The 71,087-nt window shown below is 43.6% G+C and overlaps 3 protein-coding genes across 4 annotated transcripts in view; 2 read left to right on the forward strand and 1 right to left on the reverse strand.

Moving 5' to 3' along the window:
- The first annotated feature begins 2,793 nt into the window (after positions 1-2,793).
- On the forward strand, positions 2,794-25,066 carry PPIL4 (peptidylprolyl isomerase like 4). The gene is made up of 13 exons (XM_074164382.1): positions 2,794-2,910; positions 3,872-3,939; positions 4,027-4,091; positions 5,874-5,991; positions 7,010-7,152; positions 7,507-7,603; positions 9,570-9,686; positions 10,575-10,699; positions 13,077-13,143; positions 14,023-14,134; positions 15,893-15,989; positions 16,584-16,722; positions 23,619-25,066. The coding sequence occupies exons 1-13, from the start codon at positions 2,841-2,843 to the stop codon at positions 23,841-23,843; spliced, it is 1,443 nt and encodes a 480-aa protein (XP_074020483.1). The 5' UTR covers positions 2,794-2,840; the 3' UTR covers positions 23,844-25,066.
- A 13,887-nt stretch (positions 25,067-38,953) lies between these two features.
- ZC3H12D (zinc finger CCCH-type containing 12D) lies at positions 38,954-49,254 on the forward strand. The gene is made up of 5 exons (XM_074144228.1): positions 38,954-39,336; positions 44,990-45,129; positions 46,144-46,378; positions 47,400-47,506; positions 48,218-49,254. Exons 1-5 carry the CDS (start codon positions 38,954-38,956, stop codon positions 49,252-49,254), a joined length of 1,902 nt encoding a protein of 633 aa, XP_074000329.1.
- A 17,676-nt stretch (positions 49,255-66,930) lies between these two features.
- The window catches only part of TAB2 (TGF-beta activated kinase 1 (MAP3K7) binding protein 2), a 20,706-nt gene continuing 16,549 nt past the window's right edge, over positions 66,931-71,087 (reverse strand). For both annotated transcript variants that reach the window (XM_074168550.1, XM_074168549.1), the window contains exon 6: positions 66,931-68,960. In XM_074168550.1, the coding sequence (XP_074024651.1) occupies positions 68,815-68,960 (146 nt within the window). In that variant the 3' untranslated portion in view covers positions 66,931-68,814. The remainder of the gene's footprint in view (positions 68,961-71,087) is intronic.

Consider the following 71,087-nt stretch of genomic DNA (forward strand, 5'->3'; position numbering starts at 1 on the left):
TGTGCTGGTGGGAGGAAGTTTAAATTACCTGAATTCCTAACTATGAGTTGCACTCTGTGCGTTAATCGGAGCGGGGGTTCCCTCCCAACAGGACTGGTCAACCCTAGATGAGCAAAAGCAAGCTGCGGTCATACAGTGGTTTGTGTATCAGATTCATGATTAAAACGTTTACAAAATGTACCAGAGGCATAATAATTAATGGTATCAGAGTATATAAAAATACAGGGAAGCAAGAATTTATAGATTCTGCAAAGTTCAGGCTGGGTTCCCATCTGACCTCGAGGAATTCAGTGTCTCACTGGAAAAGAACAGGAGCTGAATGCTTGTTCCTTTTTTGACCGTCTCCTTTTGCAAGTTTCCTGGTAAACTACCTATCACGTAATGCGTCCTTCCATTTCTGTTTTCCTTCCTTCTTTCCTTTTTCCCTTTTCTTCAGTCCTCTTTCTTCCCTTCTTTTTATTCTCCTGCAACTTAGTTAAAACTGCAAAAATCATGCGCTAATAATGCTTTCACCGTACTTCTCTTTTCCACAAATTTCAAAGCTTTTATCAGTCTCACAGCACAATAGATGTCGTAACGATTTTATTTAACACAGGTGGTAAAAATCCTAGCAATAACTAAATAAATAGCAATCTAGTTTCAGAAGTGATCTTGGGTGAGCCAGCATCTGCTCGGTGCTGGGACAGGCCGGGAGCATGAGAGGGCTTTCCCTTTTGGCCCAGACACACGCCTCCTACGCCTCTCTAGTCTACTGGTGAACGTGTCCTCACATTTATAACTATTTAAATGGGTAACGTTTTTTGAGTATTTTGTACCGAGACTGGCTCCTGCTCCAACTGCTGAGTGTGCCAGAAGTGCTGTGTTTCAGTGGGTTTATGCTGAAGTTTGAAGTGATGTTTCTGACTTCTTAAAGGGATTGTGGAAAGCCATTTTTGTCTTTGAACCTTCATTATAACCGTGAGCTATTAGAAGGCAGAAGGCAGTTAAGAATAAGGAAATTACTTCTTCATTTCTTTTATGACTAAAAAGAGTGATAAAAGCCTGACCTAAGTAAGTGGGATGCTTTCTTACTGAAGTGCAAAGTACAAGTTCTCGAAGCAGTAAGTAAATAGTTAAAACTTCAGTCAGCACACGCTTGCATAAAATTAATGTACTGTTTACATCCCTCTTAAAGTTTCAGAGTAATAAATGTAATGTGTGCTACAGTGCTTTCTTCTACCGATAACTGCCATACAGCGTGGCTTAAAAACCAGCATTCAGTTAATTCAGGATTGATGCACAGACTGGGAATGAGCTCACAAAACCAATACAGCCCTGCAAAATGCTTGATGGTAGCACAAACAGCTTTGAAAACTCACACACTGTGGAGGCAGAATACAGCTCCCTCCCGAGCAGATCCTGGTCCCAGGACCAGCCCGGTGTCTCCGGAACCATTGTGCAGCAGGGTAGGGATGAACAGAAAAGTGGGAGAATTCCCTGTTTGGCTCTTTATAAAGGTGCTGTTGTATAATGCGGTGATCTGATAGTACTTTTGCTGCTTCTTCAAGAGGAGATCCTGCTCTTACCAACCTCCATGCCAGCTGTTGTCCTGCCAGATGTGCATTCTCCCTCCCCACCTTTCCCTTCACTGGTTCCTTTTTACTGTATGGCAAGTCAGTTCCGGTCACTAACCTGGCAGAAAACAAATTCAGCACTAAAAAAATAAATTGTTTTCCAACAGATTAGTGACTTGAATCGACTCATTGTGGCGACAAGTACTGGAGCGTGATCCAGAAAGAGGTGAAGATGGTGCAGAGGTCCTTGCGCAGGGGAGCAGGGTCCCTTGCTGTGAATGTGACCAGGTTGGTTCAGCTGTAACACATAAGCCCAAGAAGATGCTTATGGCATCAACTGGAAGGGAATAATAGAAACATAGAATCATAGAATGGTTTGGGTTGGAAGGGACCTTAAAGATCATCGAGTTCCAGCCCCCCTGCCATGGGCAGGGACACCTCCACTAGAGCAGGTTGCTCAAAGCCCCATCCAGCCTGGCCTTAAACACTTCCAGGGATGGGGCATCCACAGCTTCCCTGGGCAACCTGTTCCAGTGCCTCACCACCCTCACAGGAAAGAATTTCTTCCTGATACCTAATCTAAATCTACTGTCTTTCAGTTTAAAACCATTCCCCCTTGTCCTAATAAAATAAAGAATAAAATTCTGCTCGCTTGTCTGTCCTTTCAGTGTCACCCACAGTGCTTACAGGCTGTGCTGTGACCGTGTACTCAAGGCAAATATTGGGGCTGTTAATCGCGTTATAATCCTCCAATTAATATCTATGAGGTAAAACTGGATTTCTTGGGACTATGTAGAATAAGCACACACACCCCTCAGTGAGCATCACGCTCACAGGCTGCACGATCAGCCTCAAAACGTGCACTTTGCCAGAGGAGGTTGCTCTTGGGGGGGGTGTGTGTGTCTCCATTTTCCCCCATCCCCTTCAGGAAGGGGTTCCTGGAAGCCGACCCCCGCAGCCTCCCGCCCTGTCCCCGCCGGAGGGGAGCGGCCTGGGGGTGCGGGGTTCGCACCCTGCACCGCCGGGGTGCCTGGCAGGGACTCCGGGGCAGCCCCTGGTCGCCCTCCGGCCCTCCCCACAGGATCCGGCCGCTTTCCCCACAGCCGCGGGCCACCCTCCAAGCCTTCCCCACAGGCCCCGTCCGCTTTCTCCGCAGTGCCCGGTCGCCCTCCCGCCCTACCCACAGGCCCTGGCCCTCCTCGGCGCCAGCTCCTCCTCCGCGCCGGCAGAGGGCGGCCGAGCGAGGGCGGGCCGCGCCGCGCCGCCGTGTGCAGGCGGGTGGCGACCATGGCCGTCCTGCTGGAGACGACGCTGGGCGACTTGGTGATCGACCTGTACACGGAGGAGCGGCCCCGCGGTAAGAGCGCGGCGGGAGGGGGCCGGGGGAGCTGGGAAGCGGAGCGGGGCTGGGGGCGGCCGGCTCGCCGCAGGCAGCGCTCGCAGCCGCCCTCCGCGCCAGGATGGATGGCGCCTGGCCCGGTGAGGAAGTGCCGGGTCGTGGCGGCCGCTGTGGCTCGGAGGGGAGGGCTTGCGGCCGGCTGCCCTGCGGCACCCGCGGCTCTGGCGCTGTCAAGCTGCCCGAGGCTTTCCGCCGCTCGGGGGAGGAGAAGGGGCCGTTGGGCCGTTCCCCCCCGTGCCGCCATGCCGGCCGCCGCGCTCCCTCAGCGAGGCGGGCCCTTCCGTCCCTCGGGCTGTCGCCACTTGAGGGTTTAGCTGCCGGTGCGGCTTCCTGAGGGCGCCGAAGGGGTGGTGTCAGGCGGCACCCGGTGTTCTGTCACCCCAGGGCCCCGGTCCTGGGGTTAGAGCCACTCGAGGGCCAGGCTTTCTGCCGCCTCAGCCGTCCCGGTTGGGCAGCCTCTGTGTGTGTCTGAAATGCTTACAGGCGCCAATTGCTGTTGGGAAGTTTGGATATTTATTTTTATTACGCTTTTATTGTGTATCTATTGCATATTTATGCAAAATATTGAGCCATTCTAATTCCAATTCTAATAGCCATTGCCTATTCTAAATCGAAAGGCAACTGTGATCTTTCTTGGGTGTTTGGAAAGAAGCTGGGGAGAAGAAACGTGTATTTCTGTACAAGTAGCTGTATTTAGGGCTCTCGGAACCACCAGAGATAGGCTTTAGGAAGGGAGGAAATGTCACCTCTCCCTTAGAGCATTTGTCACAGCATTTATAGGTTGTGTGCTGATGACTCTTAGCACAGTCTGCTCCGAAACCACTCTTATACGTATTGAATATCTATACTTATATTTGTAACATCTGAACTTACTCTGCCTGGGGTTTTCTTTAGTAAATGTTGGTACAATTTCTTACAGCTTGTCTGAATTTCCTGAAGCTCTGCAAAGTCAAGTACTACAACTACTGTCTTATTTATAATGTGCAAGTGAGTATTCTCAATTCCTTATTTTTTTTTGTTGGTTTAAATTCACAAACATGAAAGCAATATCTTATGTATTCTGCTTTGTGGTAGAGGGATTTTATTATACAAACCGGTGACCCCATGGGAACTGGCCGTGGAGGGGAATCCATATTTTGGTAAGTAAAACTTCTGTGCTACTTAATTAACAGAGATGTTGTATAAGGCAATAGGGATTCCAGTTAGATTGTCTTCAGCTCTCTTGGGGCAGAATTACTGATGGGAAGTAAAAATGTTGATACTTAAGTTTCTATGGTTGTCATACCTAAATACCTTTTCTTTTCAATGCTGCCTTTGGCCATTCAGATTTTTTTTCTGGACAGTGTTCTGTCTTTGACCTTAGAAGTGAAGTTACAACTAACAAGTTGTACGTAAATTTCAGTTTGTTTCAAAGTTAGCAAACATCTATAGGTTTGGTTTTGTAAGAGAGGTATCATAACTAAGTGCTCTAGAAGGCAAAATCATTAGCAGTTTGTTACTATTTTACTTTTTGTAACAACTGTATTTAGTTGAGTGGTAGGGAAATATAGAGGCTATGGTTGATTTTCTCTGTGTGTAAGAAAGCAATCCTGTTGCTCTAAAAATTTATTAAGTGCATTTTAGTTATGTTGACTGTGTATTAGGAAATCACTTTTCTTCCTTGTTTAAGATGTTTTTAGTGGTCATGCACATAAAAGTTGAATAAATCTTTCAAACGAATGGAGGTTAGCAAAGTGCTTATGTTCTATACTATTCCTTTGAAATTGTAATTAAAAGTAGAATTAAAATTGCAGAGCAGAACTAAACCCGGCGTGTTGGGGAACACAGTATATAAACAGCTCAGTTTGAACAGAGGCAGTGTTGCTAGACCAATGTTGGCTTTTGTAAGCCTGGTCTGTTGGAGCCTCTTAATACAAAACCTTGAACGCATGGATCACCACTCTGGCGATCCTGGAAGCAGTGTAGTTGTGCTAAGCCGATGCAAGTCTAGGTAAGTAAACTTGCCAGACCTGAGCTGTCTCTGCACATGGGTAGGTCAAGTTTATTTTGATATTCTGCTCTTTTATAAAGGTTTGGTCTTCTGCAGCTCATTGGTATGGCAGATAGGGAGTTCTAGTGTGATGAGAGAGTGGCAGATTCTGTTCGGCTACTAGCACAGAGAATGGTAATTTGTCTTTTCTACCTGTTGTTTACTGCCAAAGTTCACAGAATTGGGAGTTTCTGTTCTTGCTACCCAGGAGACTGATGCAGGCAAAGTTTAATTTGAATCCCCTCTTCATAGAGGCTCATACCTGCTTATCAAAATGAGTTCCAACACAATACTGTCTTTAAGTTTGGGCAAATGTGTGTATTGACCATGCTTCTGTGAATTATGGACTGAGACAAAATAAGTGATAGCAGGGTTAGACTTAAAAAATGAAAGAGTTTAACAATTTGCAATGTACTGTGTATCTCAAGTTACTGTGTGCAGTCCTATCTGTATGACGAACTAAGTTTACACATAGATTTAGTGGCTTTCCATTTATCTTGGAAGATAAATTTGTGAGAAATTATTAGTGTGGATTAACTTATTTTTATGGAACCTACTTATCAAAATACATATTTGCTTCATGCCTTAGAAAAATGTTATCTGTGCCATGTGAAAACATACAAACACACACCCTTTCCCTCCCCTCACCCTTCCCAAAAAAGCCTCGTTAAAATGTCTCAGAGAAAAAATGTTTTGTTCCCTGTAATATAAAGTGAATTATGGAAGTATACAGGTCCATAAAAATGTACATGGTTGCATTATAAATTCTGCTTTTATTTGAATGCCAGTGTAAAAATTTTAATGTTTTATTTACTGTTTTTTACAGCATTTGTTTATCTCACTTTTTAAAATTCCTTTGCCTTTTAACGTATTTGTTATATATATTTTTCAGTCAACTATATGGTGATCAAGCTAGATTTTTCGAGGCAGAAAAAGTGCCAAGAATTAAGCACAAGAAAAAGGGAACTGTGTCAATGGTGAACAATGGTAGCGATCAGCATGGATCACAGGTCAGCACACAGTGTTGGAAAGCCTTAGTATGTGTCTGAGTAACTAAAATGAAAATTCCTTGAACTCACAAAGAGGCGTAACAATGACAGAGTCATGTCAGTAGCATCATCTTGTTATATGGTCAAAAAACATATAAAAAACTGGACAAAAATAAGTATTTTGCATAGTGTTCCAGGTACCAATGGGTATTTGATTACAGGCAAGAAAGAGATTAAAATTCTCAGATTCAAAACCTGTCCTAGATTAATTTTATAAATTTTATTTGTTAGCATTCAGTCCTCTTTATTTTTTTCCCTTTGTTCATTCATTTCTGTAATTCCTTGATGGGATTTTGCTAATGGATAGAATGGGCAGGAAAAAATCCTGTAGTTAAATGGAAGTGAAAAGTAAGGAAACTGGGTTTTGAAATAATCTTAAAACTTTCTGGTTATAATTTCATGTTAGTTTGAAAACTGAAATCATTCCAGTTTCCTCTGTATGGTTACATAAAAGTGTCCAGTAATAATATAATGTAAGTTTACAGTTTTATCCCAGTGGTGTTGTGAAACCGTTGCTGTTCCCTGTTCACACAGTTTTTGCTGTAGGTATGTTTAAAACTCTAATCTCATAGAATGATTTTATTTCTAAATTTTTATTTTAGATGCATTGTCACTTTTATATATTAAAATGCCTCAGTTGTAGTATCCATATGTTTTAATTTTAAAAAGAGGGTTTTTTTAATAATCAAAGAGCAATTTAAAGAAACTACAGTTTTATTCCAGCTAGAGCTTGTAATACATGGAGTCAATTTTGCTGCTTCCCTGCATTGTACGCATAAAATTGTTTGGGTGGCTGTGGCGGTGAGCTGTAGCTTGGCTCACCATGTTCTCGGACCTGATCGAAGAAGACTAATCTTCTCCCACACAAGTCAGGAATAATTTTTTCCCCCCACTGATTTCAGTGAGAATTGTACTTCTCCTGAGGTAAAACTCAAGCCCTGAATTTTTCTGTTTACTGGTTTTGTATCTTCTTTTGTAGTTTCTTATTACTACAGGGGAAAACCTGGATTACCTTGACGGTGTACATACGGTATTTGGAGAAGTGACAGAAGGCATGGATGTATTGAAGACAATTAATGAAACCTTTGTAGATAAAGATTTTATCCCATATCAAGATATCAGGTATGACTGTTTTAACTTCCCTTTTTGAGGAATACATTATAATTAAACAAATTAATCTTTTTCGGTAACTAGATTAATATAACAATGTCGGGTGACCTGTACGTGGTATCTTAAATACTCTTTGATTCCAATATTATTGGTAAAATAAGCAGGTACTAAAATAAACAACCATATAAGAAAATGCGCAACTATATTGCCTTTACAAAAGCATCAGTACTAGTATTTACAAGCATTACAGTAGGTTTGGCTGTTTGAGATGTAACTGAGATCAGTGGGAATGGTTTCCTGTTACTTGGGTAAAGAGAGTTCTATTTGCATGTGACTGATGCAGGTCTTGATTTTGTTTCCTATAAGGATAAATCACACAGTAATTTTAGATGATCCGTTTGAAGATCCGCCTGGCCTGTCTGTTCCTGATCGCTCACCAGAACCTACTAAAGAACAGCTAGATGTGAGTGTTTATGATTGCGTCTTGGGGAAAAGTTGGAAGAAATAATTAAATAAATTTATCCTTATTAGTGGCCAGCACAGACTTGGTCAAAATAAGAACACTGTCTTTAAGACTTTGTCTGTCAAATCTATATCCTAGGAGCACTACACTTTTTTTAACACAGGAGGATAAGAGATGCTCTTCTGCTACGCCAGCTTGAGTTCTGATATGTCAGATGCTTGTCTGTTATTTGGGGCTGTTGCTGTGCTTAATCAAATACAGCTGCTTAATCTTTCAAGAAAAGGATAAAAGGGTAACTTGGGTGCTCTCCCCTGTGACTATGATGGAGTTAGGTTGGAAAGCCATATTTTAGATTTCTAGTTACAGTGTAGATAAGCAGAACATTTGGAATATTCACTTTTGGCATTACTGTTGTTTGTATACTCTTGTAGAAGACAAAATATAACTATTACTAATATTAAACTGCTGCTGTTTTCCTTTTAAATGTGAAATAGTCTGTGTTTCAGTGGAAGTAATCTGGGTCATTCTTTGAGTTATATCTGCAAGCATGCAGATATACAACCACTGTTGTGGTGTATTTGTTCAAACAAAAGGCATTTGGTAAAAACGTCATTATTCATAACTTACTCATAGCATGCTATGGGAGATTATCTCCTTGTAGGGAAATGATTGTTTCAAACAATGAATAAATTGACTAGAGAAAATATTGTTTATTTTTAAGCTTAGTAGATATAATTACAAGAGTGAAATTAGGCTTTCATAGTATGTCTGCATTGTGGTTAATCTCTGATGTATCTTCAGGTATGTTAAACGGTATAAGGAGTTTAATAGCTCACTGCCAACTGCTTAAAGATTTGAAAACTTATACTTAGTTTCCTTCTCCTATAGCCTATCTGAAGATACACCTTTTGTAGAAATGTCTGGTCTGTGGAAAGGGCAGCATTCTAGAGATGCTGATGAGGAGAAAAAAATTAAACCTCAAATCCTGTCTAGATGTAGATGTGCAAAAATACTGGAATACTGTGTCCAGCTTTGGAGTCCTCAACACAGGAAGGACATGGACCTGTTGGAACGGGTCCAGCGGAGGGCCACGAGGATGATCAGAGGGATGGAGCATCTCCCCTATGAAGACAGGCTGAGAGAGCTGGGGTTGCTCAGCCTGGAGAAGGGAAGGCTCCAGGGAGACCTTATAGCAGCCTTCCAATATCTGAAGGGAGCCTACAGGAGAGCCGGAGAGGGACTCTTTGTCAGGAGATGTAGTGACAGGACAAGGGGTAATGCTTTTAAATTGGAAGAGGGGAGATTTAGATTAGATACCAGAAAGAAATTCTTTCCTGTGAGGGTGGTGAGACACTGGAACAGGTTGCCCAGGGAAGCTGTGGATGCCCCATCCCTGGAAGTGTTTAAGGCCAGGCTGGATGGGGCTTTGAGCAACCTGCTCTAGTGGAGGTGTCCCTGCCCATGGCAGGGGGGTTGGAACTCGATGATCTTTAAGGTCCCTTCCAACTCTAACCATTCTATGATTCTATGAAAAATAAAATTCTTATTGTGATATACCATGTCTATTATTTGAGTCTTAATAGTCACCACAGATATTTGCAGTGTTCCTTATCTTAATTTCTGGTAGGAGCTATCTAGATTAGAAATGAGTTGACACTTGTGGGGAGTTGTTGAGTATGAGACGGGAGTATAAAAGAATTTAGAATATCTAACTGAATATGTTTCAAATTGGGCCTAAAAGTTCATACATAGTTCATAGTGCCTGAAACACGAGGGTAACATCTCTCCCTTTTTTTAGTTTAAGTGGGTAGAATAGAATGAAAGCCCACTTCTGCAGAGATCCAGTGCTTCATCATTTTTCACGTTTTGAGGAATGAGAGGGAAGTCATCCAAGTAATATTTGGAAAGTGGGAAAGAATTTTTGGCCATGGATTGGTAATAAATACCTTTTTCCTTTATTTTTCAGAGTGGCAGAATAGGAGCAGATGAAGAAATAGATGACTTGAAAGGACGGTCTGCAGATGAAATAGAAGAAGTTCAGGCAGAAAAAGAAGCAAAAACTCGTGCCATTCTTCTGGAAATGGTGAACATCCTCTGTATTTACCTTTTAGATGCTATTCCTCTGTGCATATTATATTAAGTCTAGGAGGATATGTAGTATTTGTCTTGAAATTGCTTATCTGATGGTAATGTCATGGCTCCGAATCTGTGCTATTAAGTGTCTGTGGTACAATGAAAAGGATTGAGCATGAGCACTGGAGGTGGTTTTCTGATAAAAGTGGTGATATTTTGTTCTTAAAGACAGGATTAAAAGTGGGTCAGTGGAGGCTTTATAAAAACTTGCTGGAAATGCATCCAACTAAAAAATGTAGCATACATAATACACTGCTCAATATCTTGGAAAAGGTTTAGCACGTGTGGGAGAGAGCATTGCTAATTTGAGATATTCTCTTCCCAGTACATACAGTGGCGTTAAGATTGCATTATTCATATATGTTATGGCTGTCTTCCATCTGTTGAGTTTAATGTTGCTTAATTTATGTTTTTTGTTCTTAAATATAATGTTTGGTAACTGCTGGCAGTTGTAAATTCCACGTAATAACAAAAAATTGTCAATAGGCTTTGAAATATCTTTTTTTTTTTCTTTTTTAACCAAAAAAATTTTAAAAAAGCACACACACTGCTGAAGGATGAGTGAATCCATGGGGATTGCAATGGGGAAAGCAAGGTAGTAAGTGTTTGTGACTTTCATGAAGTCACAGCAGTGGAATTGCAAATAGATAATCATTTTTAGGTGCTAGGGAAAACACTTTTTAGTGACATTGAGTAGAAAAATATTTTATTAATTTTTTATTTTTGTGGTGGGAACGTGTCTGAAATCATCCAAAAGATGTGTTGCCAGTGTGCTTGTAGCAATAGAATGTAGAGAGCTTTAGGCAGAAGTGATGAAGTCTTTTTCTGTATGCTGCAGGTGGGAGACTTACCAGATGCAGAGGTCAAGCCACCAGAAAACGTGCTGTTTGTTTGTAAACTGAATCCTGTGACCACAGATGAAGACCTAGAGATAATATTTTCACGATTTGGTCCAATTAAAAGGTAATTATTGTAAGATAAAAAAGAAAACCTTTTTTGCTGAAACTGAACTTGATTCCTACTGGTCTGTTTAGATTTGGCTGTTCCATGGTAATCTGGTGTCTCTAGGGATGTAGCCTATGCCTGCATGTATTTGGATAGAGACCACAGCAATGGTGGTGCACAATCAGATCTGGCTAGATGAGTATCCTGTCCCAGCAGTGATTTTAAGTGAAATCCTAGGGAAGCGTAGGAATGAGGAAAGCACATGATACTCTCCCCAGGCCCCCGTCCTCTACCTCCTTTCAGCATTTTTTATCTCAGATGCTACATGAGCTTGATAGAGTCTCTGGGTTTTCTGTTCCGTGGGAATATGTATGGTTTGGGATAAAGTGACAAACATTTCTGGCATCTGATATACTCCTTGTTAAGGTGTTCCTCGTGCCTGCTGCCTTTTTCAGTTTTGGACTTGGCTCTTAGTAATTTTGGTTGATTCTTCCTACTACCAGTGTCAAAAGACATGATGGACAGTGAAACCTACTTTCCTATGCCTCTCTATCCTATACCCCAAAAGCATCTTTTTTTTCTTGGAAAGAGTACTAGCCTACACACTCATGCTTTGTAAAGGAATTTTCCTTACCTTGTTTCTGCTTTCTCAACCTTTTTCTGTTCTTTTGTTTTCATGTGAAGATGAGAGGACCAGAACTGCATATGGTATTAAATAAATCATAGATTTACAGTGGCACAGCGATATTCTCTGCTTTGCTCTCAATGCCTTTCCTAGTTAATGCTAAAGCTTTTTTTTTTTTTTTTACAACGCACAGTTAGGATTCCCCCCCAGGCTCATCTTGTTGCATTTACTGACATTGAATGTCATTTGCTATGGTGTTGTTCATTTGGTCTCCTAAGAACTTTCTGTAATTTTTTCAGTCTTTATTTTTGCCACCTTTAACAATTTAGTATCATCATCAAACTCCACTGGTGACCTCTTTACTTTCTTGGTGAGAAATGACTGTTTACTCTTACCTGGTCTTTCACAGGTTTATCAATGCAAAGATGTTTCTTATGCAGTTGCTGCTTAATTTCCCCAAAAGCCTTTGGTGCAGGAATTTATTAGAATTTCTAGAGGGATTTTGAAAGACTGCATCAAATAAGTCATCCTCACGCATAAGCATATTGACTCTTTCAGAGAACTTCACTTTGGTTTATTCAGATGGCCCTGAGAAGGTCCTATTTATTCAGATGCACTTTAACTCTGTTCTGCATTGAGTTTCTACCAGTTTGTGCAGCAGACAGGCCTGCAGACTCACAGATCCTTCACTAGGCTATCTGTCTGCATGAGTAAAATCCACACTGTTTTTGCCATTCTTACGATTCCAGCATGATTTCTGGATGTCCTAGGGATTTCTTACACTTCTTTTTTCTTTTTTTTTTTTTTTTCTTCTTCATCAGTTTGTTCAGTACCTCTTCTGCAGTTCTTCCTTTCAGATAGATTCTCTGAATAATCCAGAGAGGGGGGTTCTGGCACAAGAACCCTTCTTCATCACTGATCACTGCTGCAAAGAATTCATGTAGCTTGTATGAAAGGCCTTGAAGTCTCTCTTTTCTTTTTTTTTTTCCTTTTTTTCTTTGTGTTTTTTTTGTTTGTTTGTTTTTTTGTGGGTTTTTTTTTTGTTTTTTTTGTCTTGATCATCTTTTGGATTGTGTATCCTAATCCTGATTTGGCACTTCCTCAGTACACATAGGGGGACATCTCACCCTATTAAGTCTCACCTTAATACCACATTTCCTGCCCTTGTTGCCTGTCTGACCTCTTTCAGCATCCTGTAGTCAGAATTGTCATGTCATATACGAGAGTTTGGTAATACTGATGCAATCCTGTATTGTTCTCATTCTGCATCTACTGATTTCAATACTTCAGGCTTCTTAGTTTGGCCAGTGAACTGCCTGATAAGATGGCTGCTGAAGAGGTGCTTGCTAAGAAGAGAAAGATTGTTATATGACCTCTCTTCAAACTTTCCTTAAAATGACTGAGAAAACGGAATGTTTCTTGTCTTGCATTAGTGAAATGCAAGAAGTCAATAACACAGTGATGTTGGAAAATAGATTTTGTTTTATTAATCGGAAATTCATCCCTAGTTCTACACTTCATGTTAACCACTTGTGAGTTAAGTGTAGTAACTACTCAAGTAATGTCACATGCATTTTTTTCTGTGCAGACACCCCCAACATCAGTAGGTGTCTCAGAATCAAGTGTTATAATACCTTCAAGGGTTTTTTTGTTGTGGTGGTGGGTTTTGTTTTTTTTTAAACTGTTATTCTCCCTTTTAAGCAGTGCTTGCCTATCGTATGTTTTTTGCTCCAACAGCATTGAATTTTTAATTTCCTATCAATTTTTCAGCTGTGAAGTGATTCGAGACTGGAAGACTGGTGAATCTCTTTGTTATGCTTTCATTGAGTTTGAAAAGGTATGTTTTTTAGGTATACTGTATGTAGATTCTGCTTATAAAAATTCATTTTTGGTATACTTCTGTTAAGGAAAAACAGTGAAATCTTCAAGTGTGGGGTAGCTAATGTTTTCCTCCTACTGACTTAGTTATAGAAGTTGTAGGTCCTAAATGAGGCAAACATTTAAGTCTCTATTCAGCCAAGCAATACTAATATATTCTTAGGTTGTCTTGAAACCAGTGGGATGGGAGCAGGTCCCTTTTTCTTTTCCCTCCCTGAGCACATTAGGACTTTGAAGAGTTAGAGAAGGGAATGTTAGGAGAGAAAGGAGACATGCTGCATAGAGAGAGGAGGGTGTATGAAAGAAGGTAGATTGGTGTATACTGTAGTGCCCTGTATAGGACTTGTAAATGATGCTTGCTCTATCAGCATGCTGCTCTTGCTGTGAGATTCATAGTAAAAGTTCTCTTGATGGTGCATAGCTTCTTGTTTGCACCTGCGAATCTCTCTAATCTGTGAAGAAAACTGGAAAAAGCTGGAGAAGTGTTCTCACTTTTCTTAAGACTACTTATGTCCTTAAAATGGAGTTTTTATTAGTTGTTGTCCTGTTTTTTCCCTTGTTTTTCTGAATGTACAACGTGCCAAACACGTTGTTTTAGCTGGGTTGGCGAATTTTTAAAGTAGTGAAATGAACTGAAGCAATGGAATTTGAAATGCTTCCACTCGGACAAAGCATAACTATTTATTTTGAAATGGCACAATGCAAGAACTGTGCTTTAGGTAATTTTAGAAAAAAAAATATGTATGCCATTAAGCAGTTGAATTTGTGTTTGAGCTCTTCAGTGAATATTGCTATGAAATAATCGCAACTCAAAATTTTCTGGAAACATTAATATCAGGAGGAAGACTGTGAGAAAGCCTACTTCAAAATGGACAATGTGCTGATAGACGACAGACGGATACATGTGGATTTTAGCCAGTCTGTTGCAAAGATTAAGTGGAAGGGAAAAGGTTGGTACACTTGTGATTCTTTCACCCTCATAACTTAATAAGCCATGACTTCTAAACTGTAAGTCTTATGTAAAGAGAAGCAGTTGTTATGAATTGAAATCACCTCATCAGCAGGGATACAAATTTTCCTGGTATTGTAATAATACACAGCAGCACAGTTGCTGTCTCTTCACTTGTTCCATAAGATACAGTAGAGGGGTATACTACTGTTATATTAACATTATATTGCCATGGATTACTTTTTGATCAGATATATTTTTACTACTAAACCATTTTGTTCCTCTCAAGCATTGTGATTTTTTTTTTATATTGCTTATTAGCAAAATAATATGGCAGTACATTGTCACTTTCTAGTTTCTTTTCTTTATTCACTGTATGATAGTTGGGTGTGTACAAGAAAAAGTCACTGTTCAGGCCCAGAATCTCCCCTCTTCACCTCCTGTAGGTCAAGCATATTGTATCACAGGCTGCATGTTATAAAACCCGATTTCATAGGATGTTAGAGTTGGAAGGGACCTTAAAGATCATTGAGTTCCAACCCCCCTGCCATGGGCAGGGACATCTCCCGCTAGACCAATTTCAGACATTTAAGGATGTTTTGAGAGGAAAAAGATAGTGGGAAGATTGGATACAGTGGTTATTTGGTTGTTGGGGACGTGAAGCAAACATTGGACTTGGAGACATGACTATGCATTGCAGTGGTGGTGATCTTGTGTGTCTTCGCCTAAAAATGCAGTCAGCCCTCAACTGTTTAGATACAGTTTCTCGCCACCGGGGACTAGTCGTGGATACTGAGGTACTAGAACTTGTCCTGCGCAGAGCTGAGATGACTTTGTAATCTGTACCGTGCTCTGCAGTGCATCCTGTACTAGCTGACTACACGGAAAACTTTTCTTTATCTGTGTAACTTAGGTTTAAATTGTCCCAAATACTGGAAAGCTAACTATAGTCTCATCTTGTTGTGCTTACATGGTACCCAAAAAAATGATCTCCCCAGGGAAGTGGTGGATTCCCCAACATTGAATACTTCTAAGGTTCAGCTGAACAAGGTGCTGGGCCATCTTGTCTGGACTGTGCTTTTGCCAAGAAGGGTTGGACCAGATGATCCTTGAGGTCCCTTCCAACTGGATATTCTATGACTGACCCAGCCAGTTAATATTGCATTTTTAAGTATGACCGTGAGATGGCAGCACGTTGCTATAGAATAGTTCATTAATCTGTGAGCTGGTACTTTCAAGTGATGGAAAATGAAATCTGTCAGGCCCCTCTTTAAATCAAGATATGACAGGGTTTTTTATAGTTTTCTATTTGAGTTCTTAAGATGTTACTTTCTCAGAGGTTTTTCTTTGTGCAGCCCAGAGCAAAAAGTCATTTCATAATGAGAATATTCTGTAGGCTTTCATGGCAACAGAATTTTAAGTAGTGTGACACAGGACCTGTAGTCAGTGGGACTGAACCAGTTGCTAAATCTTGCTTTGTGATCCTGTTCATGTGTTGTCTCCGCTGGACGTGAGTGAGGAGAAAGCCATATGTTGTTTAATGGGACCTGCAAGCAAGAGAAGGACAGAAAATCACAACTTGTCCTACTTTCTTCTACTCTGTTACACAGATGTCAGTGTTGTTTCTGGAACTGTATCCTGCTTTGAATCTTGGTATCGTTATGAAGAGCTCTTAAATGCATAAGCAGAACTTAGTGATAGGTATGGGTCTTGGGTTTTTTTCAGTTGGAGTGAATTGAATGTATATTTGTACGGACAGGTGGGCGGTATACCAAGGATGACTTCAAAGAATATGAAAAGGAACGTGACAGACCTTCAAAACTTGCTCTGAAAGAGAAGGTGAAACAAAAGCAGGAGTATCCTTTTCTGGTCAAAGGTATTTTCAGAACTAAGTACAGTTCATGAAAACAGCCTGGAAAAGACTTTATTCTTAAAGCTTGCCAAATGGATGTTTTGCTGATGCTTCATATAACCATTTGGTGTTTGAGATGGAATCAAGCATTTTATGTTTTTCATTCGATTAGATTAATTTAGTAAAACCAGAACGTGCTGTTTCACTTCCATGTTGTGTGCAGGTAAATAATGTTCCCAGTCTAGACCCCTGGAATGACGTATGGCATAACAGAGTTTTAAGTAGCTTTACAGGGGACCTGCTGCATCCAAGAGAGTTCATAATGGTAACTAATCATGCTCTGTGGTGAGCGTGAGAGAAAAGAAGACCATAGCTTGTTCGGATATCCACAGGTAGAAGAGGAAGGAGAATTGGGACCTGTTTGACAGGACAGAATTCAATTATTTTACACAGCTGATTTTCTCAGTGCGTATGATCCTATTCTGACTGAAATACATAGTAAGCCTTGGTAAAACCTGGTCTGTTTGCTTCATGAGCTTTTATGTTCTGCTACTTACTGATACTAAGTAACAGATCTGTCCTTAACCAACACCATCAGTACCAAGTATGACCTGGTGCTGGATGAGGATACAGAAGAGTCTCAAACAAGTCGGTCGCACTCGGCTAAAAAACAAAAGAAGAAAAAGCACCACCACTCTGAAGATGAAGAGGATGACAAGAGGACCAAAAAATCTAAGGTACTTACCTCTTCATGCATTAACTTGACACACGTTTATTGTTCTTCTAATAGGAGAAGCCAGGAACAAAAAGTCTGATACTGAACTGAGGACATGGTGTGCAAAGTCCAGTAAAATACAGCAGTTGTAAACGTCCAGAAGGCTGGATGTTAGTATCTGATTGTGAAGAGGCTTTCCAAATCTTCCTGCACTTTCGAAGCTTGGCAACTCTGAATGGCTTTTTGCCAAAACATCCTGAAGAGTCAATGTAGCCTCTCATAAAGTAGGAGATCTTCAGCACTTTGAACTTGTTGTTAACATATTCTCAGTCATAAGTTAGTAGTTAATCATATTTACTGAATGCAAACTATTTCTCATTTTCTTGCCAGACCACTGTGTGTTGGTTTTTTCACATATGGAATCAGAAACACAATCTCTTTTTATTGTCTTTTTTTTTATTTTATTTTTCTGTAACTGTTTTGGAAGAGTTTGTGTAAAAATCTGTGTGCAGGTTTGCTTGCATCTGTATTGTGGAAGCATATGGTGCTGCAAGAGTCGGGCTGGGGAGGAGATCATCAGGAGACAGTAGTTCTGTCATTCATTAGTTCCACTGCAGCCTGTCAGGCCAGCGCTTGGTATAGTCAAGATGTTGATGTTTCGTGGAAGCGATGTCTGCAGTGATAAAGTGGCAGGGTAAGCACTGTTGAAGTGTGAGCATTAGGAGGAATTGAGCTAAGCTGAAAAACAGAAAAAACCCGAACCCTGGTATTTTAACAGTGCAAGCTTTAGGAGTGAGAACAAAGCTATCTTCTACCAACTTTGCAGCAAGTAATAAGGTTCCAGCCACAGTAAATAAAGCCGTTGTCCTGGCATGAGTTTTGAATACTGCTGTAAGTTGGGTGTCCAGAGAGCATATGTGATTGTGGTGTTCCATTGCGTCACTTCTTGCTGTGATGCTAAAACTAACTTTTCTCATGAACGTTAGCAATTAAGTTTTTTCAGTGCCACCAGTGATGAGCCCTATTGCTCATTCATGGTACAAGTCTTTTTGTCACTGTCTGTATAAAATTCAGTCGGGATCCTTTGGATGGAGGGCAGGGACCTGTTCAGATAATTAAAGTCTCCATCAGAGCATATACATATAAGAGGTCTAGACTGCTGTTGGTTTAGACTTCCTCTTATCTCTCTGGCTGATTGACATTGTCGTTTTAACATTCTTGAAACAGATGTTTCTGGAAGTAATCTTTGTTCTTGATGGTTCAGAAATTACACGTGTGGAACTGTCTGGTCATGCGTTATCAGCTGAGAGCGTTTTAAAATCATTCAGGTGTCTCCACCCATGCAGGCGGTACAACAGGTACTGGCAGCAATAGGCTGTTAACCTCATAGGGTATAATTGTTACAAGGGGACTTCAAGACACATGAGCAGTAGATTTCGTAGCACAAATATGTGAGGACAGAGGGATTGCTGGTGATATTTCCAGGTTCTGGAAAAGACTGTTTTTCTAGTGTTTAACTATGTGATCTCTTCTGTATCTCTGTATATTGTTTTGTGATTTAGTTCCCTGCTCCTATTGTGGTTCTTCCGTGTAGTCTACTGCTGCTGTATTCAGGTATCTTCTTCTTTCCCAGTGCTTTTCTCTCTGTTGCTCGCCTTTACCTGGTTCAGTGTAAATAGCTTAGCCTTCTTATGCCCAAAATCACAGGTGGAGGCTTACCTCTATTCTCTGATGGCAAGCAATGTAGTTCCCTCTTGGAGCTGTGAAAATGAATATCTGGGAAGAATTTTTCTCTGTTTCTGCACTTGAATGTTCTCGTTAAGTGTGGACTGTATAGTGTGCACACACTGGACAGTATGTTCTCAATCTGATTTAGAGATTCAGTAAGTATCTTGGGCACGGCCCTTTTCAGATGAAATCTGCCGGCAGCTTAGCTGACAAATCCTGTTTAGCATATACAAAATGTATTTTCTTTTTTAAATATTCTTTTTATAGATTTATAATTCAGGCATAATCTGCAGAACTCTTACAAGAACAGGGGAAGGAGGCATGTTCTTGAGGTGGAGTATGTTCAGTGTGAATACTGATGCCAGCAGAAAGTATAACAGTATGGAAACTTTTTTGACGAATGGTAGCGTTTTTAGTATAGGCAAACAAAAGCATTTTCCCTTAACCCTATTTTGGAAATACTGAAATATATTTGAGGTAAGAACTTTAAAACAAAACAGCAGCAGACCTTCCACAACTAATTGACCAATGACCACAATAGCCATGCTTCATACATAAACTTCCGTCCTGAGCCCCTAGTGTGGCAGAGATTTTAATTAACAGATAACAGGGCCTTATAATGGGAAAGTTCTGGCAACTGAAACTGCAGTCTGTGCTTCAGCTATGACTGAAGGGGTTTTATTTTCTGAATAGTTTCCATGATGATGAATTGTTTTTCATTTCTCTTGCTGTTTTCATTTTTTCAATAGTGTATTTTGACTCATCCTTTTCTTAATCTGACACCCGTTTCCTGAATCTTCAGTCTCTGTGTTGATGTTTTAAGAATATATTTTTTGAATCTTATGCTGTTTGACTTGATTCCAGAGGGTAGAAGGGGCAGGGTGTTGTGCCTTGCCTTTAGTAGGTAACAGGATGTGGGTCTGGAGCAGGGGCTGCACTACGGTGTGGGTTGTTAATAGGATTCGGTAGAGTTTTTCTGAATACAGGTCACATTTCTGCTTGAGACTTATGTGACAACTTTGTTCTCTTTCGAGTTTTCTCTGCGTTTTTTGGTTCCTTGGATATTTATTTATTTATTTATTTAAGATCACTGGATCTGTGGAGGGGTATAGCCTGTCCAGTGGATTTTTGTGAAGCATTGGGGCTTCCTGACTTTCAGGTTTCTGTAGCGCATTGTTTTGGCAGAGATACTGATTTTTCTGGTTTTAATTTCCTGCTCTTACTGCTTATTGGACACTGTTCTCTTTATATTCTAGGTCAAGTTTGATCAAAATCTCTCTCCTGAAAAGGCTATCTCTATTTGTTTGGTCCTTTTACCCTTTAGCTAATGTACTTAATGCATGTAGAGGTGGCATATTGATTCTACTGTTGTGGTCGTGGTATTTCCAGCTGATTTACCTGCAAGTGCTCTTTGGCAAGTTACTATTTTTGGCAAAGCCAGCCATGAACTTCCAGAGAGATGCCTTTCCCTCTTTTCATATTTCCTTCCTTGTGTGTTCACCAGCACAGTGCTGGATTGAGAACTGGGGTGATTATCACTTACTGACTGATGACTGAGATCCTGAATTGGGAAATCTGGACTTCAGCAGTAAGAGAGAGTCTGTTTTTAAGTAGGAACTGAACTTTTTCTTCCTCTTCCAATGGGTAAACAGTATGTTTCAGACTTGGATAGAATATAAAAGATTTGATTTCAAAACACCATTCTTTTTAGTGTTTAAAAAAAAATCACCTTTTTCTGTGCCAAAGATTTTAAAAAGATAAAATCTTACTTAAGGGGAAATGTAACTGATTTTTGGGGGTTGGAACTAAGATGCAATTCATTCTATTAATTCAAATTACTACATTTTTTTTTCTTTACACTGTAATCTTATTAACTCCTGTGATGACCTTTTTGTGGCACTTTCAGACTTGCCCTGTATACCTCTACCTTAAATGCTTCTGTGAAGGTTATCGTGCTTAGCTGGTTCTCATATGACTTTTTTTTAATCCTTTCAGCAAATTGCCCTTTTCTGTGGCATTCAGCGTGGGTTATTTGTCTTTACTTTCAAGTCTTCACTAACCTGTTCCCTGCCTTGACTTGGCCAGTAGCCTGTCTCTGGTGGTGGCTTGCTAGATTTTTCAACTGAGTGCTGTTCTGTTTCTCCCATGTGCTGGGAGGAAACTTCAGCAACATAACAGCTAGAAGGCAGCAGTGCACCAACCCTGCCGTTTGGTTTTCTGGGCAATATTTTTGTCTCGTTCCTCTCTACTTCACCACCAATGTGTCCATCTTCTGATGTTTACTCAGGCCCTGTCCCAGAGGGGCTTTAGAACCTCTCGTCTTGTTCAAACACATGGAGGATGATGCTTTTGGGTACAAGAGTAATATGGCTGTGCATCATGCTGAAGATGAATGGACCAATCTTTTATAAATAGCTGGAAGCACCACTCCTTTTTGGTGGATTCAGATTTTTAAATCTCTACTGAAATGAAGTTTGACAGTAAAGATGGGGAATAAACATTTGGCCACCAGTGAGATTCCTGTATGCAGCAGTAGCAGAAATTTTTGATTATGTAGATAAAGATCAAATCTGTGATTACTGATATGCGTGTTGATCCAGGGGGTTTATGTTGCTTATTGTAACTCTATGTTGTGGTTTCGGCAGAATTTACTAAAACCAGACTGACAGATGGCCCTTCCCCCTCCCTCTCCCCGCCCCCAAAAGAGAGGAGAGGAAGAGATTAGGAGATTTGGAAGTTTAGAATGAACTAAACTACTTTAATGAAGATTTAATATTAAAATAAAACAAAACAAAAAAGAAAATAATGAAATAGATACAATATGTACAAAACCATATCAAGCTCCCAGGATGACAGTCACGTCACTGACAGGCACTGGGGAAGTCCCAGACTGGACTCAGTGACGAATGGGAACTGGATTCCAGCTCTGGAGTCAGGAACACACTAATCGGATTCAAAGGCAGATGAACAGACAGAGTCCTCTCTGGACATCTGCCTTTGAAGAAAGAGAGTTGACCCTTTGATCCCTCAGCTTTTATACTGAGCATGGGGCAGATGGGATGGAATAGCCCAGTTGGTCAGGTTTGGGTCACCTGTCCTGTCCGCTCCTCCCCACCGATGTGACCACCTCCCTCTACGTTTTTCCGTTTCCGACCCTCTAAGGGGCAAATAACGAAAATGGGCTGACCTTGGTTGTTATCACAATAAGTATAAGCAAGGGCCTCTCTGCATACCGTTCCTTGGCACGGAGCACAAACGTTGGTCTTATCACTCTGAGAACGAGCCATTTTCTCCACAATATGCCGTTAATTTCAGAGAGTTAGAAGAGGCCTAGCTAAGATTTAAAATTACAGAACAGAAAATTGGTTCGGTTTTACTTCAAACCAGGACACTCTAGTAGCTCAGCATTATCTACATAATTCTAAAGGAGGCGTTTGCTCTGGGAACCATCCTAGTCACTGCCTTTCTAATAAAAACTCTGCTTCGAGTACAGTTTTTTTTCACTACTCTTTTAAATAAACTTTGCTTGTTTGTACATGCAGCATAGGTTTTAGCCATACAGTTGTGAATGCTACTGTCAAGAGTACATATGTAGAAAAATGAAAATCATATCTGAAATGAAGAAAGAAATACTGTATAATTTAATGCAGGCATTTTTCATAGTTCATAATGATCTGTGTTTAACGGTGTTGTTATTAAAATCCCATAAAATGGTATCTGTCTAGTAGAGCCTATAATGATACTAAACATTCAGATGACTTTACCTTCAAAACAAAAATGCCTACCACTTTCTTAATAGCAAGTTGTATATGTATCTTTCTGCAGGATTCTGAAGCTCCCTCTTGTATTTCGTTTGCCTGTATATCTTGGTTGAATAATAAGAACAAAAAATGTCAAAACTCAGTGTTGTGTATTAAGAAAAATCTTTAGAGTTCCTTGAAATGAAATGGCAACTTCCTAAGTGATCTTTATCTTTTTACTTTTAAAACTGCTATGATACTGTGGCCTGTACGCCTGTTGGTACATAGTCATAGTCATTCCAGCATGTGCTGTGCCATAATCTTGTTAGTGTGACGTTTCACCATCTGAGAATTAAGCCATCTTCCCTTCCTTTACTGATACCCTGCCTCAGGGGCATCATACTGTCTGTCCAGTGAAACAAGTAAAGATAGTGTTCTACTGACAGCAATTCCTCCTTTGTTACATAAACCTCATTTCTCTCCAGAGCATATCTGTTCTGTGCGCTGGGCCACTCTGGATTCTTAGTGATGATGTGCAGAAAGCTGGGGAAATTCAAAATTTCCTCATTTTTGGCTACCTGAATTTGTAGCATTTTTTCTTAAAGAGTTTTTGTGTGTGTGCTCAGACACCATTGCCACTTGTAGTACGTACTGTTGGTCTTTTCTTTTTAGGCCATTTTAAATCACTTGTAAAAGACTTGTATCCCTTTACTATGTCTGTATGAGTGTATCCTCATGTGTTTTCTATATGGGTCGTACCCATCAGCCTGCAGAATACAACTGATTTTTCATTACCTCGTTATCATTTGACTGCACATTTAAAAGGATCAGATTCTCCGTGTTGCCTTTTTTTTTGTGGACTGCTAGCTTCAAGGAAGTGAAATAGTTTGCATGTGTGTGTGTAGTTTTGGTCTTTGTAGTGGTGACATTTGTTTTTCCAAAGCCTAGAATTTTGGCTATTAAGGATTATTAGAGGGAGATCTTAAAAAGCGTTCTGCATCTTCATAGCACTGGAATGCCTGTGAGGCTTGAACCAAAACCTATGATTGAGATATTTCCATGGCATAGATAAGAAATCAAAATCCAAATCTAGCTTAGAAGCTTGTGTGATTATTATGAAGAGTCTGATAATATCCATCGGAGTTGAATCCCTGATAAAACTATTTTTTGCTAAAGCTCCTTAGGAAATACAAGCAGTAGCATGCCTGGCAGCCATGCTTTTTTTTCCATAAATGCTGACAAAACCTTTAAACTACCTTCTTCCTATAGTTACAGTGGGTGTTTTTTATTTGTTACCTTTTTCAAATCATCATGGATGCGAATCTATTTCAGGTAGTACCAGCCTTAGCTAAGGAGCCAACCACGCTTGACTCTTTTCTAGTTCTCTTCATGTTTTTCTTTATTTTCCCCTTTTGTCTATAACTGCGTATCTGTCCAATTCCTTTAACAGGATTCTGATCGAAAACATGAAGCGGAACGCTGTAGAGAGAAGATAAAGAGTGAGAAGAAAGACAGGCATCGGAGTCGCAGCCGATCTCAAGAGAGAGACTACACTTACAGCAAACAAAAAGACAAATACAGAGACGACTTCCGAATAAGAGACTGGGATAAAAAAAGAGACAGAAGCAGAAGTCCTAAGAAATCAAAAGACAAAGAGAGGTCCAAGTACAGATGAAGGATGAGGAAAAGAGGGAGGGGAACTAAAATATGTTTTCTTCCGGCATTTCCCAACGTTCTCTCAAATGAATGTGCAGTTATTGGATGAAAGCCGTTGCCTTCTGTTGGCAGCTTGGTCTTACAATTCTGTGAATGCCCAGCGTATGGCTGTCGGAGTAAGCCTTGATTCCAAAAAGGTTGTTTCAATAAAATATTTCACGTTAGTGAAATGGTTTGAGTCTGCCATAAGGAATGTTGTGTAAAGCTTTTTGGAACCGTAAGCATGCACCAACAAGTGAATTGCCCTTCTCCACTGCAAGGAGATGTGCAGGACATACCTCCTTTCTACAAGGAGGTTGTGTTTATCTTTCAGCATTTTCAGATGCTTTGGCAATGAGTGTAAGAGAAGACCTGGGGAGACAGAAGTGTTTTGTGTGCACTCTTTCCAGAAGGTGGGCAGATGCTATTTGTATATTAATACTCAAACCTCTTTATTTCTTTCCTTTAAAATTAAGTGCTTCTGGTTGGCTTAGTCTTGTCACCTCCGTTTGCTGACACCAGTGAGCAGCAGCGGTTGAAGGCACTGAAGTTACTGCTGTGCCGCTTGCAGGGGTCGTGCAAGTGCTGCACCACAGCATATCAGTTGCACTTACTTGCTCACTTGGCAGCGTGGTACTGCTGGAGGGTATCTCTCAGAACTGAGAGCCACTTGGTACTTAGCCCATCTGTAGTCACTGTTAAAGATCTGGCCCCTGTAGTGTCAGGGGCATCCAGCTGCTGTGGTGTCAGGCAGGTTGTGTTGGGTGGGTAAGAAAGAAAAAAATAGCCATTACCAGAACTAGCCGAAAAGCGGAATTGTAACTTGCATTGTATGTGCCAAAGCCTAGATGGGATTAATTTTCAGGTTTTGTGGCAGAAGTAGGTCAGTTAATAGCTCTTCATCTACAGAGGAATGCAGGTGGTGTTATCAGAGCCTGGGTCCTAGTGAAAGTTGCCAGGTTCTTAAATATCTGGCTTGCTCTGATAAACAAGACCTTGCCATGTAAACAGTGTTAGCCAGTATGCATACATTTCAAGAATATGCATGTCCTCCTCTTACTCTCCAGAGGAGGAGAGATCTTGCATTGTTAGGAGGGAAGGGGGAGACATGGGGAATAGTATTTGTCTTTCCTTCCCCTCCATGGAATGTGTGATGGCTTGGAGGCAGTCTGCTTTGATGAATAAATTTAACTTTTTTCTTTTATGATTGTGTTTTTTCTGTAATATTTGCTGTAGCATCTGATTGTAATAAGTAGTAAGATTTTATAGTTTGATACCACCTTATTGGAATGTGATTTGCAGGACAAAGACTAAATCTAAAATTCAAGGCAGCCAAGAAAAGAAGAGTCGCTGCAAATCACTGTGCCCCGGAGGGCCAGTAGCCGTGCCCGGCTGGAGGATTCGAATGGACTGTACGCAGAAAGTGAGCTTCTGATGAAGATGCTTCTACGGGAAGGCTGGTACTAAAGGAACAAAAGCAGCTGTTTAACCCATGGCAGAAAATTCTGACTAAGCAGAATATCCAGACCCAAGTTGATGGGGGATAGTGTGGGTATTGTATACAGGAATATGCTTTCCAGAGACATCTACCCTGTCTTTGGTTTCTTAAATATTAAGTGTATTTGGCTAAGAAGCTGCCTTGTGCTGAATCCTTTCTAACTTTGGTGTGCTTCAAAGTGTGGAACTGGAAATCCAGGGTTTCCATAACTGTCTCCTGATGAAGCGTTTCTAAGTCCCCCTGGGGACTTGCAGGGGCCTGTGCCACCCTCAGAGTCTGAGCAAGAGCGTGGCCCCGCTGTCCCACAGGAGCGATAAATGGGAAGCCCCCTCTTGGGAGTCTGTCGCTGTTCCCTTCCAGAAAGTTTCTGCTTTCAGTCTGAGTGTAAGAAGACTTCCAAAGAACTGTACTGCTCCAGGATGTGATGCACTTGAGAAGTGCTGCTGAGGCAGAAGGTTTTCTCTAGCGCTTCCTACTTTTAGCCTGCTTTGTTAAAGAAACAAGGTTTGTACTGTCATGCTGTCCTCTGTTCTTTTCCACGGCACGTTTTTAACATGCGAAAAACACAGACCAAATTTGACAAGGATGTGGAGATGGTAAAGCAATGGAGTTCTTGCTGCTTTTAGGAAACGGCAATCATAGTAAGAGAAAAAACAACTTTATTCTGAGAAGCTGGATTCTTGCTGAACACCAGAGATCCTCTTACAGGAGAGATGACGAAAGTGACTTCACAGTATGAAGAGTTTCAGCTGACAGCAGGATTCCAGGTTTTGCTTGAAAGCCTCCTTGAGCTTGGATAATGTCTCTCTTACTGTGTCCGTCACCTGTTGCATGCATGGGGATAGCACAAGCAGTTTGGAAAATGCTAAATTACACTAAGATTTATGGAATCTTGGTCAACTGTCAGCTGAACATGAGCCAGCAGTGTGCCCGGGTGGCCAAGAAGGCCAACAAGCATCCTGGCCTGTATCAGGAACAGAGTGGTGAGTAGGACTCGGGGGGTGATCATCCACCTGTGCTCGGCACTGGTGAGGCCCCACCTCAAGTGCCGTGTCCAGTTTTGGGCCCCTTACCACAAAAAAGACATCGAGGTGCTGGAGCGGGTCCAGAGAAGGGCAACGAAGCTGGTGAGGTGTCTGGAGAGCAAGTCTTATGAGGAAAGACTGAGGGAGCTGGGGTTGTTTAGCCTGGAGAAAAGGAGGCTGAAGGGAGGCCTTATCGCGCTCTACAACTACCTGAAAGGAGGCTGTAGAGAGGAGGGGGTCGGTCTCGTCTCCCAAGTCACGGGCAATAGGACAAGAGGAAACGGCCTCAAGTTGCGCCAGGGGAGGTTCAGATTGGATATTAGGAAAATTTTTTACACTGAAAGGGTTATTAAGCATTGGAATGGGCTGCCCAGGGAGGTGGTTGAGGCACCATCCCTGGAGGTATTTAAATGACGGGTTGAAATAGTGCTTAGTGACATGGTTTAGTGATGGGTTTTTTTATCAGAGTTAGGTTGATGGTTGGACTAGATGATGTTAAAGGTCCCTTCCAACCTAGACAATTCTATGATTCTATGAATTACTTGCTACAGGGCAGTATTTTTGTGTAAAACTCTTGGTCTGGTTACTGACAGACGGTGCATTTTCTCAGTGAGGAAGCCCGTAGCATCTTGGCTAAACGCAGCAGCTGTGTTAAAAGGCAGCAGTAAACCATACTCAGGTTTAGGTCTTCCAATAAATCACTGAAACTGAAAGATGGTTCCAAAAACTTTCTGAAATCTTAAGCTGAAGAGCAGTAAACTTTTGAACTTGAAACTTGTCTGGGACTTTCTGATTGTAAAAGGTACTTTTTATTATAACCCCAGTGGAAAACACTTGAGTGATAGCAGTATCTTTTTATATAAAAGGCAGAGGAAAATTAGATATTTTAGGCAAAAACAAGTTGAGACCCTGCTACATCAGATCCTAAAATGAGATTGTCATTACCCAAGAAGTAAAAGAAGTTACCATTGGTTCATAGAATCATAGAATGGTAAGAGTTGGAAGGGACCTTAAAGATCATCGAGTTCCAACCCCCCTGCCATGGGCAGGGACACCTCCACTAGAGCAGGTTGCTCAAAGCCCCATCCAGCCTGGCCTTAAACACTTCCAGGGATGGGGCATCCACAACTTCCCTGGGCAACCTGTTCCAGTGCTTCACCACCCTCACAGTGAAGAATTTCCTCCTAATATCTAATCTAAATCTCCCCTCTTCCAATTTAAAAGCATTACCCCTTGTCCTGTCACTACATCTCCTGACAAAGAGTCCCTCTCCGGCTCTCCTGTAGGCTCCCTTCAGATATTGGAAGGCTGCTATAAGGTCTCCCTGGAGCCTTCTCTTCTCCAGGCTGAACAACCCCAGCTCTCTCAGCCTGTCTTCATAGGGCAGGTGTTCCATCCCTCTGATCATCCTCGTGGCCCTCCGCTGGACCCGTTCCAACAGGTGCATGTCCTTCCTGTGTTGAGGACTCCAAAGCTGGACACAGTATTCCAGGAGGGGTGTCACAAACACAGAATAGAGGGGTAGAATCACCTCCCGTGACCTGCTGGCCACACTTCTTTTGACACAGCCCAGGATGCGGTTGGCTTTCTGGGCTGCCAGTGTGCACTGCCGGCTCATGTTGAGCTTCTCATCCACCAACACCCCCAAGTGCTTCTCCTCAGGGCTGCTCTCCAGCCATTCTCCGCCCAACCTGTATTTGTGCCTGGGATTGCCACATCCCAGGTGCAGGACCCTGCACTTGGCCTGGTTGAACTTCATGTGATTTGCACGAGCCCATCTCTCAAACCTGTCCAGGTCCCTCTGGATGGCATCCCCTCCCTCCAGCGTGTCGACCGCGCCACCGAGCTTGGTGTCATCGGCAAACTTGCTGAGGGTGCACTCTATCCCACTGTCCATGTCTCCGACAAAGATGTTGAACAGCACTGGTCCCAGTACCAACCCCTGAGGAACTCCACTCGTCACTGGCCACCAATTGGACATTGAGCCATTGACCACAACCCTTTGAGTGCAGCCATTCAGTCAGTTCCTTATCCACTGAGTGGTCCATCCATCGAATCCATGACTATCCAATTTTGAGACCAGGGTGTCATGCGGGACAGTGTCAAACACTTTGCATAAGTCCAGGTAGATGACGTCTGTTGCCCTCCTCTTGTCCACCAAGCCTGTGGCAGTATTGTAAAAGGCCACCAAATTTGTCAGGCACGATTTGCCCTTGGTGAAGCCATGCTGGCTGTCTCCAATCACCTCCTTATTTTCCATGTGCCTTAGCAGAGATTCCAGGAGGATCTGCTCCGTGATCTTGCCAGGCACAGAGATGAGACTGACTGGCCTATAGTTCCCTGGGTCTTCCTTTTTTCCTTTTTTGAATTTTGGGGTTATGTTCCCCTTTTTCCAGTCAGCGGGAACTTCACCAGATTGCCATGATTTCTCAAATATGATGGAAAGTGGCTTAGTAACTTCGTCCGCCAGCTCCCTCAGGACCCGTGGGTGGATTTCATCAGGTCCCATGGACTTATGCACCTTCAGGTTCCTTAATAGGTCTCGAACCTGATCTTTTCCTACTGTGGGCAGTTCTTCATTCGCAGAGCCCTTGTTTTTGCCTTCCATGACTTGGGCAGTGTGGTTAGAGCCCTTGCCGGTGAAGACTGAGGCAAAAAAGTTGTTCAGTAGCTCAGCCTTATCCATATCCTGGGAGGCCAGGTCTCCCATTTCCTTCTGGAGAGGGCCCACAACTTCCCTAGTCTTGCCTTTGTCCCTGACATATCTGTAGAAGTTTTTCTTACTGTTTTTGATGTCCCTGGCTAGATTTAGTTCTGCCTGGGCTTTTGCTTGCCTGATCTGGTTCCTGGCCACTTGGACAGTTTCTTTATATTCTGCCCATTTTACCTGTCCCTGCTTCCACCCTTTATAGGCCTCCCTTTTGGTCTTGATCTTGTCCAGCATCTCCTTGTTCATCCACACAGGCCTGCTGGCTATTTTGCCTGACGACTTCTTTTTCGGGATGCATCTCTCCTGAGCTTGGAGGAGGCGATCCTTGAATGCCAACCAGCTTTCTTGGGCCCCTCTCCCCTCCAGTTCTTTCTCCCATGCTACCCTGCCAATCAGATCTCTCAGGAGACCAAAGTCTGCTCTTCTGAAGTTCAGGGTAGCGAGCTTGCTGCACACCCTCCTCGCTTTCCTATGAATCTTGAATTCTACCATTTCGTGGTCACTGCAGCTGAGGCTACCCTTGAACTTGACATCCCCCACCAGTCCCTCCTTGTTGGTAAGGACAAGGTCCAGCATGGCTCCTCGATCATTTGAAGAAGAAAATTATCGTTAACGCATTCCAAGAACTTCCTGGATTTCACGTACCCTGCTGTGTTGTCCTTCCAACAGATATCGGGGTGGTTGAAGTCCCCCATGAGGACTAGGGTGTGCGAGCATGATGCTGTTTCTATCTGCCTATAGAGGGCCCCATCCTCCCTGTCACTCTGGTCTGGTGGTCTGTAGCAGACCCCTACTGTAACGTCACTTGCCCCTGTTCTCCCTTTAATCCTGACCCATAAGTTCTCTGTTGGGTCTCCATCCATCCCCAGGTGGAGCTCCAGCTGGTCATTGACAGAGGGCAACACCCCCACCCCGTCTGCCCAGCCTGTCCTTCCTGAAGAGTCTGTAACCCTCCATTCCAACACTCCAGTCATAAGAGCCATCCCACCATGTCTCAGTAATGCCAATAAGATCGTAGCCCTGGAGGCGTGTGTAGGTCTAACTCCTCTTGCTTGTTCCCCATGCTGCGTGCATTTGTGTAAAGGCACTTCAGCTGGGCGCCCAATGGCGCTGACTTACTGGCTGGAATGGCTCCATTTCCTTTGTGTCGCTCTTCAGGTGGCCTTCCTTTGTGGTGCTTTATCTGTGTTTCCCGGGTTCCTTTTGCCTCAGGAGCCTCAAGGACAGGCCTGATGTTATCACCCCCCTCCCCATTCACATCTAGTTTAAAGACCTGTCAATCAACCCTGCAATCTCTTGGGCCGGAATATTCTTCCCCCTTTGGGAGAGGCATCTTCCATTTCCTGTCAACGAGCCCGGTGCCATATAGGCCAACCCACTATCAAAGTACCCAAAGTTATGGTGGCGACACCAGCCACGGAGCCATGTATTGACTGATTGGATCCGTCTGCTCCTCCCAGCATCATTGCCTGCCACCGGAGGGAGTGACGAAAAAATCACCTGTACCCCAGATTCCTTTACTAAGCCTCCCAACTCCTTGAAGTCTCTCTTTATAGCTCCTGAGTTTCGAGTCACTGTCTCCTCTGCACCTACATGGAATGTCAGTAATGGATAATAATCTGAGGACCGTACTAAACCAGGAAGTTTCCTGGTGATGTCCTTCACCCGGGCACCAGGAAGAGAGCAGACTTCCCTCTGAGGAAGGTCCACCCAGCATATTGGGCCCTCTGTCCCCCTCAGGAAGGAGTCCCCAACTCCCTTGGGACTCCCCAATAACCCTTCGTTTTTTCTTAGAGGGAGTGGTGGTGATGCGGGGTATATGCTTTTTTGGCTTAGGAGACATCTGTGTTATAGGGTGCTCCTTACCTACTTCCTCACTCGATGGGCCATTCTCAAGCAGAACCTCGTATCTGTTCCTCAGTCACTTCACAGGACGAGGTGATCCTGGCTCTTTACCAGATCCTGGTTCTTTACCAGCCTCAGTAGGGGATTGCCTGTCGGGAGCTGATCCAGTGCTCCGGCAGGACCTGTTAAGTCAGTGATGTAAATTTTTGGGGTGAACGTTTGTCTCCAAGTCAAAATTTCCACTGTTTCCAACAGGGAGAGAATTTCATTGGCAGAAAACATCTAGACTTTGCCTAATAGTGTGTTAAAATCATATTTAAAATGGGGAGTGTAGCTTGTACTGTGACACGGTGACTTGTTGTCCTTAGTGCACAGGAGGTTGAATTGAGAGCGTATGGCTTGGGGGTCTGACCCAAGCCTTGCTGAAGGCAGCAGGGAGATACTCTTGCTTGAGGCAGGATAGGGATTGTATTAGTTCCAGGAACTATTTGAAACATTCCTGACAATAAGCCTGCATTGGATTAAGCACTTACTTTATCCTGACTGTCTTCTGCCGGTTAGGGGCTAAAGAATTTTCACTGTGACACTATGGCCACCTACGCTTGTTTAATTTTCCCAGCAGGTGAACTTTTTCAGATGAGGAAGACAGTAATAACACTTTGGTGCTGATGCAATAAATGACTGTTTCCTTTAGCAAAGCAAATAGCTCACTGGGGTGCGTAGACCAAAACACCTGTGGTGTTCCACACAACCAGTTTCAAGAGAATGTTTTTTTTCCATACGAAGACTAGCAGCACCAGGAAAGTGGTTTTGCACAGAAAGCCTCCTTCAACATCATGCTTGGTCCTCTCCGTAGCCACCAGGAGCTGCTACAACAAGGGTGTCTGGCTTTGAAGTCGGTGATGATTCTTTCTGGTAAAGGTCCAGCTGTTTCACGACCCAGTGAATTCTCAGTCTTCAGCTCAACACAGGAACACCCCTTAGTGGGGGCATCTTCCCCTCCAAAAACCTCTCCCACTGCAGTCCTTTCCCCTCTTGAATGTAATACCATTGAGCAGCAATAAATCTTGGCACTGTGAAAGCTCATCGCGCTTGTCAGCGCCAGGGAGCACAGCGGAGAAAGGAAATGTCTCTGCATCGTGGTTTAACCCCAGCCAGCAACTAGGACCACACAGTCCCTTGCTCACTCCCCCCGTCCCCCCGCCCCAGTAGGGTGGGGAGAAAGGGAGAGGTGAGATAATGACAGTGTAATAGAACAGTAACAGAAGATAAAAATGATAATAAAGATAATAATGGTAAAAGAATATACTGAGCATGAGGTCTACGGCATGGAATATTCCTTTGGCCAGCTTGTCCTTTCTGTGCTCCCTCTCAGCTTCTGTGGGAAGCCGAAAAGGTCCTTGACTAAGGTAAACATCACTTAGCAACAACTAAGACAATATGTATTAGCAACGTTATACTCACACTAAATCCAAAACACAGCAGCTACTAGAAAAGGAATTTCCCTCTATCCCAGCTGAAACCAGGACGCTATGGAACCGCAGCCTCAGGGTCCCAAATGTTTATCTGCGCTGGTGAGCGAAAGGGTTTGAGACCACCCAAAAAAATTAAATGCGATTCTTTATTTCACACGGTCTTGGGTCTCTCAACCAGCGATCACCCAGGTAAAGGCCCTTAACGGCTTTCGGGAGTGGGGTAAGGGTCTGCCTGGCTGACTGTGATTTGAATGACATTGAAGTTTTTTTGCTCGTGGCTTTTTACAGTAGGTGGGTTTAGTCATTTCACCACAAATGAAAGAGGAGTGCAAAATTCTCTTATCTGATTTCCTTCTCGTTTCTTTTTATAAGCTCTGGTTTGCTCTTATTTATGTAGCAAAAATACCGTTTTACTGAGAAGTAGGAGTTAAACCAACGCTACGCAATGCCGTGTGCTTTGCTCTGTTGCCCTCCTGGATTATAGATAACGCGGCAGCTTTCTCTTTCCTTTCCAGTAGTGCTGCTCCGTGGTGGTCTTGTGGTGACGTATTTGGCGTTCTGCAAGTTTAAATGGAGCAAAGAAGATCCTCCTTCTCCAGGGTTGTGCAGCCAGAGGCTCCTATGGCTGTTCTGGGTAGCTGAAAACTAGCACGTGTGTGTAGGAACGCTTTCCTATTCCTGCGGCTGGTAACCTGCCCAGCTGGACCTTTGTGGACCAGAGGAAGTTTTTTGCCGCTTGAGGTAGCGGGTTGGTTGTGTGCTGCCCTTTCTCCCTGGCCCTGCCTGGGCACTGCTCAGCCCAGCAGCAGGGCAGTCCCAGTCCCAGAGGGTTCCCGGGAGCCTGGGTGCGATGCAAAGGCAAAACCAGGCACGGGAAGCAGCTGGGAGGCGGTGGCGAGGCTCACTTAGCAGCCACCAGGCTTTGGATTAAACAGGATGCCACTACCAAGGGTTTTGCCACCCTGCTTCCTCCCACAAAGTACGCAAGCAGGGGGGGATTTCTGGCTGGGAAAGGGCAGCCCTGCTGTGGTGTGTCACCGTGTGACAGTGGCAGAGGTGCTCTCCTTCTTCAGCGGGGGACCCCCGCCCTCCCTGGCCCTGTGGGCAGAAGGCACCCCTCCTGCAGAGCTGCCTGCAGCATCCAAAGCGTCCCAGAGATTAACCCCTCCTTGAGTCCCCAACGTTCCCCTCTGCCCAAAAGTGGTTTTGGGGCATGTTTGTTTGCAGCAAGGTAAGGACCAAGCAGAGGAAAACCTCAGGGAAGCACCTGCCGGTCTTTGCTGTGGGCGGGCTGCGTGTCTCTGAACTTGTCTTTCAGTGGAGGCACCAGTAGGTGAGGGGGTTTGGTTTAGTTTTTGGTATTCTACTGTAGTCTCCCAGAGCAGATGTGGAGGTGTTTGAACCAGACTTTGCAATATCAGGTGCTAAGCATGAACTTGATTTTTTACAAATATTTTTTCCATGTATCCCTGAAAGTCAGACATTTGCCAGATGCAGGGGGAATGAGCATCCCCGGTGGAATCGTATGCCATCTTCTTACTGCCCGGTGTTGGGGATCCCTGCCAGAGTGGGTTTGACTAATCTTCTCCTGTGACTCAGAACTGAGATATTTTGGGAACCTCTTTTTTTCTTTTTTTTTTCCTTCCTTTTGAAAAACGAAGTGAAAGTTTATCAACCTGCACAGTTAAATGAGAGCTCTGCCAGCCAAATGAGGAAGTAAAACCTTCCGACAGAACGAGCTCTAACCTGCTCACTGCACTTGTTTGCTCTCAGTTGACATCAGCCTTGCCATAAAGCCTCTAAATACGGACCGAGGACTTCCGTGTGAGCCTGGTGCTGCTCTGGATCCAGCTTCTGGCTCGCGGATGGTGGGACAGTATTGGTGGGTCGCAGAAATCGCAGCTGCTGGGTAAGGAGCAGAGCGAGCGGGGGCTACCCGTGAGTACGGCTCGCTTTCTGGGCTGTTCGCTTTTGTTGGCTTTGGCAAACGCAGCGGGGAAGGTGGGGAAGAAAAAGGCAAATCCTTTCGTAGTCATCAAGACAACAAATGGCCAGTCCTGTTATTAAGAGGTTATGTGCACCTCTAATTTGTGAAAGTAAAAATTCTTATTTTTCTGAAAGCGGAGCAGCCCGTCTTCTTTCAGAGAAACAGCTCATGGTCGGGCTTGAATGGGTTGGTGGCCTCAATGGCCATGAATGGGCTGGTTTGCAGTGTCATTCTCAGGGACAGAAGAGGAAGAAGAGGCAGTCTAGACTCAAGGTATGAGGGGAAACACTGTTGTGGCAGGGAGCTGTTGCTCTGCTCCTGGTGTTACTCAGCATGGACATGTCTAGTTTAGAGAACACCCAGACCTGCTCTGCCTCAACCAGTGCCAGGTCTGTCCAGGGCTGTGTTCCCCTCTGCGCCTGCTGCCACCGCTGGGGCAGGACAGGGCTTTGGTGGGGGCTTCGAGGAGCCCCAGCTGCCCCTGGGTCAGACTGGTCCTAATTGTGGTTCTGTGGAGTAAGGCTGCTGGAGGTGCTGCTTAAACACACATCTGCTGGCCACCCAGTCCTGCTTTCACTGTTTGCAAGTGGAGCAAACACCTGGTGGAAGGACTGGGCTAAAATTATTCTTTAAAGCCATTCAAGATGAGGAATTAGAATATAACCATTATTTTTTTTTTTAAAGTTTTGACAAAAATTTCCAATTACTATTTTCTAATCTTCCAAGCCTCTCACGATATAAAAAAGACAGAAGACCTTGACAGGTCTCTCAATTTTTTGGTCAAAAATAATTTTTTTTTTAATGGCTAAAATGTTAAGATTAAAATAGCATTTTGGAAACACGACAAAAGCCATTCTCTCTGTGTGTGTGTGCGTGCGCGCGTGTGTGTGTGTATATGCAAGAGCAGGCACACCACTGCAGACAGAGAGGGGTGCTTTTTAACCTAGGACATAGGGTGGGGAGATTTAGCCGGAAAATGAGAAGACTTTGGCTCTCAATGGAAGCAGCTTCCCGACAGAGCCTGCTGAGGCGAGGGAGGGGAAAGCGGCAGGAGGAAATCTAAGTGGTTTGAAAATGAGGGTCATAAAGTTTATAAATGGGATTTCACAACCTGTTTGGCTGCGATAGCAAAAGCTGGACTCTGTGATACATTTCTCCTCCTGACATATGCTTTTGTGCTGGTTATAAGCAACCGACTGAGCTGTTGGACTTGGGAACGCTACTGACTGTTTACTAACGTGTGAACTAGTGATTTTATTATTCCTTAAAGCTCCCTTCAGAAGAGTGTTGACCTCAGTGTTGGCTGTAACCAAGGCTTTTATCTCAGGCTTTCAAACTTTTTCTCTCTGAGGTGAAAACTCAGCAGTCACAGTATTACTTAGTATTTGGCCAAACTGCAGCAGAAATCCAGTGGTTAACTTTGCAGAAGTAGCACGTTGCTGGTGGTGGCTGATACTGCATCGTACCAACCCCAGGCAGCCACCCAGAGCCCAGCATTTCCCGTGCATTGCCCCGGCTCACTGAGCCAAAGGGCTTCATCCCTTGTTCTGAAGGGGAAAATGCTGTGTGTCAGGAAGCTGGGTCCAGTTCTGGGCTCCCCATTTCAAGAAGGACAGGGAACTGCTAGAGAGGGTACAGCAGAGGGCTACAAAGATGATTAGGGGCCTGGAGCATCTCTCTTATGAGGAAAGGCTGAGGGACTTGAGTCTTTTTGGTCTGGAGAAGAGAAGACTGAGGGGGGGATCTGATCAACGCCTATAAATACTCAAAGGGTGGGGGTCAAGAGGATGGGGCCAATCTTTTTTCAGTGGTGGCAGTGACAGGACAAGAGGAAATGGGCACAAATTTGTACATAAGAAGTTCCATCTAAACATGAGGAGGAACTTCTTTACTTTGAGGGTGGCAGAGCACTGGAACAGGCTACCTAGAGAGGTGTGGAGTCTCCATCTCTGGAGATGTTCAAAACCCACCTGGACAAGTTCCTGTGCAACCTGCTCTAGGAGGACCTGCTTTGGCAGGGGGGTTGGACTAGATGACCTCTAGAGGTCCCTTCCAACCCCATATCATTCTGTGATTCTGTGAAGCAAAGGCTGCAGCTGCAGACCATGGGCTTGGGGCTTCCTGGGATGGGGCTGGAAAAGTGGTGGGGTGAGCAGCCCTCATCCCATATGTGCTCACATGCTGCTGCTGCTGCTGGGGGCTGCAAGATGGACGTGGCCTCTGCACCCTCTGCAGCTGGAAAAGTGCCCGGTGAAATTGTGAAGGAATGAATCGAACCTACTTTCTGATGAAATCCAGGACAAACATATACACACCACAATGTGATGCTAACTTGGGAAATTGCTCTGATATTAAAAAAAAAAAAAAAGAAAGAAAAAGAAAAGAAAAAGCATCAGAATAGATAGAAGTACAGGTTTAAAAAAATAATAGTGATGGCTATTAAAATATGTATTAAATATTTTCTTTTCAACCTGAGGACAGATAGCAACTAAAGTTTTTCATTTACCATAATTTATTAAAATAATCTAGACATCAAAAAAACCCCAATCAAGTAGTATGTGTTAAGTTTTTGGAGCCACTGCCCGCACACCTGGAAGCAGGGTTTGCTACATCGCCAGCCCAGGTGTGACAGCTTCAGCTATATTCGGGTACAAAGAAACGTTAATGTATTTCAGTAGTTATTTCGAAGATGAGAAACCATTTCAGTAACGGAAAAGCAGGCAAATTCCTTTTCATCTTCAGTCCATGAATTAAAAACAAGGCTAAGATGTAAAAACTGTTACACTTGTGGAGTGGGCTGTGAGGAGTATCAGTCAAGCCCACGGCTAAAATAAGAAACATTTTCATTTTAATAGAAAAATACACATGGTACCTGCTTTTCCCGTATGTGTGTGACATACCTAAGGTGGTTTTTATTTGACTGATGCTATTTGTCACTTTTAATAGAGTGCCAGACTGCTTACCCCGAAGAATACCTGAAAGTTAGAAGGCTATTGTAGAAAAGTGAAGGTCAAAACTGTATGAAGTGGTGATTATCAGGTTTTCCTAAAACCTAGTTATCAGGTTTTTCTACTGAACTAATCAGTTTTAAATTACCTGAACTCAAAGCAGATTTCTTCCCCGTACCCCAGGGAGACCCCTAACGCCTCTGAGAGGAGCTGCACTCACACTCCTCTCCCATCTCCAGTCCCTCCATGCCTTCCTCCAGATGGTTTTGGCTTCTGAGCTCCTGGGGTGTCCCACTGCTGGGCAGGGAGCTGCTGGTGGTGTGTGGTGGGGACTTGGAAGGGGAGCCGGTGGGTGCAATGTGGTTATGGTTCTGGACTCATCATGGGGGTAGTTGTTTGGTCAAATAATTCTGCTTCATTTGCTGGCTGCAATTAGTGAAAGGAAGAGGGCTGCCCTTACATCCTACACATGGGTAGATGAACCAGCCACAGCTTTTATCCAGGTAGCACCAATAATTGCAGAGATGGGGCGAGAGAAGCTTCGGTGCAAGAAAGCCAACAGTGACCAGTGACAAGCCGAACAGTGACATGTTTGGCTTGACGTACGAGTGGTCTCCGTGTATGTCCTGCTCTCATCACGCTTGTTGGGCTGAAGCAGCTCTGGGTATGCCTGCATCCGCTTCCCATCACCCTCATTTACAGGGTAGGCCAGAAACGTCAACGGTGCAGTTCTGGAGAAGTCTGAAGTAGCTTTCTGCTACTTCTGCACACTCATTTCTGAATCGCCAGTTTCTGTTGACAATAAACCTAAGTGAAATTGAAACACATTTTTAGATTGCCTGCTTCCAACCACGGCCCCAGCAGCTTTCAAAAAACAAGCCACTTTCTAAATGTAAAAGCCCTCTCTGAAATAGCAAATAACAGGAAAACAGTAAGTCAGGCATCATCGGAACAGATGAGTGACAGAATTTCGTGAGGTGTGTCTGTGTATACACACATGGACACACACTAGGAAAAACAAAGCTTTAAAAAAAAATAGTTCAGAGTTCCCAGCTACTTTGCAAACAACTTGTCTCCTTAAATCACTCAATGAAATGTGCTACTCTGGTAAAGTTGCTATGGCATCGGAGCCCATCCAACAACATCTGACAGATTTCTATCTGTGGCTCACAAACCACACTGAGCAAATTGAAAATCCCCGGTTACACCGTCCCTTTTATCATTTCCTGTGAGATAAGTCTGAAGAACACACTTACGCATGCAGCGTGTCTGTGTACGGGCGGGCTTGCATAGCTCGTGAAGGAGGATGACACCTGTCTGACATAACGCCCGGAGAGTGACAAACATTACAGGGAACACTCCAGTGCTTTTATAAATAAGAGCGGGACAGAAAAACGCTGAGATGTGGAGAGGGGACCGGACGGTCTCAGAGAGAAGGCAGCTGATCAGATTGTCTCTTTGCTGTGCACCAGGCAAATAACTGCCATTGCACCTTCTCCCTTAACGCTTGCCTTCCGTTGTTTCTAATCTTTCCCCCAGCTAAAGCTGATGCCTGTCGGAGGAGGCTGGGAAGACAGGAGCACTGGGTTTAAAGGAACATAAATGCCTGCTGGGATGGCACTGGCCGGCTCACTTTCCAGCAAGCCGGTGCCACCACGCTCCAGAAAAGTTTCCACGTCGGGGGTGGAAGCGCACCAGAGCAAGCTGGATTTTTTCTGCAAGCTGGGCTACGGTAAGCAGGACATCTGCAAAGTGCTGGAGAACCTGGGCCAAGAGGCCCTGGAGGATGATGTGCTGAAAGAGCTGATTCGGATGGGGAGCAAACCTCAAGCTCTGGAGAGTCAGGCTCAACCTTCCCAGCTAAAACTTGTCGCCCGTGGATCATGTAGCACTTCACCAGGGTCGAAGTGGCTTGAAGAAGACGACAGTGATCCTTCCAATCACTTGAGACCCATTGTGATCGATGGTAGCAATGTTGCAATGAGGTAAGCTCTATTTCCTAAAAGGCAGCTCTCTTCCTCCGAAACTTCTGAATTTTAAAGCTGATGGCATGAAGTATGGTTTTTTCTTCAGGTGAGAGGTGCATTGCGGTATTTGATGTATAATGTATGAACCACTGCTTACTCTTGTTCTTTGGCTGAGGCACAGCTTCTGGGGACTTGCTAAAATGCAATCACTGGCTCGCTCTGCATTTTGACTTTTTATAAGCTGACAGGTAGCTAACCACTCCTGTTTATGGCTGTATGATTCAGCAGCTCTCCCCCCTTTCAGTTCACCATTGATGTTTCCCTGCCTTCTCAGATTCCTCAGGTTCCTGAGATTCCTGTAGATTCCTGAATCTACATGCTGAGGTGTTTCTAGGAAAAACTGATGATTGGGTAGACAGAACAGCCCAACTAAACTAAGAAGGAGAGGGGAAATAAAGACAAGTGGCTGTGGTTCCTAACAGCAGCACAGTTCTCTACTGTTTTGACTTGCAAGTAAACCCCAGCAATGTTCCCGACTTACATATTTTTGTTGGTGTTCGGTTTGGCCTCATTTTGATGGAAACACCAGGAAATCAATAGTTCACTTTTCTACTAAATAGTCTTGTTTCTTCTTTAATTGACGCTGTTTCTGGGAAAAGTCACAGCAACCCATCCTGGCCAATTACATTTCCTACGCAGTGTCCCGACACTGTGAAAGCACTCCTACCGATGGGGAGCCTGGCACGTCCATGTGGATGGGAAGTCCAAAGACAGCAGTGGGTTGGCCTCTGTTCACCCAAGCAATAGGAACAGCCAGAGGTCCTGGCAGTCAAGAGTCCGGGATGCACTGTCTCTCCACTGGTTTTCCCTGTTAACTTCGCTTTCCACTCAGCATGGCCAAGCCTGTACTCGCAGGGTGAGACAGGGCAGAGGAGGGGTTCCTCCTTCGGTTAGCTTTGGTGTGAGGTGAGATGAAACCACATCCCCACTGATTAGAGGGCAAAGGGGACAAGCACATCTAGAGCAAGTGGAGACTAAGCAGATTATGCCATCTTCTGGATGAAGGAAGAAATCCCATCTGAAAACGAGGGCTTCCTTGGTCAGAACAGCTCTTGAGGAGTGAAAAATACAGAAGGGTGGTATGCTGAGGGTGGTGAGACACTGGAAGAGGTTGCCCAGAGAGGCGGTAGATGCCTCATCCCTGGGAACATTCAAGGTTAGGTTGGATGGGGCTCTCAGCAACCTGATCTAGTTGAAGCTGTCCCTGCTCATTGCAGAGGGCTTGGATTAGATGACCTTTAGAGGTCCCTTCCAACCCAAACTATTCCAGGATTCTATGAACACAGCAAAATCATTTAGCTTTGGCTGGGCCATAAGCTCAGTAGCCAGGTATTAGGATTTTCTGCCCCCATTTGCACTTTCACCCTAGACCCTCCTTAGGGTGTCCTTCTTGCCTCTCTGCAAAAGAAACGAGCACCCATTCAGGCAGAGTGGCTGAGATGAGCACCTACCCTGTCGTTGCACTAAGGGCAATACTACCTCTGACTGTCCATGTGCTCCGTTCTCCTGGCCCAACCTTGCCCTCACCAACTTACCAGGGCTTTTTCAGAGCAGGCAGAGGTGGACAAGGCAGAGAACAGTGTTGCTTTCAAAATGGCAGAAGATGCACCCTTGTCACTGAGCAGGAGGCTCAGAGTAGTAGGTTGGTGGATAATGAGCTTGGAGTACACTGGGAAAGCTCCGAGATCATCCCACTGCACCAGCCCATGCACAGGAGCTTTCTAGACAGATTATTTAAACCAAATGTCATTACAGGTATGTGCAGCAGATGGCTTGAGCTAGCATGTCATATTGCTTTCCTAGACCACAGGCTCACCTAAATGGGTTTTCAAGACACCACCCATGCTTCTGGCATGTAAAAGTTAAAATTTTTTTGTAGAATAATTTCCAAAATGTTAGGCTGAGAGATGTTTGCCTGCTAGACTATTGAAGGCTGGTGCTCTGCCATGGATTCCTCGTCTTTCACCTAAAAGGAATCAGAGAAATGTGAAGTATTTTTGAGTTTCAGAAAGGCAAATGTTTTACAGCTCCTCTCAGACATCCCCAGCCTCTGTCTTCGTAAAGTTAAAGACCACTTGGCACAATGGAGAAGACTGTTGAGCTTGTTAGTTCATGCTGAACTGACACAGCCTGGAAGGAACTGCTTTCCTCTCCTGGATGCCTTTCCAAAGTGGTGCTGAATGACATTTACTTTGGCTGATGGGATGGATTTGATGAGTGCTTTCAGTATCCTTGTTTTATTTTTTCTGGTTTGCTGCTGTCAGATGGAGAAGGGCTGGTTGCAGCATAGTCAGGGAAAAGGGACGTCAGGTTTCCTTGCTGTGAAAACATCATCAGCAGCAGCACCAACAACCATGACAGTGCCGGAGAAGCAGCAATTTAGGGATGAAGCTGTCAACAAGTTGAAGCTTGGAGAGACAATTTCCTCGGTGGAGAAAAGCATCTTGAGCATTTGTATTTCTATCTCAGGATTGGTATTTCTGGAACATTTCAGAGCTGGTGTGGAGGGCCTATTGTGGGGTACAAGGTTTTGAAAAGGACGTATGTGCCCCAGGGCAATAAAGCGAGTGAGTGAGGTGGTGGTCTCCAATCATCCATCAGCCTGTCCATAGAAACCAAATGGATAATAACCTTTCCTTCAGCCAGCCTCACTAGTCAGGTATCTGAGTACACTTTGCACTTCCATCAGATGTAATGAGAAACTTATCCGTCTGCTGGCCCATCCATGGGAAGTGGGCAGGATGGTTAATCAAGGCTGGTGGAAAAAAAATAAATTGAGTTTTGTTAATATGAAAAGACAACTGTCATAACCCTGTTTGCTGCTATCTAGTCTAGTGCTTGCAGTTACACCTAGTTTTTAAGCTGTGATTGGTACACAGACCTTCTGGGCCAGCAGAGTCCTGCATTAGGCTCCCTCCCTTCTGCCAAAGCTGTGGCTAATGCTGTGTCTCGGCCGGGTGGAGATGGGGCCATTTGCAGTTTTCAAAAGGAGTTGTTTTGAATAAACTTCTTCTCAAAGGGGTTGGAATTGCACAATTTAAAAATGGTCCACTTCATGCTAATTATGGATTAATTGCCGGAGTGAGGCCAGGTTCCTGAGGGACGGCCCCTGCTGATCTGGGACCCAAGCACCATGTCCCTGTTGCTGACAGGAGGGAGAGTGATGGGACTGAGCTACGACAGATCTGTCATCAGGCAACACAAACTCCCTGCGCAGGCGAATGAAAAGTTTTAAAGCCCCTGCTCTGTTGCATGGCAGACGTGGTGCTCTGTTGTGTCAACACTGCAGCGCAGCCTGTGTGGTGTGTCCATACTGTTTTAGATACACGTTCCCCAGGTCTGGCTGTAGCAATACAGCAGCAACTGGATTAAGTGATAGCACAAAAACAGTTCCAGGTGCCTCTTCTTGCTTGTTCTGCTTGGCCTTTGGGACGAATCTCTTGAATGCTTTACCTTCTCGTGGCGGACGGAGTGATTAACTTCACTAGTTAGAGTGAAGTAGTGAAATATTTATTAAGGTGAAACAGTGATTTAACAAAATCAGTAGTAAATGCGATAGTGTTTTATGAGATTTGATGTCAAGGTACAAAACAGGGAGAGCAAAAATCCACGAAGCAAAACTCCACAAAACAGGGAGAGCACACTGCCACACTTCTGCACTGGGCATACTTCTAGAATTACTTTCCTAAAGCTGACAAGGTTAAATATATGAGTAGGCAACGTTGAAGTAGGCTGTTGTTGAACTTTGAGTCATGGCATTAAAGATGTACCTAGACTTCCTTTTAAAGACAGTTATCTGAAAAAGTCACCTGCACTTCCAATTCACCTGTCCAGGTGACTTTATACCTAGCCTGGGTTGAACTTATCCTTTAAAACCAAACAGAACAGTTGCTCTAGTGTGGACATTAGATGTGTTGAGCACTTCAGATCATTTATTATTGCTGGGTGGGGTTTTCTTTAAGACTTGCTACTGCCTGAGTAGCTATTAATAAACAACCGTGTTTCTTCTTCCAAAGTACACTGGTTTTCATTTGTGGCTACCGTTCCAGCCCTGAAACTTTTATTAGGTGTAAGATGAAGCTTTGGTTATGAGGCTGATATGGGTATAACCTGGACTTGAATTCCTGGGGGATGGTGGGGAGAGAGGTATTTAAGACAGCGACATTGTCCTTGACTGGTCCCTCGCTGCAGTAGGTGTAGTAACCTAGGGAGTCATTTGCGAGTATGTTTTGCAGAGGTGAAAGCTTGAGTGAGACCGTGGTGATATTATCCAGGAAGCTCAAAGCACCAGGATGACGCTTCTGTAGGTACTGGAGGGTGTTTATCTATTTTAGGACTTTGCATAGAGATTATTTTTGTTTCCTTATACGTAGGTAGTTTAAAAATTACTTTCCTCTACATGTGCACTGCACTGTAGGAAAGTTTTAGATAAGAGAATGACAAGGAGTAAGAACTTTCAAGGAGAGGAGGGAAAGAAACTCAGGAAGGTTGTCATTCCTATTTCTTGAGGTTGTTTTCTGTGTCTTGATCTGAATATTGATAATTCTCCAGAACCCACCCTGCCTGCATCCTCTGCAGCACCTGTCCCAGGGCTTCCCTACTTCCCTGTGCAATAAAGACAAAATCCACAAACTAGGGCAAGGTAAAGATGGCACTGAGGTGCCTGTGGCCATCACCACTGAGGTCTCGTCCCTTTTTTTGGTGTCCTGGGTTAGGTTCTCCATATTTCCCATCCTGCCTCTTACAGTTTTCCCTCCCCCATAGTTTGACTCCTGTTTCCAACAGAGGTCAGCCGCAGCTTCAGACATTGACATCTCTAATGTGACTGTTACCACAGCAGAAAATTCCCACATTTTCTTTCTCATAGGAGAGCCTCATGGGCTTCTGCTTGTGCTGGAAGAAACTCTCACTCTAAGGGAGCCTTAAGGAGAGTCAGAGAGGGGCTCTTTGTCAGGAAACGTAGTGACAGGACAAGGGGTAATGGTTTTAAATTGGAAGAGAGGAGATTTAGATTAGATATTAGGAGGAAATTCTTCACTGTGAGGGTGGTGAGACACTGGAACAGGTTGCCCAGGGAAGTTGTGGGTGCCCCATCCCTGGAAGTGTTCAAGGCCAGGCTGGATGGGGCTTGAGCAACCTGCTCTAGTGGAGGTGTCCCTGCCCATGGCAGGGGGGTTGGAACTCGATGATCTTTAAGGTCCCTTCCAACTCTAACCATTCTATGGTTCCTCAAACCATTATCAGACAAGGCACATGGAGGATCTGATGTAGCCTAAGATATTGCTGGTACTTTAGGACCCAAGTCCATCCAGATACAGATGGAAGTAGCAGGCTTGGGTAGCAGGCAGGTCATAGAAATGGGGTATAGGATAGTTGTGTTTTTAAGCATCCAAACTGCTTCAGATAACAAGTTTCTCGTTCTGCTGGAGGAGGTGTTTGGACCTATCCAGCCAGGACACCCTGTCAGGTTGTTTTCTTGGAAACTGGCAAATGACTCAAAAGCTGTTTGTTTTGCCTTTTCATTACTGGCTCAGTTAAAGAGAACTCTAAGCTTATTGAAAGCTTTGCCTCACCATCCTCCTCCTTTTTTTTTTTTTTTTTTTTAATATAGTCATGGAAACAAAGAGGTATTCTCCTGCTGGGGGATCCAGCTGGCAGTGGATTGGTTTCGAGAAAGGGGGCACACATACATTAAGGTTTTTGTCCCACTCTGGAGAAAGGAGCCCCCTCGACAAGACAGTCCAATCACAGGTAGGTCACTGTCCTGGGCATAATTTGACAACCATTAGGTGCACTTTGGAGGCAAGGGGTGTGAAGAGTCCAGTATGGGTTTTCCCTGTAAAGACACACACAGTGCAAGTTGCATATCAGATTTTCATCACTTAAATTAGTCATTAATTTATTCCCGCACGCTCCTAGCTGGCAGCTAAAACTGCCTGCAGGGCTTTGTTACACTGCCTCAAGCCTTCTGCTTTAGAAGCACGAGTTGCTGCCAGCTGAGTTAAAGAATGAGTGAGTCTGCAAGATTTTAAGGCTGGCCAGGACTCAACGACATCTTTTCACACATTACTCAAAGGCCGCAGCATCCGAAGCATTTGCCACTGCGGGACTATTAGCTGTTATTACCCCGATAGAGGAGCTACATGGGTTCCTCTCCCAGGAGAAGGAAACGCAGCATCTGAAGCCTGCGGAGGGTGGTGAGATTTAGTTTGTATGGAAAGAGATCTGCCAGATTTGTGCCAGCAGCTTGGCATCTGTGGCTGTAGTTGAGGCGGCTGGGGATCTGCCTTTCTGTGTAGCAGGAATGACAAGAAACCAGGGTGTCCTCAACAGCAGCAAAATAAGTTTTGTTTGTTTATTTATTTATTCTGACACGTTTTATCTCCCAGTAACACTCATACCGGGGCTGGTTATGAGCCTTCTAGCATCTAGTGGGGTAAAAAGGGTACTACAGGGGTTCAGCATACCTCTGGTGTAGAATTCAAGCCATCCTTCGCTGGGTAAGACTTAAAAATTAAAAAAGGTATCTCAAATTTTAAGATTAGCTGCTTTTGTAAAAGCCCTAATTTTCAAGTTGCCAAACAACCACCAGGTATCAGTGCATCTGAAAATCACACAGCTTTAAGTTGCCTGAAGTGCTGGAACTTCTTTAGAGTCGTTTCTAGCACAAATCTCTCAATCAGAGACCTGGTCATTATTAATTGATTATTTTTTTTATTTTTATTTTATTTTTTCCTCTTCTATTTCTGCCAACCGCCCCACCAGATCAGCACATTCTTGAAGAGCTTGAAAAGCAATCTATCCTTGTGTACACCCCATCCCGGAAGGTGAAAGGCAAGAGGGTAGTTTGCTACGATGATCGCTATATAGTGAAAGTTGCTTATGAGAAAGATGGAATCATTGTTTCCAATGACCATTACCGGGATCTCCAGAATGAAAACCCCGAGTGGAAATGGTTTATTGAGCAGCGGCTACTCATGTACTCTTTTGTCAGTAACAGGTAAGAGACAGTTGTTGTTAAACAAGCTTGGATTTAAACATCACGGGCCAAGTCAGCTCCAACATCAACGCACCTCCCACCGGCAGCAGAGTACATGGCCCTTTTTTTCAGAAAAAAGAATTTACTATAACTTTTCTTATCTAATTTCTGTAGTTCCTGCTCCCTCAGCTTTGGTCTTAAATCCCTCATGTCACTCTTTAAAGAACTTCTCTATTTGAATGGCAGCATTAGTGACCAGCTTTTCTTCTTGCCAATCCAAACTGGGATGTTAACCCAAGGCTTGGTATCTTTTAATTTCTATTTCCTATAAGAAGCAGAATTAAATCCACGAGGGGAGGTTGGCTCTCTGGCAGTATTTTTAATTCCCCTACAAGGCAGAACAGCACTTTTTCCTATGCTTTTGTAATCATAACTTTCTAGACTTGTGTCTCTTTCTAGAAGAAGAGAGACAAGAAGCTGGTCTCTCTGGCCCTTAATCATCCCTGTTGGGGAAGGCTTTCGTTAAGGCACTTGCACCGTGCCTGCGAGACCGAGCCTTCACTGAATCCTTGAAAAGTCTGGGCCTGTTTATCACACCACGTGCGTGATCAGCTGTAGCTCTGAATTAACCGAATTAATCCTCGCTCTCCTAAGTATTTAGTAAGAAAAGGGAAGGGAGCTGACGGTGAGTATTGCAGTGCTGGTACCACAGAAGAGTTTGCTGCTGCTTCAGAGAAAAAGGAAGCGATGCTGCAATGGCTGGGACCTCTGGCCGGCCAGAGCTACGACAACCTGCCGTGCCTTTCCATTTGTTTTAAGTTACTAGGAAAAAAACAACAACTACATGAAGCTGAAGCAGCGCTGCCATTGCAGGCAGGAGGGCACTGTGTCCAGTAACGCAGCCTGACTCCTGAAGGCCAGGCCATAAAAGGATCACAAGGATTTTCTCCCCTAAGCTTCTGCCACAAGCTGTGATGGCACTTTAGCTCCAACAGCTCGAGGTATTTTTTGTTACCCCCCCAGTGACTTTTTCCTTTTTCAGGTTTATGCCTCCCGATGATCCGTTAGGCCGGCATGGACCCACTCTTAGTAACTTCCTCAGCAAAAAGCCAGTGCTTCCTGAACCAAAATGGCAGCCTTGTCCCTATGGTGGGTTTCTCCCCGAGCTGTGAACTGCAGCCCCTCTTCCTCCTGCCCCTCGCTTCCCCTTAGCACATTCCTTCAGCCAAGGGCAAGCTGAGAGCCTCTCTGTGTGGCAGGGGCTTGGGTCTGGGCTGCTCGTGCGTGTGATGCTTTTTTCCTCTCCTGCGTAAGTGGCTTCAGCCTCAAGAAAGGCTGTTTCTGGCTCCTCCATCCTCCCCTGCAGGCAGAACCCAAACCAGGCACCCTGGCTTTGCTGACCACCCCCAAAGCCTGCACATGCTTTTCACTTTACAGACTGGACTTGCCTTGTAGCACTTGGGAAAGGCCATCCAAACACTTCCCCTCCCAACAGCTTTCCAGTAGCGTGGAGGTTTCTCAGTGGTAAATCCCTTATACCATTTGCAACCCTTTGTAGCAGCAGGTCCCCCAGCCCACTGAGTGCAGTAACCGGAACATAAGAGAATTTCAGACACTTCCAAAATAGCAGAGACTTCCTTTCGCTGCTGCTTCACTACCCTGCTATTCAGGTCAGCGATATTTGTATCTGGGGTCAAAAGTACTGAACTGGAAAATAGCACTTCCCCTCTTTGCTGTTTGTGCTCCTCACGCCCCTGCAAACGCACAGTGCTGGGGAGAAGCAGCGAGGATGTTAATTGACATGGGTGCTAGTGACCTCCTCTTTGATTTTTTTTTTTTTTTTTTTTTTTATTCTTTCAGGTAAAAAATGCACCTATGGCAATAAGTGCAAATTTTACCACCCAGAGAGACCACATCAAGCTCAGCTCTCAGTGGCTGATGAGCTCAGGGCCAAAATAGGGGTCCCATTAAGCCTGAGGAAAGAGGAGGAGAAGCGTAACCACTCGCCGTACAGGACAGGAGGAGATCCTGCACTACCTGATGCCTGCACAGAATCACTGCCAGAAGCCAGAGGCTGCCCAGGGGCTCCCTGTTACCCAGGGTGGTCCTGGGGAAGCTGTCCTGAGAGGCCATCTGGCACCTGGGCTGGTGGCCCCAGCTTTGACGTGGGTCTGGATCAGCAGTTTCTACATCCAGAGCTGCTGCGAGACCAGCCGCTCCTGGAGAAGATGTCAGCACTGTCCATCAGTGACGGCACCTACAGCTACAATCGGCCCATACATCCCTCTCAGGACAGAGAGATGACGGACAGCCCTCATCGCTGCAGTGACCTCAGGCACAACCCCTACTCCCTTCATCACTCCCACAGCTTGGACCACACCTGCCCACCGGGATGCCCTTGCCAGAGACCAGTGCTCCCGCCTGCGGGGGGCGGGATGTGCCCAGACCAGAGTTGGCACCAGGAGTGCTGTGGGACACACAGGATGGGTCAGAGGAGCCCCTACGTCCCCAGTGGTGCTCAGCACAAACAGGGCCTGGAGACTCAGCACAATGTTTTGCCGCAGTCCACAGCTCTTCTCCCCGACCCGCTCCGCTTGTACAGCGAGCATCACCTGCAGCACTGCTTCCCCAGCCGGCACCCACGGCACCCCTTTCTCTTGGACTCCAGCAACGGGCTGGGCTTCTTCCAGAAAGCTCATGCTTACCTCGATGCCTCTTACAGTGACTACTGGCCCACCCCAGCTGTGAGGCCACCCTCTGCCCAGCAAGCAGACATACACAGGGAGCTGTGCTCCCTCTTCCCTTACAGCGAGGTGAACCACGTCATGGCTTTGTACCCTGATATCAAGGATATTGCCAGCTTGGCTTTACTGATTCAAAGACACAGAAACTTGTGAAGCTGCCAGATCAAACCTTTCCCAACAGGCACACGTCCCAGGGCAGAAAAGATGCTGCTCTGAGGCTTAACCAAGTGTTACTAAAGGGCCCGATGGCAAGGGTTATAGCTGTTCCTGGAGCACAAGTCTAATCATCAAACAGCCACATCGCATGGGGCATCAAGTCAAGTCACGGCAAATGCTGCCGTTCACTGCAGTGGGATCTCATTCACCTCCCATGGAAGCAAATGGGAGGGCTCGGGGTAACTGGGCTGTCAGCATTTGAACCTCACTGGTGACCAGTTTTAGGATAGCATAGATCTTCATTAACACCTTGAAACACTAGACATGTTTTTACAGTCCTAACCTATTGTTCAACTACCACAAAAGTACCATACTCCCCAGTAAAAGGCTCTCCACAGACACCCCCATGACTACTTACTCAACTAGGACAAAAAGGAATTTGGACTAGTTCCTCTAACACAGGGCTGTTGGGCATCTTTGGGTCCATGTTATTGCCTGATACAGGTCCAGCCTTCTGTCAGCGAGCTTTCAAAGATACATCTCGTGTTTATAAATCAATGCTATGAACACACAGAAGCGTGAGCAGAGGTGGAGGAGGTACCCCAGAGCACCTGAAGGAATCTGAATTTCACTGAATTTCACTGAATTTTTTTTTAGAGTTGGAAGGGACCGTATAGATCATCTAGTCCAACTCCCCTGCTGAAGCAGGATTGCTTAGAGAATGCTACTCAGGACTGCATCCAGGCGGGTCTTGAAAATCTCCAAAGAAGGGGACTCCACAACCTCCCTGGGCAGCCTGTTCCAGGGCTCTGTCACCCTCACCGTGAAGAAATTCTTTCTCATATTCGAGTGGAACCTCTTATGTTCCAATCTGCAGATATTTTTCTCAGGGATCACACACAATGTAAATCAAATCAGGGAAGTCATCTCCAATGTAAGTCCCGATGTGGACTAAGGGCTCAGGGTCATTAATTAACAAAAGAAGAAACCCAGATGTTACCAAGAGAGAAAAACACCACCCCCCCTAACCCCCCCCAAAAAGTGTCTCTGTCGTATCGAACAAGAAAACTACTGTTGACTTAAACATGGTTAAACATGGTCTCATAATGCAATTATAGAGCTGATTTATGATTACAAGCATTTAAACTGTGTTCTTTTGGGACATGTTTGTTTTTTCAGCAAACTGTAAAGCTGCTAATCTCTGCATTATTCCACTGAATTCTTCAGGTTGTGATTCAAATATTAAGGTTGGTCCAGAAGGTTTTTGGCATTGTACCAAAGTTTAAGTATGTCAGTATGACATGTTTTAAAAGTGCTTTAACACATTATAAAATGGTCATCTAAAACACTTTGTTCTGATTAATGTCATCTTTTTTCTTTTTTCTTTATTTTTTAAAATTCTTCTTCCATTCCTCTTAGCACTAATGCTTCAGCAAATCCAACATTCAGGTGGGATTTACAAACTCTGACCCTGCACTATCATAGAATCACAGAATGGTTAGAGTTGGAAGGGACCTTAAAGATCATCAAGTTCCAACCCCCCTGCCATGGGCAGGGACACCTCCCATTAGACCAGGTTGCTCAAAGCCCCATCCAGCCTGCTCTTGAATACTTCAAGAATGGGGCCTCCAAAACTTCTCTGGGCAACCTGTTCCAGAGTCTCACCACCCTCACAGTAAAGTATTTCTTCCTAATATCTATTCTAAATCTACCCTCTTCCAATTTAAAACCATTACCCCTTCTCCTATCACTACACTCCCTGGTAAAGAGTCCGTCTCTGGCTCTCCTGTAGGCTCCCTTCAGATATTGGAAGGCTGCTATGAGGTCTCCCTGGAGCCTTCTCTTCTCCAGGCTGAACAACCCCAACTCTCTCAGCCTGGTCCAGCCTTCTGATCATCTTTGTGGCCCTCCTCTGGACTCACTCCAACAGGTCCATGTCCTTCCTGTGCTGAGGACTCCAAAGCTGGATGCAGTACTCCAGGTGGGGTCTCACTGTCTCTGTTAGGTTCTTCTCTGAAGTGCATTTGGTGATGTTGGTCCCAGGCAGGAATTATACATGGCCCTCACTGACAACTCTCAATTCTCTTGCTTTCGAAAACGTGACTCAGGAGCAGTAATTTACCTTTAGTGACATTATCATATGGTGCATTTTGTGAGAGTGGTGACAATTCAAGCCAGTTCCCTCTGGAGACCACCAGCAGCTTTTTGTTGTTGTTGGTGTTTACAGAATCTTCAGGAAATAATTGTACTGTACCAGTTCAATCTCTTACAGGCATGTGGCTGGCTCCAAGAAATTCTAATTTGGAGTTTGAAGGTACGATTTATCTTCACAGAACATGACATTTTTTTCCATATGTCATGAATTTTCCACTAATTATAGTCATAATATATATGGATCACCAGAATGGCTGGTGCATATTGCTATACACAATATCCACTGCCTATTACATAAAGATTAGAAATGACGTTAAAACAGAACTACGGAATAAATGCACTGTGAAACACTTTGAAAAGCATTTGAGCTCTGCAGCCACCATTAGTTGAGCTGAAATATGCCACGCACTGAATTGCTCCGAGACATTTTAGGAATTAAATGCCTATATTGTGCTTATTGTGCCAGGCTCGTTGACTTGCCTAACAACCTGTCCAGAGCTTTCCCAGCTGCTGCTGTACATCCATACACACTGCTGCACACGTATGTACACTCGCAGAGGAAGCGCGATGCAGAGTGGAAAAACACCTTCCACACACTCAAACAGAGCAAGTCGCAAATGACAGCCTTCAGAAAACATACACACGGCAAGGGAGCAGGATGTAAGCGCACATGTCAACATTTATTTTTATGTCTGGAACGTATGTTACATATTTCAATACAGAAAGCATTTAAAATCTATAGGAAAATTGGCAGGCTGCCTTTGTATAGTGCCCTTGGCTTGCTGGAGACTTGTACATAAGTTTTTCTCCTTTTCCTTTGAGGATGCACAGGAATTTGGTGGTTGTTCAAAACCCTCACTCGATGTTTAATAACTTTTTTTTTTTTCTTTCATTTCTGTCTTATTTACTGGGGAATCTTTCAGTAAAATCCATAGAACGTGCATTCTGCTGAGAAAGTGTCTGGGAAAATAAATCAGACTTTGGCGCTAAACAGAACTTGGTTTCTCTTGGCTCTTCTGCTCTCCAGAGGGTTTTTTCTCATGGAGCTTTTGTTCGAAGGGCAGCCCCGCAGCAGCGCTGTGTCACTGCCTGCTCGAGGGGGGCTCTGCCCCTGGCCAAGAGCCCACGGAAAGCACAGGCTTTTTCGTTATTTCACCACCGCACAAGCATCTGGGACTCAGGAGTTTCTGCTGCAGAGCCTTTTGCACTTTCCAAGACAGGAGGATTGCTTTTTGGCTTTGTCAGCTCCTAAGGCAAGGGAAGGGGCTGCTAACAGAAAGGAGGCGGCAGCTTTTGCACAGACAGGGCAGGCGGCTGCTGCTCTTTGGTATCTCTGCTGAGATGCATTTGAGTCCAGCTCTCACTGCCAAGTTGAAAACGAATCCATAAATCCCAGCAGGCTCGGAAAGCCCTTGATGTTCTCTGCTTTTTCGTTGTCAAGACTCTTTTAGGAGAAGCTGGAAACAGTGGGAGCAATCCTCCAGGAGACAGGCTGCTTTCCTAAGGGAGATTCACAGAGTTGCCAAGTTCATTTTAAGATTAAAAAAAATAAAATAAAAAGTCATAAAAGAGAATCCTCTTCCCTTCTCTATGCTCACTCTTTCCCAAAGTTAGGAAGTCACAGACACTCTCCTCTGTGAGGGGCTAGGGAAACTAGATACAAATATTTCACTGAGGTCTTGGGTGGAAGTCACCCCTGCAATGGATCCTCAGCATGAGAAGGAGGAAAGAGGGTGGTCCTCTGCAGCTGGTGCAGTCCAGCTCGCTCTACCTCCCCCCAACCTCTTCTTAAATATAGACATTTCTTCCTCACACAATATTGATGACAAGTCTATTAATTTGGTGAGCTTAGATACCATAAAAATTAATGCCATAAGATGCTCTATGAGGTAGGTAACCTTGCTCTGTATCAAACACTTGTATTTGCCAATTATTCGGAGAAGCTTTGCTAACATTTTAACTCATTTCCTGTAAGAGCCAGCGCAATTTATAATCAAACATTTGAACTAATCACAAACAACGAAGTAGAACAAGACAGGTTTCACGGCTTCTCTCATCCTTAAAAAAGTTGGATTGCTGGGGAAGAACAAGCAAGCCCTGTACCTCACCAGGTGGGACAGGCCCCCTCTGCAAGTCAAAAAGTCCCCAAAGCCTCTGGTGGAAGCCTTTAATGGACCAACTCCTACATCGGACCCAGGTACTTTGCATACATATCTCTAAGATAAGAATTCAGATATTATCTTTCACCTTTTGCATGGACTTTTCCCAAGCCAGGAGTCAGAACATTTCAGTTTTACTCCTGGAGCCATTAAGTCCTTCACCCTGTCACCATAAGCCCTTTGCTTCTCTGCCCCAGGGTAGGTCTGCTCTGCAGTCACTCACATAAATACAACACCACTCTAATATTTACCTCCTACGTGCTGGTGGGACGGGGATGCCAGGAACTCTTGAGAAGAACAGTTTAACATTACAGCACTGCTTGTCATTAGCGTTATTAAGGAAGCGCTATGACTTGCAATTGATGGTGAAGGGATTTTTCTAGCATTTTAGCCATGTCCCTTCTGCACCCCTAGTTGGGCTCACTGCCTTGAGGTCTCGCAGCAGGCTCAGAGGAACTCTGCAGTAAGACGCACGGATGTACTGACTTCACAAATGCAAACAAAATGGACATTGACCCCCCCCCAGTTTGTGGGGACAGCGCGTGCAAGGTGGCAAGCCAAAAAGTTAGGACAATACACAGAGGGCTGGCAGGCCTTTGAATGCAGCAAGGGAATCAGGCGATGTGCCTCTGCCGATGAATGGCAGCATCAGAATTGCTCACTGTGACTGCATCGCCAGCTCCTTCTCTTTCGCTTCCCCTGTGCCACACCACTCCCTAGGCATCCCAAATTTTACCACATTTTTTTTTCTCCCATTCTCACTGGGCTAAGAATTTCCATTGCACTCTTTACGGAGTGGGTCACAAGTTACAAAATGTTTCCCAGTCCCAACCCCTCTCCTTCCACCTCCGCAAAACCCCATTCCCCCACCCACGGCCCCCCCAGACCCTTGTTTCACGCTCCCTCCCTGCCCCGAGCGCTCACCTCCTCCCTTGCTGTGCCACGGACTCCTCCCGCTCAAGCCCAGAGAGCATCCTACCTCTGCCTTCACCCCTGCTCTCCAGCTGAAGGGTTTGCTAGGGGTTTCTTTTTGTTATTTTTCATAATTTCCTTTTCCTTCTTTTTTTTTTTTTTTTTTTTTAAATATTGTTTGGTTTTGGTTGTTGTTAAAACCATGACATAGATACCTTTGGCCTGGCAGAGATCCGATACGCTCAGGCTGTTTTCCCATCACTCCTTAAAGCAGCACTCCTAGCAAAAGCTCTTTGGGGAAGGAAACAGACTGAAAGTTGCATTCACAGGTGCTTGTGCTGACTTTGTACAGCTTTCTCTCCTCTCAGGATCAAAGGGGATGCCAGCAGGAACTCAGCCACCATACATATACTCTTAACGGCCTTAAAGTTTACCGTAAAAGCAACGTTCATTCTTCACCAAACATCACCAAGATCATATATTTGAGGGAGCTACTAACCCTACTGGTTTCATACAACAGACAAACAGACGTTAGGACACCAAATGACAGAACAAAAGCACAAGCCAGAAGCAGGCAGCAAAACACAGATGGCATAAAAAACTAGTCAAACTGGACAAATGGAAATAAATTTTCTCATCAAAGACCAAAGAGGTATTAAATAAAAAAAAAGTGGAGTTGGTAGAAGCAAGTATTTTATGTTATATATGGTGTGATAAACCTCAGAAAGGTAGTGCTGTGCAAAGATTGAAAAGGGTGACTGCCACCCATCTGTACCCTTGCAACACCGAGCAAAGCGTGGTCCAGCTCTCCCGTGACTGTCAGCTTGCTGAAATTAATATCCGTAATTTAATATCCGCAGAGGCTCCAAACAACTGAGAAAACTGCTAATAATAAGTGGTATCAACTATAGCAACTGAATAAAATACATCGTTGAACACAAAGACAAGACAAAGATACCATCTGGCGATTTGGTTTTACAGATTAGACCTAGTTTTACTTCAGGAAAAACGTTCTATTACTAGAACTAGAATTGCCTCAACAGGACTAAGGAGCAACCGGCACTTGCTAAGGGAGGTAGCAGGAGAAGCGCAGGGGAACGTGATGGCTTTTACCACTCAAAATGGCAAATGGCAAAATGCACTTCATCAGCAAAACCGCATTCTGCAGCTCCAGGGAAATGGAAAGCCCGAGTGCCACGAGAGCCTGGCAAAGGCTGCAGCCCATCCGATCACCGCTCCAAAAAGAGATGCTAAAGAAATTTTTAGCAGGGAAGCAAACTTGACTATGATTTGTCGCTGCCAAAAAATACAAAGCCATTGGCAGACAATTATAAATGCTACTCAAAACTATCATCGGAATGAGAAATACCGAGTTCTCCCCACAGGAGGTCCTGTTCAGAAGAGGCCGAAGGGAATACAGAAGCTTGTAAAAATGTTATTTCCAGCAGGGAAACATTCTCAGAGAGGAACTTCAGCATCTGAATATCCTTTTGCTTATAACGTAATACATGACATGTGGTGGATTTGGAGCCCTGGCTTCACTTAAAGCAGCAGATGGAAGATCTTTAAACCTTTAGAGCATCTTTCTTAGGTTACACAGATCATATTTAAGCCTTGCAGAAGTGAAAAAAAAAAAAGGGGGAGTATCAGCCTGACTTGAAGTCAGAATAACAGTATTAGGGGAAAAAAGAAGCAGAGAATCCCAGTTCTAGATGAATAGAAAAAGCACTTTCCAATGGTTGTTTCTGTTCATCTTTTATTATATTGATGTGCAACTGGGGATGGTATTTGGGAGACAGTGGTTTAGGTCAGCCTCTGCACTTTGCTCTTTGATGTTCTCATGTTTGTGTTTGTCCAAGGGAGCTTAAGTAGAGTTGTTGAAAGAGAAAAGTATAAACAGCCAAGTGGAATGGGCTCTAGGAAACGTCCAGCAATTGCCATCTGTAGGACATACACTAATATTTTTACAAAACACGATGGCCAAGTCCACCACAAGGTGTCGATGTGGTAGCACCAGCAAGGGGATGTGCTGCTGCAAGGCTGGCTTTCCCAAGGCCGTCCCGTCCACTGTCCACTCGCACAAATCCCACCCACAGGGATTGCGTCCACTCTGCCGCACGTGGACCGGACCTTGGAGGGCCCTGCGGTGGGATTCTGGCTCTGCTGGGCACGGAGGCACCTTCTGCTGGGCGTCCTGGCCAGAGGAGCTGCCGCAGGTCGAAGGAAATTAGCGTACCCGCAGCCGAGGCTCGGTCACACCGGCTGAACCGATTCCGCCGCCTTCTGCTGGCTGCTGCTTGGGACACGGAGCTGGAACACACCGCGTTGTTAAGCATTTACTCTGCTTCTTAACTTCAGCACGTGTTTCATGTTTAAGCAGCCCTACGAGTGGGCCTGGCAGCTCAGACGGCCTTAGAAGCTGCAGGATCGTGTCAGACCCTGGAGCAGCGAGAGCCAAGCGCAGGATCACTTCAATAACGGGGTTCCAGATAGGGGGCATTTTACAAAATCCACCCTTTATTCCGTCATTTTATTCTCCCCTCACCTGTGGTTCAGGCTACAGCTGCCCTGACATCGGCAGCTCAGGATTTATCTTGGCAGGGGCCCAGGCGCTGCTGCCAGGCTTCCCTTTCAGGGCAGCGGCCCTGGGAAAGTCACTCGGGGTTAAGTTTAGAGTTCCAGGTTGGCACATTCTTAACGCGAGCCAAAAATAAGTGTGAATGGGGATCCATTTTATGAATTTGCTGAGCTGCCAATTATATTTTAAAAGCTGAAATCTGAAACTGGGTTTGCCAATTGGATAAGTATCACAGCCAAGCCTTAGACAGAAATTAATTGGAAAAACACTTTCTCCTCGCATCCAGAGAAAGGATTGCTTTACAAATGTTATCTCTAAAGTATTTCCAGGAGTACTTTGGACATTATTGGTCAATCCGAACACAGGGGATTTAAACTAATTAAGTTTATTCTCTTGCGTACGTGTCAATCGAGAGTCAGGCAGATACACACCAAGTATTCCAGGCATCCAACTGTATGGCAGCACGGAGGGGAAAAAGAAAAGCAAGCTTCCTGAGAGCAATTCAAAATGCCACAATTTCCTATTGCCTTCCTTTTACACCTTCCTTCCTTGCCTTTTTGGGGAGCGGGGCCACCGCAGCTGCACAATCGCCCAGGGCCAGAGAGCTTGTGCACCCACATCTTCATGAAACCGAAAATAATGCTCCCTGCAACCAGGCGGGGGCTGGATGTGCAACACGACACACACAGGCTCGAGCTCGCAGCTATCCCAAACCTGCTGGCAGCCTTGTTTCTAAGCTCCTTGCCAGAAGCACAAATAACCCCTCGGGTCGCGCTCCTGCATCCCCGGCACAGCAGCAAGTCTGGCTTGAAGGCAGGATTTCCTGAGCCCTCTTGATGGAGCCCGTATTTGCCCAGGGGCTGGCAGCTGGTTCCCAACACTGTGCCACCCTCCCCTGCTTCACATGCTGCCTCCTGTGGTACCCAGCAGAACTCAAAACCGTAGCCTTTTTCATGTACTGGAAAACGCAGTTTCTATCCCATTTCAGGGCAGAATTGGATCATAATAATAATATTACAAAAGTTACGTGTTTTCCTGACTTTATTGTATATACAAGAATCTGTAAAAACAAAAGACACCCCCATCCTTTTTGCACACATCTAATTAACAGGGATCTTTTACAGTTACATATTTTTAGTAAAATTGCTCTCAGGAGATTGCCATGGCGAAAGCAAAGACTGCAAGAGGAATCAGAAACAAATATGTCTCCATTATAACTGAGTTCTTAAACAGTTAAGTCAAAAAACTACCGAGTTGTTCAGGGTATTAAATTCTGAGCTATATAAATCCACTGGGAAACTTCCAGAGCAAATCTTCCAGAGGGCACAGATGATGCTATGATGCATATATCCCCTGCACAAAGTCAGATTACATCGCACTGATACAAGATCTGGGACCCGAAAGGACCCACAACCCAGGCTGCAGGCAGGGTTTCTCAGGAGCATCCCCGGGGACCTGCTGTGGCCCTGCCTGGAAACGCTGCGTCCGAAGTGCAGGGTAATTTGCGCTGAAAGCTGCACACAGCTGAAAGCAAAAGTTCCCACAGGCTGGTCTTCGTGTGATTCTGAATGAAGCAGGAAACATCGGCTCCTCTCCTTCCTGCTCAGGGACCAGACAGCTCTATATGGGGTTAAGAGGACGACAAAACATTGCCAGCCGAGGGCTGACTCAGCAGCTCGTGTGCATTACATCAAGCCCTGCACCATCACACACGCTAGCAAGAAAGTCACGAGAAAATGGCAAAATAGACCATTTGGGAGCTCTCCACGACCATACCATGGTATAACCCCTCCCAACACTGCAGCAGGCTTACCTGCTCCAGACTGGAAAGGGCTGAAAAGGCAGGGAAATAGCAAACTCCATCAACCCAGATACCAAAGGCTGATGAAAAAACATCTGGACAAAGTCAGCGAGCGTGCTGGCTTGCGTTACTGCTTGAGGACACGCAGAGAGAACTAACTGTGCCTGTGGCCTGACAGCTGGCAGGCACCCTCTCAAGCCACCAAATAAAAGACACCCAGAAGCAGCCAACAGAAACTGCAGGGTAGGGGGCTGCTTTTGTAGCTAAATGCAATACAGCAGGGTTTCAGGGTGGGGAATATCACAGAACGTAAGCTCTTTCAAGCAGCAGCGGTGGCTGTTGCTTCAGAGGTTCACACAGGAGTTGCTAACAGATGAGTAATGGCAGGCAAAAGAAGCCTCTGAGTAATCCAGTTTATGCCACCTACCACAGGCCCTTATCAGCAACCTCTTCACTGGGGTGTTTTACTCCTTGGTCTTTTATAAGTTTGGAATTAAATGCTTTTGCTGTTAAAAAAATGAAAAGGAAACCAATTCGGTTATGGCAGTAACAGCAGAATCCAACTGTGCTGTGAAATGAGCCGTGTCACCTTTCTGCGACCTGGCTAGAATCATACAATCAAAATTCAGAAAAATTATTTTTTAATCAATGCTTGATAACATCTTCCTTTCGGCCTCAGAAGCCCTTCCATATTAGTCAGAATACAGCAGCTGTGACCAAACGACGGGCAATGCTGAAATTAGCCATTCCCTGTCATCCCTAGGGAGGGGGTACCCTTCTGATGCCAGAACTTAGGATTCATCGCTCATTAATAGCTCCACAGAGAACGAGAGCCCCACGGAGTACAACCCTGTAAACTGGTAAAGAGGACACTTCCAGCTGGCGTGGGGGTGATTCAATTCCTGCTCTGAAGCATTTACTAATGCATTTTGTCCTAAAGTCTCATGAGATGAATTCCACACGTCAAATCAAAAGATATGAGTTGAAATCACCACGCGGCAGCCTCCCACCTTCTGGGGCAGTAAGAACTAATACAAGTGTTTTAAAAAACCAAGAGAAAACACGGTTGCCATGGGGTGACAGACTGATGTTCAAGTAAGATCTAGATGCTGGTTCAAGTCTTGAATTAAACTACTATATGCAATCAAAAATCAGCAGGTTCAAGCCCGATACCGGGATACAGGTATCTGTCCAGGAAAAGAATAGGATGAAGGGATAGGAAAGTATCAAATAAGTGAAAGAAAATGAAAACCAACATGGAGCAACAGATGAGGAAACGGATGATACACTTTTCAACAAATCTACATAAGACATGCCTTTGTGTGTTACGTATCTGATATCCACTTTGAACACGTCTGGGCTCTTGAAGTGGGAAGGAAGTTTCCGAGCACAGCGTGACGCGGCACAGCTACGCCCGGCAGTTTTTTTGGGGGCAATTGTAAAGCCTGTGAATAGCGAAGTATTTCTCTCCATCACCCAACTCCACTGTTGCCTGAGGAAGCCCTGAGATCTGGAACACAACACGGTTGCCTTGAAAAGAGGTAAAGTCTGTTTTTGAGAGCAAAGCTACTGATAAGTTTGGAGGGAGGAGCTCGACGGGCAGGGCTGTGGGGCTGGCAGAAAAGCACCCCCTGGCGAGATCCACTGGGGCAGCCGCAGGGTCCATTAACAAAAGGAAATTTAGTCTCAGCCCTTGCTCGCTGGCTGTTCTCTTCCACGTAGTCCAGAGTCCCAGGGCCAGAAGTGAAGCTTGTCGGGGCAGAACACTGGCCGGGCAGCACAGCATTTGGTTTCCTTAAGGGTTCAAAAAGCCTAAGTGCTTTAATTTAAAAGTATCAAGCTCAGCAGAAAAAAACCCCACATTACTAACCATTATTAAAGAGGGAAAGCTTTTGTCATGTCCTTCAGCCCAAAAACCCTAACATGCACTTACGTACAGGGCAGCTGTGCCAAGGATTAGAAAGGGTTTCTAAAAGCCAAGAGTTACGCTGCCTTTTCAATTTTTTAAGGTGTTTTTTTTTTTTTTTTTTTTACTGAAGTACAGCAGCAGCTTAGTTGCACTGGCATAATATGAACCTCTAATACAAAGTCCCTGTTCTTGAAAACCTTAACATTCAGGGACAGAAGACATGAAAAGAGGTATGCACCTCCAAATACTTTCACAATCGCAGGGGAACTGCACAAGAAACACTGCAAAAATGAGAAAGGTCACACCGCTGCCGCCGTGGAACAGTCAGACAAGGACCTGGGCAACTTTTTCCAAACCACCAAACAAGTCTTTGATGCAGCATCAGACTTCAAGCTGGATGCCCGGTGACAGCATCCAACATCTTCTCTGACAGCAATTTTAATCTGTTACCAAAAAGTGATTTTTGAAGTCAGAAAAGGCACCTCATGACAATCTCTTCCTAATTATGTTCCTAATTATGTCAGGTGTCTCTGTCAGAAGACAGTATTTTCTTTCCTAAGGTTATATTTAACTTTGATTTCTGGTCCCAAAACACAGAGGGAAGAAAAAGGGTCATGAAAGAAAACAAAAGACGCATCTCAGTTTTAATCCAAATTTCCACTGTACGTACTGGATAGCCGCAACTAAATGTAGGAAATTTGGCTTGAGTGGTTTTCAGGTCTGTAGTTAGGGAGAGGAAAAAGGAAAGCTGAAAAGACAGAGTTAGCGATAGGGACAGAGGTGAATGCAGGCACAGGGAACAGCAAATCTTGGGTTCACGTTCCGCACAGTGCTCGGAGCAGAGCTGCCATGTCACCAGAGCGGAACATCTTGCAGAAAGTGAACCAGTGACACAGCAATACTGCCCAGACAAACCACCGCCGCGGTGGTACTGGCACCTGTGGTACCTCTGCAATTTTTATTTAGTATTTTCTGTGATGCTTTGACTATTTCCCTGCCCCATTCTACACCCATTAGCAGCAAAAAAACCCAAACGTTATTGCAACATAGACTGTGAGAAAACATCTATTATCTTTAGGATGTCTTTACAGGTTATACGTGAGAGGAGGCATACAAACCCTAAAGTGGTGTCACAAATCCTCCAGCAGAAAGAAGCACTGGACCTGCTGCTGCTTCAACTGCTGCACAAGAAGGTGATTCTTAAAACTTTTCTTCCCTGTCCTCCCCGACAGGTCCCCTTAGACCAACTTAGTTTTGGCCGAATGACTTTTGAGCGGCATTTCATACTTTTTCCACCCCTGTCCACAGGATCCCAGTCAGGTCCAGCCCCAAAGTAACCGGAGGACTGGGAAGGAGCGCAACACATCCAGGTACCTTCTGCATCTTTCTTCCGAACAGCATCTCCCCAGACCAGGGGACAGTAAGCCCCCATTACAACGCTGTAAGACACTAAGCAAATCATTCTGGAAATCTGACTGACACAAAACAAAAACAAGCAACAAAACCAACCGAGAAAAGATTTTATAAAAAATCAATCCATCTGTCCAATTATGTACTACCCAGGATACAACACATGAAATGCCAAATATTAAAAATAATAAATAAAAAAACCCAAACAAAAAGGCTCCCCAACTCACAATTTACAGCTACCTATGAAGCACAGAGTTGCTACTGTGAGTAGTGTTTGTAAATGAAGTTTTTTTTTTTTTTTTAAATATAAGCTGGTAAGAGACATTCCATACATACAAACACTGCTTTGCTTATAATCTTAGATCAACACAAATATAAAGGCACTATAAAAAACTAATTCTTTATTTGAAGTTTTGAGCTGATAATTTTCATAATCAACTTTTCATTCCTCCTCTCACCTGCAATGTCTCGTCACATCAGAAGAGCCATCAATATTCACCAACCTGTTTTGAACCCACTTCTAGATTTACCACCTTAATTAGAAAACACCCCTCAAGAGTTTATTATTGCAGCGTGAGGGTAAAAAGCTAATCCAGAATTACTGATGCATGGGCCTTCCTTTTGAGGCCATAAAGGGTCCATTTTAAGGACTAAGTGTCCAACCTCCCAAAGCGTAGAGGCAGAATTCCCTGCAGGCGCCTCCCTTCTGTGGTGGACTCTCTTCCCACTCTCCTTTTCTTAGGACCTTGTGAACCTTTCCTTGGCATGGAACTAAATGCGCCCAGCGTGACACCCCAGCACGCGATGGAGACAGGGCTGTCACACGAGCAGATACACAGCGGTGACACCTGCATCTCTCTCATGGAACGAGATAAATGAGTTTTGTGGGTTTGTGTTTGTTTTTTGGGTACCTCCTACACAGACTGCACCTCCCGCTGCCTCTGAAATGAGCTTGACAACGCCGGCCATCCTTTCCTGCCAAAAAGCACAGAAATTCAACACACTGATCTGCTGTTCCCTGACCTTATTGTTCTTCTGCTGATCTTACTCAGCACCACGTCTGCAAAGAAATCACGGGATAGAAACACATTTGGTCATTGTGCCCAGGAACATAACACATCACTCAACTCAAACCAACCACCACAAAAACAAGGAACCCCCCCGATGACTGGCTACGTGATGCGATACATGCATTTACTTGTACCAACAGACTCATAAGGTACCACAGACCAAGTCCAGGACACACCTTCATGGCCAGGCACACTATGGATGCTACCTTTAAGTTCCTGACTCTTAACATCTACAGCCTTTTCAGCTTTGAGGCCTTATGTTTGCCACATTTCAGTTTGCATGTTACAGTGGGGTGCGAGAAAAGCACCACCACTTGACTCTGCAGATGAAGAACAAAGGACAAGCACGTCCTTTAGTCCCTTTCCTCCATGTCTCCGTCACTGCAGTTCTTCGCCCTGGATCTCAATCACTTGCAATAGGAACTTGAATTTAGGTAAAACTTATCAGTCACAGGCTGGATGTGGTCTGCTGATACCTACTATGACAAAACCACATTCAAAATGCTTAATATACATTTCCTCCATTCATTTGTTACCAAATCAACCACATCAAAATTGTATCGGCAATACTGTGCTCTTATGAATGGTGTGGAAAAATGGCATTCAGTCACAGAATTTAAAGCCGTAACACAATGCATATCCATAAAAAAAAAATGGAATTAGTTTTATACAAGCATCTCAAATTGGTCATTTAAGTAGTACCCAAATAGACTTTCTCCTTCAAAATCTGCCCTCACATGCAATGTGATAGTATTTTATTATTCTAAATAAACTTGGAAATAATAGGCAGTCAATTATTCGCAACTTAAAATGATGAACAGAATGGGACATCGGGAAAATCAGCCAGCTAACCTCATGCCTGCAGCAGTACTGCACTGGCCAGAGATTGTTACATTATATTGAAAATATCTGCGTATTTGACAAAAGCATAATTACATCCACCTACACTGCTGGGAATTAACATGTCTAGTCTGAATCAAGCACTTCTGTGAGTTCTACCATTGCTGCCTCTGAAGGTGGCACTATTTGAGAAGCTCTACGGCAGAAGCAAGCATAACACCAATACAGAACTGCTCAAAGAAAAAAAACCAAAAACATTGGGAATTGTATAAAAAAAAAAAAAAAAGGTCAAAATTTAGTGCATCATTCTCAATGTTCATCATCATTCCCAAGTGCTCCTATAGCACTTGCGCTCATCAGGGAACCTGAGGTCCTCAAACAGTTCATACCAACTCTTCCTGTTTTCTCACTCTCCAGTAATTTTTAAGTAGCTTACACAAAAATATGAGCCTCACAAGGCATTTCAGACTACATAAAATCAAAGACTGTTCCTCAAAGTTAGCAATAAAAGAGCTATTCAAGCAGTTGCGCTTGAATAAGAAATGCACTGTAATCACACAACTCTGAACCGAAGAATCAAAACTTTAAAGCTAATTTGTATTTGCTGTTCATATTATAAGGGGATTTTAACAAACGAGAAATAACAAAATATGTCAAAGCATTTCTTTGCTATTTAAAATTAGAACTAAACATTATAGTAAGAGTCACCATGGATTATCAAGCTACACTACAGAAGCTGTTGATTAACTGTACTGGAAAGTTTCTGACACTGTTTTATAAAAATACTCCCATTTTAGAATATCGAAGTAGTAGTATGGAAACGGGTAAACACACAGTAGATTTCAATACTTGGCTTTTTTTTTTTTTTCTAAAGCTTGCTCAACATCTTTACTCAACTTGTGTCCAGGCTCCAATGTACGTTGTTCAAGGTAGAGGAATCCGATTGAAGAAATTCAGTACCGGTAAGGATACTTAAAATATAAAATGTATTCTCCCTGGGCATCTACAAAAATACACTGGAGGTAGACATTTTGAGATCATACAATTCATTACGCACACACAAATGAAACAAATACACATAGATTGACACAAATACTGACCATGCAGTTTTAAAATCAATCTATCATTAACTTGAGACTGAAGATATCCAATCTCACAATCTGAATTTCAGGGGTGCCACACATAACCATAATCTTGGGCAACAAAACAGCTCTACTGATTGCAGACTGCAGAAGACAAATGTTTTTCTAATTTATCTAGAAAGCTGGCAGCATGCACTGGTGTCAGTCCCATGGAGCTGATGGGACACAGCACCCGGTTACCAGCTCTCAGTGTCTCAGTGTCACTGCCTGCACTTCTTAAAAGTTATCTCAATTCTGAAGCTTGACCAAGTGATGAGTATTTCACATATTAATGAAAAATGAACAGGAGCATCTCTAAAAGCCAAGAAGTGTAATTCTCCCTCTAAAGAGGGATTTTTTTTTTTTTCCAATTACAGAGATCCCTGACGAAGACAGTACAAAAATGCGAAGTAATAAATCATCATCCAAGATAAACTACTGATGTTCGCAAAAGTTTAACCTTACCTCAAATGTTACATTTTTATATTTATCTTCTATGAGGGAAAAAAACCATTGGCAGTGAAATTTAGTTTTATTTCACCCTTCAAAACTTAAACCCTTAAAAACCTACCCTTTAAAAACATACAACAATGATATGCCAATTATACTGGTATCGACTTCAAGGAAGAGCTAATGATATACATAACTTGAAACACAGGAAGAACATAAATCTCCTGAAGGGGAAGGTAAAAGTCTGTGGAACAGACGACACTGGAGATGTCATTTCTCTTGTCCCACTATTACAGGGTCAGTTATTGAAAATAATGCTCTCACACTAATGTGCTGATAGCTCTCATAGCTGGCTGGAGCTAGGATGCAAATATGCATTTTTTTTTTACCCTGCAAGAAATAAACACTCAAATAAATGCAGGTAAAAGATCAATTATGCATCTGACAGGATAAGCAGAATTCCATTTTACCCATTTCCCCAAACATGCTTTTCCCACCCACAGCTGATTGGAGTTTGTTGTTTGCTTTTTAAATACAGCTGTCCTCCTCACTCCTAACACTGTTTTTCATACAGCGGATTAAGGCATTCCAGTTGATCCATCTGTGTTAAGGAATGTTTTTTGCTGGATCTGTAGTTAATCTGTTTACAGATGCCTCCTGAAGGGCTTTTACACAAACACCACCGTGCCTCAGGAAGCCCAACTCCACACAACAAATGTCTGTATAGACAGGGTCCAGGTGGGAAAGACACGTCCAGGAACACCCCACATCTCATAGCACAACAACATACATAGCACCAAAATACAGTTTAACCATATTAATCCTTAAACTGTGTTTATACTAACAGTACACAAAGTATATAATCTATTACCTTGGATAAAGCGATTGCCCATTTTGAATTAGAAAAATATTTTTAAAATCATAAAACCTTAAAGCATGAAGTAAAAAGGGCCTGTATCTAGCTTATTACTTTTTGAATAAGTGAATGGTTCTCTGGTCATTACACAATCTTGTCAGTGCAACTTTATGGAACACATTCCTTACACTCACTGAATTAGAATTAAACAGAATAACGCATGGGAGGAAAAACAAGAGATTCAACAAAACAAAGGCTTCAATAAAATCTCTGGTCAGTCATAAGAAACCAGCCTACTTTTAATACTGTTAATGCTTATTGTTCCGTCGAGTATTCTGTTGCTCCACAGCATGGAAAAAGCAAACAAATCACAAAACCAAACATTAGAATATAATTTTTTTTTTTTAATTTTTATAAATAACTTATCTGTTACAAAGGCAGTTTACCCAGCTAAATCACAAAACCATCAACTCAAGATATCCAAATTAGGTTTTATTAATAAACAGGTAAAAACTGATTTGTCAATCTTCACATAGAACTGCAGATGAAGCTGAAAAACAAGGCCTCATTTTATAAACAAAATGCATTGAATGCAAGTGCTTTGGGTCTACTGCCTAATTACCTGGGATTGGCATTTTCTTCCCACATAAAAAAAATGCAAAGCCTTCAAAACAAAGGCTTCTGTGCATTCACATAGATCACTTGTAAAACTCCTAATAAAAGTGTCCACTGGCAAATGTTTACAGTGGGTGACAGTCTACTTTGTCTCCTGCTACATGGTTAGCACTCCCTCCAGCCTCACGCTAAGTGCTGCTACATAATTCTTTGCGTGCCGTCTTTCATGCATACTGTACTGGAATTCCATTTGCTTGATCTCGGTTACATACATCCCCGATCATGTGAATATTTTCCTTAAAAAAATAGATCATCAAAATAAAGAGATGCTTGAGGTTGCTTCAGTGTTCAAGTCTGTTTGATTTCTCTTTTCCAGCCTTTATTTCAGTTGTCCTAAATATTGCTATCCTTGTTTTCTATAAATATGAGACTTCACCACAAAGTCGGGTTTAGAAACTGGCTGCCAAAACAGGAAAGCACTTAAAAGTCCTTGAACAAAGCTGTATGATGCTGCTGCTGTTGATTTTGGCACTGTATGTACTTCCCCAATGAATCTCTCTCTTCAGGAGTCTGCAAGATACCCAGCAGATGAAGCAAGCTTAAATCGGATGCTGATCTGTTGGTGGGTCGAAAGTTTCTTAGTATAAAGTTTCCTCACGCCAGACAAAACGCTACCTTGTGTCACCCACCGTAAAACTCAGTGTACAGAGTGAACTATATGCATAACTCTTCCAACTTTTCCTGCATTTTTACCATGCTGCATCTGCAGGTCTTCACAGATCATCAGCATTTACAAGAGCAATGTACAGAACGAGCAGAGGAAAGCTATTTTGTGCATAGTTTCTTATTAATGCTCTTATTTTAAGGCATTGCTTCTCTCAGATAAAAGCTTAAAAAAAGGGACATGATCGTGCTTAATCACTTAAAGGGAAAAAAAGAAAGTTAACAAAAAGACTATTACACTATACATACAGAAGTACAAGAAAATAATAAAGGTGAAGAAAAGAAATCACTTAAAGCAGGCTCTAGAGCTATGTACAGTAGGAAAAGCTTTGGGGTATTTCACTGTGTGTATTGTACAGACAACGCATGCAGTTTTTCCTTTTCATCTTTAGATGTGATTGTACTGATTTCTGGCTTCACAGAGATGTTTTCAGGGAAGACAAGGCAAAGAGTACCACTGATTTGTGACGTTCTTCCCTTTATCGAAGGCACTATGTGGCAGCAAACAGTTTAAATAGTTAAACCTTGTTCCTGTCAGACCTCCTCTGTGCATGTAGTGTTTCACTGAAAGCTCTGAAAACGAAAACGCTAGCACTCTATTCCTTTCCCCTGTCAAAATTCAGTAGTGACACTGGGGCAGAGAAGAGGACGGGCAACACCCAAGCACTGAACACGGTGTGTGTTACTGGGATACTGGTAATACTGTACATGGTTTAGGCAGCTGGCAACTGAGTCTTTCAGCAGATGACCTTTCAGCCGATCAATTTCAACTGCCTGTGACACAACACTGAGGTATTACTAGCTCTGTGGGCTGACATTTAACATTAGCAAAATACCATCTCATCACACCTTCAATTTTACAAAATCCTACGCATAAATGCTTTTTTTTTGCCCCCCAATGACTGGATAGATCCTTGTACGTTTGCTATGGTTTTACAAAAGGTAACAGGCCTGTTGGCTCAGAAATGCCTGGGCATTTCACACTGTTCACAGCGATTTAAGGCCGGGTGATTTAAAAAAGTACAGGCAGTACAACTCCACTGAGCTCCCTCATCTTCATCTGTGTCTGGAACAGTCTTTGGTGTTTTCACAATGGACCTCTGATCTGTGACATGAAAGAGATAAGATAAGCAGTTACTAACCAAGAACAGCATGGAAAGAATTTTGAGATGATTTTTTTTTTTTTCAGTAACTGAGAACTATCTTGTTCCTCTGAGAACAGCACAGTTATTGCAAGTGACAGAGGCAGCTTTTTACCACCCCCTTGACTACAGCTTGATTGTAAGTCAGCCAAATGGCACAAGGTGAAACTATAAAAAGCAAGTTTCCCATCCCTTCACTCTGCTTTCTTCCCTTTTGGTCTCAGTTCAAAGCTGTTGCATGAAAAGGAGATAAAATTTAGAAATTAATCAGCACAGGAAACATGCACAAGATGTAGAAGCCTGAGGCCTATGGAGCAGTCTAAAATTCATTATGTCAAGAAACAAGTGCTCTGCAACCTTTTAACATATTTAATGTGTTTACTCTAGAATGAGTATCAGCATTTCTTCCTCAAACCAGATAAGCAGAGACACTGAAGAAAAATCAGAGCCTGGCTCTGCCATGCTACAGAGTAATCCTCCCAAGCATACAAGCATCTTTTTGCATGATGTGTTAGACAACAACCTTCAACTATTTTAAAAGAGAAAAGATGAAAAGAGAAAAGAGATGAAAAAGATGAAAAGAGAGAAAAGTGAAGTCTCAAGTTAAGGATTCCCAGTTTAGGCAACTGCAGCAAAGTCTTCCAACCAATTATTTCAACTGCAGAACATCTCATTAGCAACTGGCCAATTGCAACTGCTGCAAAATGACAGCGGCGGCTTAAGAAAATACAATGCCACTGATCACAACTGCAACAAGAATTATTTTTCATTCTTTTGTGAACAGTGGTAATTCTGGCTTAAGTCACAGCCTACATCATAGTTATATTGAAACTTAAAATAAAAGGAACTGAAAATTAAAGTTAATGAAAGACTAAGATACAGTAGTGATCCTTTTTTTAAAAGAAAGAAAGATAAAGAAAGGATAAGAGGGACTTCAGAGGCTTATAAACCAGCCAGGGTTAACTTTGCATTTTCAAGACAGGTTGTATCACATTACTAAACACTTAAATTTGTGAGTCAATGCAAATGTTAACAACTAGTCACAGATAATTAGTTGTAATTTTCTTCTTGGATAGGTTAGTTTTTATTTACTGTAAAGGGAACTATGTAATTGACAGAACTTCTGATAAATTCTACATTGATCAGCTGTAAAATGTGCCTAATAGGATTGCATATGCATTTAACTATACTCAGTAGTTTCACTAACAGCTTGGATGATGAAGGATAAAAAAAAACAATTATAAAGCATGAAGAACAGCATCAGTTTGGAGGAGTTACAAACTGCAAACTGTCTGGAGGACAAAAAAAACCCAAAAAAACCTATCTAATTTATCTAGACCATTTTGAAATACAGAATGGTCAGAAATCTGCAAGATGAGATTCTGTAACAACAGTCACTGCACACTACAACGACCAACCACACACACACGTATATTATGTGGAGACCTCCCTGGCCAGGGAGGCTGCACAGAAACATTAGTGGATCACCTATTTCGTTTGGTGGTCTGCCTATAGGTCATAGTATGATGCTGTTACAAACAAGTTAATTTCTTTCTCTGCTTTATGTAACACAGAAAAGGTAATTATTCTGTTTTGTTTGACACTCCACTAGGGGGAAAAAACCCACCAGTAATGTGCAAAACTTAATGACACGCAGAATGTTCAAGTCTGACTAATAAATTCAGCAATACTGACTGCTCTATTGGATAGCATTCTTCTCCTCTTCATCTATCTAAAACTGTACTCTGTACTTGACAATAGTCAGAAGAGGCTTTTATGAAAATTGTAAATACAAAGTAGCCAAAAAGTCCAGTCAGGGTAACCAAACGGAGTTATTGTAACACGTAAATAAATCTACTCTTCACAAAGGATACTAATGAAGTCATCTAAATGAGCTTCACTCATCTCCAAGTGATGTGTCTCATACTCATTTTTAAAAGTTATGGCTGCTTTTAACTACCTACCAACATATCAGCCATCTTTGAACATACTCCATTTAATATACTTCTCTTTCCTGAATGTACAAATAGAGAGGAAACAGAAGCATATTTACTGTCAATACAAATAAAATGCAAGGTTTGTATAATTTG

Source organism: Numenius arquata, chromosome 2 (assembly GCF_964106895.1).
Source record: "Numenius arquata chromosome 2, bNumArq3.hap1.1, whole genome shotgun sequence".
In the NCBI taxonomy this organism is placed as follows: domain Eukaryota; kingdom Metazoa; phylum Chordata; class Aves; order Charadriiformes; family Scolopacidae; genus Numenius; species Numenius arquata.

Bases quoted from the DNA above. Each gene is read 5' to 3' on its own strand.
- PPIL4 (XM_074164382.1), top strand. From the start codon at position 2,841: ATGGCCGTCCTGCTGGAGACGACGCTGGGCGACTTGGTGATCGACCTG. The intron at 13,144-14,022 runs GTATGTTTTTTA...CATTAATATCAG, and splicing joins CTTTCATTGAGTTTGAAAAG to GAGGAAGACTGTGAGAAAGC. The intron at 15,990-16,583 runs GTATCCTTTTCT...CAACACCATCAG, and splicing joins AAGGTGAAACAAAAGCAGGA to TACCAAGTATGACCTGGTGC.
- ZC3H12D (XM_074144228.1), top strand. From the start codon at position 38,954: ATGCCTGCTGGGATGGCACTGGCCGGCTCACTTTCCAGCAAGCCGGTG. The intron at 45,130-46,143 runs GTAGGTCACTGT...CCGCCCCACCAG, and splicing joins ACAAGACAGTCCAATCACAG to ATCAGCACATTCTTGAAGAG. The intron at 47,507-48,217 runs GTGGGTTTCTCC...TTATTCTTTCAG, and splicing joins ATGGCAGCCTTGTCCCTATG to GTAAAAAATGCACCTATGGC.